Here is a 72,089-nt window from a genome sequence, read left to right on the forward strand (position 1 = left end):
ATGGCCTCCTTCCATCCTCAGAAGGCACAGACACGTGATTCCTGAGGCAAACTAGCTAATGAGACTAACCATATAGATGAATTCTGTGTTTGATTAAAAGATTCTGTCTCAAAGAATAAGATAGAAGATTCTGAACACCAGCATACCAGCCTTAGGCTTCTATGTGCTCATGAACCTACACATGTGTGTGCCTAGGCACACTTGAACACATGCACACACAGACACACAGACACAGATACACACACAGACACAAACACACACACACACACACACACAGTACACACAAATACACATGAAATGAAGAAAAAGAAAAACAAAACAATAAAGCAATCAGTTAATCAAATAAACAAAGGAACAAAAGCAACCATAACTGAGTCTTCAAATTTTATCACTTCTCAGACTAACTTCCTTCAATAATAATACAAATTTAAGTAATCTTGTATTTTTGCTACTTGATAGTTCATTCATTATTTTTCAGAATACTTAAACTATACGAATAGGCCACAGTTTGATTAGATATTTATGCCCAAGAGAAGTCTTGGTTGCTTTCATTTTCTGATTATGAATAAACCATTTATAAACATTCATAAATCTATAACTTTTCAATCAGTCAGATAAATATATGATACAGTTGCTGGATTATAGGACATCTATACTTAACTGTATAAGAACCTGTTCAACTACCTTCCATATTATCTGCAGCTTTTGTATTATTTCCTAGATGTTTTCTTGAAATCAGACATGTTTTATTGGGCAATAGAAATAAAGCATTTATATTATTCTGTCATCATCTAAATTAATCTTACTTGAAGTTGGACAGTATACTGTTTTCCATAGCGTTCTAGTTTGATTTTCTTCTTGACTTTAGACTTCCTTAAAATTCCTCTTCAGAGTCTGTTTCTTACAACTTTTTCACTGTTATTTCTGTTGTGATAAAATATCCTAACAAAAAGCAATTTAGGAGAGAAAGGGTTTATTCAGTTTAGAACTTCAAATTAACATCCATAATTGTGGGGAAGTCACATTTGACAAGAGCCTGAAACTCCTAGTTACATCCAAAGTCAAGAGAACAGAAAATCCACTAACACCTGCTTACTTGATTGATTGTGTTCAGCTTGGTCCCACTCATACAGTTCAGAACTCCCTGCCTAGGTAATGGTGTTACCTACAATGGGCTAGATCTTCATACATCAATTAAATAAGAAAATCCTTCATAGCCATACCTTCAGGACAACCCTGTAAATACTCCATCAGTGAAACTCCCTTCCCAGGTCAATCTAGGATGTGTCAAGTGGACAAATTAAAGCTGTCATGGTACAATATAGTCCAATCCACTTTTATTGTACACCAAGTTAATGTGATTATCAACTACAGGGGAAAGTGTCATTCTGTAATATTGTAATTAAAGTTTAATCTTTTATTCAGTTTGTGTCTCTCTGGGAGATGGTCTTAAAAGAAAATTTCCATTACTGAAGTTTCTTTTGTCTTTATCTCTATTATTTTCCCTGGTTGTAGCAATATTTCTGTTCTATTCTACTGAAGGTCATACCCTGTATACTTCTTATTCTTCACATTGTACTACATGACAAAAGGCTCTTAGGAGCTAAAGTAGGCAGAATGTGATAGTTGGCCATCTGAAAGAAGACTCAGTCGTGCTTCTTTGTGGCAAGGTAGACTTATGTTTAATGGACAGTGATTAATCCCGCCCCCCCTCCCCGCCCAATCCTTGACAAAATCAGAGCCATAAGCTAGAGGAGTTTTATCTGATGGTCACATTTAGATTCCTGGAAATACCAAATGTGGGGTCCTCTATAAAACTGTAGCCACCAGAAATGTATCACTCTCATGCTAGTCCATTCTCACTTAGTCTTCAACAGTTCATCAAAAATTTTCTGTTCCTGTCCACAACAATTTATAGCTTTAGATGCATTAGTTCTCCTCCACTCTGCTTCATTAGGCACTCACTATATGGCAGAGAGCTCATTTCTCATACATCTACATATAGAAGCCCCCAAAGCTGTTTGTTTTTAGTCTTTTGAGCTTTTTCTATGTAAAATTAGGAACAACAATTTGCAAGTGTTTTTCTGGGTATAAAAATTTTATGTTTTTTATAGGGTCTTTCCACAAATAGTTTTGATTTATTTTTCACAATAAACCATTTAAGTAGTTATTGACATTGCCCTGATTTAGTATGAGAAAAAAAATGATGGACAAATTGAATCTTAAAGTTTTTAAATTAGATAAAAAAAAATTGAGATTAAAAAAATGCTTTGAAATGATGTTTAGAAAACAAAGAGTTTCTTTTAGGAAAGTGCCAAGTTTTTAGGCATCGTTTCTATCTGACATGAGCAAGAGTTACTTAATCCTCATTGTCACTGATAGCTTGTCCTAAAAGTCACTTCTGAGTGGACTGGGGAACAATTCTTCCTTAGCAGATAAAGTTCCGACAGTACACTGCTTTCATTAATTTCTGTGACAATAAATTTATGAATGGTCAGTTTATGTTATGTTTAAAGTCTATGCCGTTCTTTGTACACATGCCTCAGCCTCAGATTCCCAGAAACAATTGGAGCCAGGTCCTTCTGGTAATGTCAATTAATAAACTGCCCCAGAATAGTCAATACAGAGCAAACAATGCCAAATTCTATGGTTAAATAAACTTCAGAGTCTTTTTGACAAATTGTGTTGCCAATTGTTCTACATTTAAATATACTTTCTACACTTTGTCATCAGCAATGCAAAAGTACACAGTGACAAAAACAGAATCAACACTGGATACACTCTCTTCAATCACATCTGTAAGTATACAGCAGTTGACAAATGGACTGAAGAGGTTAAGTGATATTCTCACAGATTCACTATGATGGATGAGATAAAAGAGAACCATTAAATTGTATATCTTATTTATGGGAAAACAGAAGTGGGCCCTATGGATTGTCAAACACTGTGTAAACTATCACTGAGCCTCATAATGTGTTGTTGCTAATCACTCTCCTGTTTGTCTGAGCCTCAGCAGTAAGGTAGCTTGCCCAGTCATGGCTCAGTGTGTTATTTGTTTTCATGGCATTTGGGGGACTGTTTCCATAATTAATGTTTAAATTATACTAACGAATGGCTTGCATACTCTTCAGAGAAGGACTTTGGTCATGTGACACAGAGCCCTGGCACTATGCCAAATCTAGGACTGTTCACTTACTGTCGATACCATGCAGAAGAACCTAATGGTAAACAAAGAAGTACAGGTGTGGCACTGTGCTCATGTGATTGAAGAGAGGAAACTCATGGCACACCCTCTGAAGGGCCTTTTGGATAGGGCACAACTGGCTCCTGGATGGACTAAAGGTGCTATATTCACAAAGGTATTTGGCAGAGACAGTAAATGAAATGCAGTTTTTAAGGTCTAAATATAGGTAAAATGATGTAACCCATCCCTTAAAAGCTTATTCACCAAATTTCGATGGATGCCTAATGCTAGTCCCTGATGTTCAGTTGTTTATGGCCTGAACCATTTCAAATGAGATATCAGAAATACATTGGAGAGAAGATGTTAAACTTCAGAAAAAATAGTCCATTGTGTTTGCCTTACAAATAAGTAGCATATTCAAAAATACAGCCAGAAGAAAGAGGGTAGATAATATACATTATAATCTTAATGTAACATTCCTCATTATAATCATTCTTGGTATAAGATCCATGCTGAGTATAGGAAGAAATGGAAGCTTTTAATTACTACATCAAGTTTTCTGAAAATTTAGACTTATATGTCCATTTTGATGAGGAGAGTTTCAAGGGCTTTAATGAGCTTCTCCAAGTGTTATTAATCATATAGATATTAAAAATTAAAAACTCTGACACAGTTGTATCAGAAAGATGTATCTCTATCACTTAATCTGAAGTATTGCTTTGGACATAGGTAGACCAGATGCAAGTCCCAGCCCCACAGGTTCTCATGACTTGGGACAATTGGATTTCTACTTTGTAAAGTTACCAAAAACATAGCTACTTAAGTCATAATTTTCTAGCTGTGAAATGTAAATTCAGTTATATGCCTAGCATATTATGAGATTTCAGTAAACAGCTATTCCAAGATAGAATTTGAGGATTTCTATGTTGTCTATGATTTGAAGTAATTCTGCAAAACACTGAAACACTTTGTGTGACATCTGCAGTGGTCACCAAGACGGACTTCTATACTAGGCAGCATCCTCATCAGAAATTCAAGCTTTAGAGGCAGCCGGATCACATCTTATCAGAAGTTAATAATCTAAGTGTGCCTATTCCAAGTACTTTTGGGGCATAGTCTTTGATAAGTGTTAAATATAGATACTTGTTGGTAAAGCATGTGTCTCACTAATTAACATAATAGGCTTTAGAATTAAATTTTCTTTGGTAAAATGGGTTGTATTCTTGTAGGATAGATTGAATATTTTACAGACACATCATACACTTTCCTGAATAGAAATCAATAATCCAACAGATTTGTGATAGCTTGTGGCTCTACTCCGTATATAGTACAGATTGTTGGGAGCATGAAATTCTCCTTCAAGAATATTGACCCAGAATCATCCTTGTAGATTCATAGGAGTTTCCTTTGCATCAGGTTTCTATCTCACTCGAAATGCTCCCCCTTTCCAGTCATCTCTTTCAACACTTTCTCCCTCCATCCATCCAATTTGATCCCTCAAGTTTCAATCTTCACCCACCCACCCAGTCCTCCCAGGAGATCTCTTCTATTTCCCCATCCCTGGGAGATCCATGAGGCCCACCTTGGGCCATTCTTGTACCTAGCCTTTCTGGGACTGTGGCTTGTAGCATGGTTCTCCTTTTACAGCTAATATCCAATTATTGGTGAGTACATACCATGTTTGTCTTTCTGGGTCTGGGTTACCTCATTCAGGATAATTTTTTTTTCTAGTTCCATCCATTTACTTTTAAATTTCATGATGTTATTGTTTTTAACAATATGTTTTTAATGTGTAAATGTACCACGTTTTCTTTATCCATTCTTCAACTGCGGGGCATCTAGGTTGTTTCCAAGTTCTGGCTATTAAGAACAAAGCTGCTGTGAACATAGTTGAGCAAGCAGCCTTGTGATATGATTGAACATCTTTTGGGTATATGCCCAAGAGTGGTATAGCTTGGTCTTGAGGTAGATTTATTTCCAAATTTCTGAGAAACTGCCTTATTGATTTCCAAAATGGCCGTACAAGTTTGCACTCTTAGCATTAGTGTATACGTAGTCTGAACCGGCCATCTCCTGTGATCAGATTGGTGACGACCCCAATTGTCATCAGAGTCTTCATCCAGTATGAATGAAAAAAGATTCAGAGACCCACAGCAAACCATTATGCCTACCTCAGGGATTCCTGCTGAAGAGAGGGAAGAAGGAATGTAAGAGCCAGAGGGGCCGTGGACATCACAAGAAAACTCACAAAAATCAACTAACCTGGCTCATAGGAACTCACAGAGACTGAACCAACAACCAGGGAGTCTACATGAGACTGACTTAGGCCCTCCATAAATATGTGTCAGTTATAGCTTGGTCTACTTGGAATCCTAACAATGGGAGCAGGGGCTCTCCCTATCTCTTTGGCTGACTCTTAGGAAATGTTTCCTTTTACTGGATTACCTTGTCAAGTCTTACTAAAAGGAGAGGTGCTTAGTCTTACTGCAACTTGATATGCCAGGCTTTGTTGATAGCCATGGGAAGCCTGCCCCTTTCTGGACAGAAAAAAGGGAGGAGAGGACTGGGGGAGGTGCAGAGGGGAGGGGGTAAAGAATGAGGGAAGAGAAGTGAGAGGAAACTGTGGTCAGGCTGTAAAATAAATAAATTAAATAAATATGTAAGAAATAGAAAACACACACATACAAAAAGAATATTGATCCATCAGCCTATAGTGAGTTCTTTGCACAGTAGACTCACTTGAAAGGCAGAGAATTTGAGTTTATGGAACACACCAATGCCGCAACCTGTGCTGTGCCTGCTTGCCAACAAAATTTGTATGCTACACACCATTGTATTTGTGATCTAATTTTGCTAGGAACTTGTTCATCCTGGAAGGCATGTGTCTGTAATTATATACAGAGTATTTGTGATTATCTATTAAGCAGGTCATAGTAGATATGTTTGGGGGCCAGTTTTCAGTCAAAGGCTCTCAGTCTTACCAAAGGAAAAGGAAGGCGAAGATAGGTCACTGGGCTGTGACAAGCAAGGAGCACATGGGTAATGAGATCCAAAGAGGTGAAAGCTCAAAAATGAGAGTAGTGAGGGTTGGGGAAACTGATGGGTGGGAAATAGCAGGGGGAAATAGGCAGACCACCAGTCTTCAATGTTGGTCATCTAAGGCAAAGGTGCTGCAGTCAGAGAAAGGGATACAACATCCATCTTGGTAGTGTCCATCTTTGCTCATGGATAGGTAAAAGTAAGTGAGATGAAATGGAAGAGAAGCAGAAGGGCAGTAGTTGTAAGAGAGATTCTTTATGTGTCTTTCCTGTCTCATCCTGTTAACTCTTTTTCTGACTTATTTCAAACTTCCTAAACCCTTCATACCTTGTAGGTACAAATATAATAGTAACCATTTTGCATAAATTAAGACTTTTTAACATATCAGTCCACAGTATCTCTTATAAACAGATATCCAAGAGAAATGGAAGCATACATCCAAACAAAAAGTTGTACGTAAATATTTACAGCAGCTTCATCCATAACTGTGCAAAATATATGAGCTCAGACAGCCATAAACTTTGAGTGTATCTGTAATTTATTATATATATATATATATATATATAAAGGGATGCTACCAATGGAATAACACATTCAATAATGTCTAAGATTATGTGATATATATATATATATATATTTGATAAATTTGTTCCGTGGGCATCAGAAGTAGTAGAATTCTAGAAGGTTATGACAGGGCACAGAGGAAGGCCATAACTGAAGGAGACTTCAGGCATAGGACAAGATGGTGAAAAGGTGGTTTTAATTCACAGACTATTCTGGAAGTTGTCCTTACATTCCATAGAGGTTGTCTACTCTATTTGTGAAAGGTGTCAACTTGGGGCATTCAAATGACATACAAATAGGGCATTTTATGTTCCTCTGGATACTATTCCCTCAAGAAATGCAACCTAAGCAATACTTCACTAGTTTCTTTCCATTTTTAAAAGTAGCACAAGTTTTTTCTTACAAAACCACTGATGCAAAGACCTTCTAAAATAGAAGCTGCCATTTCAAATTTTAGCATAGGAATGGAATTTCCTTTGTGAACTCCAGCTTGCTGCACATAAAACCAAGAAAACAAAAAAAAGAAAGCTACTCTTTGGGGGATTCATAATGCAACTCTCAAACTGGTATGAATTTTTGTATAATCTAGAAGTCTGTTGGGAGAAATACTATACTTGAGACTAAGATCGTAGTCCCATGGCATTTGGAAGCTGAAATTTGTAAGTAGGGTAGTAATCAGTGGAAAGGTTTCCTGTTTAGCATTTAGTCACAGGATAGTTGCTTGGCAGAAATTTCAAAGAAAGACAATTGTTTTATTTTACTTAAAATATATAAGGCATTATGTCAATAATTTTATATATAATCAGCAACAGAACTGGGAAAGTTTGAAACATTAATTTTTGGTGAAGTTTATCCAGAAACTTGTTCTAACTTATGTTTTCCTAGTGAAAATTATCTCCTAAATTTCCCCTCCTCTACAAAGAAGTAGCACAATATTGCAAATGACAATATCTAGCAATGGAGCTAGAAATTTCTTTATATGGTACAAAAGATAAAAGATTAATAATCTGTACTATGTTTATCAGAAAAAAAAAACTTTGCCCTAGTTAGGAGCAGGTGTATAGAGAGAGAGCCTTTGTTTACCTCTAGGAAAAATTTTGAAGACTCTCTGATACAGTGTATCACTGAAACTTACATATTACCCACATTAGGTAGATTTTCCAGAGAAACAGAGGAGAGTTGATGTGGTGACTAAAAGTTTTAATCTCTCAATTAAAAACCATCAATTATTTAGATTATGCTAGTCTCTGGTCCTGCCTCTGAGGGACCATCCTGATTAGGTTCACTGAGATGAAAAGACACACTCTAAAAGTGGGCAACACCATTCCCTAGGCTGGTCCCTGCATCCTGTAAAGATCAGAAAGCTAGCAGAACACCAACATCACTGTTCTTGTCTTCCTGACTGTAAGTGTAATCTTACCAGCTTGTTTTGGAGATGGTTAGCTTTCAGGCCTATCCATACTCCTAACGAATGAAGAGAGAAGCTGTCTATATCTGCATTCCTCACCCTAGTTAATAAAGCTTTTAGAGTCTGCTGACACTTTTCATTCATTCCATTTGTGCCAAGCAGTGCTCTGGACCCCAGAGATACGTCGGTAAGCATGACCTTGTACTTTGCGAAAGAAGACAACATATCAATAAGTCATTAATATAATTTGATATTGGTGATCAGTGTAATGAAAATTATTCAACAAACATTTAGCACCTGAGTGTAAAGAGATTGGGGTAGCTGCAGAGGTTCAGGGCTAGCCAGGCGCTCCTGGGTGAGCTGCTTGAGAAGGGGCCTTTTGAACTAAGATGGGAAGTACAACAAGCAGAAAATAGGAAGCCTAAATCCCCAGGCCAAGGATGAACATGGAGTACCTGAAGTGCCAAAGAGATAGTGTCACCAGCTGGGCAAATGAACAAGAGGATGGAGTCTGAATAGTGCATGCATGGCTACTTGTATTTTTTTTCTGAACTTTTCAAAATGCAGACTTTAGCCCAAAGATCCTCACAGCTGATATTTGGGATTCGATTTCCATTGCCCAGTGACCAAGGACTGTTTATCCTATGTATTAGGCTGACACCTGCATTATGACTTCAGTTATCACACAACAAGAAATAGCAACTGTGGCTAATAAAATCACCCTGAATTTTGCACAATATGTTCCAATTACATGTCTGTATTATGGTCATGAAGGGTTTTCATTGATTTATTATTTTCCATGATGAAAATAATACAAAAGATATCACGACACCCACAATACAGATTTAATAGAATTTAGCAATCTGTCATTTATCTCAGAGATTTCTTTCTTTACTTAAAAAAAATTAGATGTTGAAGAACACAGTATAACTCTCTCATTCCTTTCCTTTCCTCTGCTCCTGAGGTAATTATTCTTCTCAAGTTGGTGTGTACCACAGCCACACATATTTTGAAAATTTCCACTCCAAATATTCATATCTGAAACCAATTCTTCATATTTCAATGTGTTTTTAAAATTCACATCATGCCATATTTCATATGTATTTTTGCTGGCTGTTTTCCACTCAAAGTTTTTTGAAGTATAGCTACATTGGTTTGTGTGCATAAGGCAGTGGTAATTATGTTCACCTGTGGAAAATGTTCAGTTCCTTTACTTATTCCTTATCTTACAGAACAAGAATTTTGTGGCTCTTTCTATCTAACAAAGTAGTAGACGTTTGCTGATGCATATAGCCAGAGAGGAGCTTGCTGGGTGTGGTGGTTTGAAAAGGAATGGCCCCCATAGACTCGTGTTTGAATACTTGTTTAGGGAGTGGAACTATTAGAAAGTGTGGCCTTATTGAAAGAAGTGTATCACTAGTGGGTGAGCTTTTGGGTCTCAGAAACTCAAGCCCGTCACTTTCTGCTGCCTATGGATCCAAATGTAGAACTCCCGGCTATCTCTCCAGCACCAGGTCTGCCTGCATGCTGCCATGCTTTCCGCCAAGAAAATAATAGACTAAACCTCTGAAATGTAAGCCAGCCCCAATTAAATGTTTTCTTTTATAAGAGTTTGCATGGTATCTCTTCACAGCAATAAAACCTTAACTAAAACACTGGGTCATGAGGAAACATCATTGTTGAAGATTTTGTTGGAGATACATGAACTTATTTCACAGGGAAATGCTGTTGTAAGTTTCCTGCCACAGAGAGCCAGACTAAACCCTTATGGATGCAGCAATATTCTAAACAGGTTTTCAGATGATTGCTCATGTATTTTGATGTGTTCCTCCAATTTCTTGTTTTAAAGACTGAGGCTTCAAATTAATATCTTAATGGTTGTAGGATATGGGAATTTTGGGAAGTTGGATGATGAGGAATCTATCTTAATTAATGGATTAAATCATTCACGGTAGGTGAGTGAATGACTGTGTTATGCAAATGAGCTCTCTCTGATATACTTGCCATGTCTCACCACAAGATGTCCTATGCTATGGTAGTATGAGAAGGCTATCAGCAAAAGTCAAGACAGGGCTATACCATGCTCTTAGGTTTCCCAGCCTCGAGAACAGAACCACCAGCCAAATAAATCACTGTTGTTACAAATTATTTGGTTCTGGATATCTTTACAGTAGCAGAAAATTAATAGTTGTGCCTCTATCAATGAAAAATCTTGCAATTGTTACGTATTACAAATTTTCAAGATGCTTTTGTAAACATGCCTCGATTTTATTCTCACATACCATGAGAGAAAGGAAAAAATAAGCTCCCCACTCCATAGCTCAGGCAGATTAAATGGTTTGGACTAGATCCCTGTGATGCTGTAATACAATCCCTGGAAGTAAGTAGAGGTTATCTTGATGAAGGTTAATAAATACGGCATGTCATAGATAAGTACTGTGTGCTGTGGTTTTTGAGTGGCAGTCTCTTGAATATACCTACTGAGTCTGAGAAATCCTATATGTTCTTCTTGTTAGGTCATATAATACTGTTGTAAAAAAAAATCTATCTTCAGAAGACCTATCATTAAGCAGGAGCTTATTGAGTTGAGTGATAGAATGTTCTCTTTAAACATTTGCCTGGACTAGGAAGAGTCATGCTAACTCAGAAAACTAATTGGTTTACAGAGACGGAAGGGGTGTACATACTCATCAGAGGGTGCCAGCTCACTGCCTGTTCTCTTAGCACTGTTTGCCAGACAATTTATCCGATTGATGCTGGCATCAGATCTGAAAACATCGCTGATCTCCATGCACTGCTGGAGGGCATTACACCAAAGAAGCAGAATTTGAAAGGAAGAAGAATCTGAAACCTAATTCCATTTTAGATTCAATTTTCTTTTAGAGAAAATGGAGGGGTGTTAAAACTAGTCAGGCTACAGTGTAGGGCAAGGTCACAGGTTATGCTGAGAAGTTCCTGCAGACCCAAAGAAGTTGCAAAAGAAATGGCTAGATACGTTTCTTGACTGGCGCTTGAAGTGGCCTAAAGTTGTCCTTGTAGCTTCTGTGCCTCTAGAAGGCTCTGCAAGCACATCTGAGTTCGTATTCTCATCAAAAGACTCTTTGGGGTTTAGCTTCTGTCAGCTCTTAGGAATCTCACATCTCCTGACAAGAAATTTGATTTATTTTCGCCACTATCACCTTTCTGTCACTTGTGATGTCAGTGTGCAAAGGGCCCTTGGGTAGAGAGCTATGTTTCATATAGATACGTGGAGAGACTTCAAGACTGAAGACAGATGGGTAGCTCTACATATTTGGCCTCTTCTAAGCAGAACCACAAGACAGCAATTTTGAGACTAGTCTCTTTAAAACATCCCCTCTATCAAATATGTTTCCAGCTATTATGGAAAATTAAACAGCTGACTTTTAAATCTATTTTTAGTACCACTTAAAACATTTAAATTCAGGAAAATAACCTATCTAAAGTGCACTGTGATATAAGATACAATTTTCTTCATATATGTCCAACAAATGGTGCTGGATTTTTAAATCCTGACTTTAACCATCTGCATTTGATGTGGGAAAAAAGTACACATACTTAATAAAAATTTAAAACCCAGGCTTCAGATCTCAGCAGAATTCAATTCTTGCCTACTGAATTTCTCACAACAAATAATACACTGTATTGAATATATAGAGGTCAAGGTAGCAGAATTTCTATGTATATTAGATAGAAGCCTCCCCCTCTACTTAATCAACTGATATGAAATGCTTGGTTTGGGTCGTTTTAAGTCACAGATTATTTCCACTGATTGGTGATTCTGAAAACCTGATTTTTTTTTTTTTTACCTATATCACCTTGAACTAAGTCCAAAATTTTTGGTGACCTTTCTTCTTTTCCAGTCTCTTCTGGTGTAAAACAGAGAATAGATGACCTTGGCAAATATCTACTCCAGGTTTAATGGTCTGTGATTATGTCAAATTATTCACTAATTGTTCCTGAACCACTAAAACCTGTGATAGACAGATAGTGTGTAACTAGATCTACTTCTTCACTCTCAACCAAATCTACTGAATGCATAAGCCATCCTCGTCAATAGCCTGTAAATGTAATGTGACTGTCGGTCACATGAAGAATTGAACACCTGTTCCCCATGACAGCACTGCAATCTTGATGTTCAGATAGAAGAATCATGCAGTCGAAATGCCACGGTTCCAAGATGTTTGGAAGAGAGCTACCATAGGATGCTATTGTATTGCAAAGAACCTGCAAGAAGTGTGTCAGGAATATATCATTGCTGCAGACCCTCGTGGGTCTCCCAGAAGATTCCACTTACACATATGTAATAAATGGAGGAAGGAATGTGTACAGCATTCAAAGTAAATTGGATGAAGGAAATAGAACAAGAGGTGCTCAACAGTGCACATAGAAATCACTAAACGTATGCTTGTTTAATGAAGGAATACTGTGAACTTGTATGTTGGATCCTAAAAGAAGATATAAGAGGGAACTCTTTGGAGAGAATCTTGCCCCCTGAGCACCAGAGCATAGGATAGTGCTCAAGAAATGTGTGTTTAGTTCAGAGGAATTTATTGATCATCTAGCAAGCTGGAACATATGGATGACTTTAAAACTAAAAGCATAGAAGTGGATATTGTTCTCATTGATTACTCATAGTCTGTTTTTAAAATAGAAAACTTCAAAAGCATGTATATAAGGATAACTTCCATTCACATGTCTATTCAGTAAATGTTTGTTGAGTGCCTACCTTGCTCAAAGGACTCTGTTAAGTATAAAGGATACAAGACTAAATATATCTACATAGAGTGCACTTTCTGGCATGTAGGGGCTAGGTAACTGTAAACACAAAGGAGTGGTAGATTCCAACATCACTTCAGTAAAATTGTGATGAGTTGTTGTCAAGGGAAATTACAGAAAATGTTTATGTGGAATGACTATGTGACTCAACCCAGCTGGTGGTAAAGAGAGGCTTCTAGTTTTCATCCAGTTCATGGTCCCTACTTTGCTAATTGAGTAACTGGATTTGGCTGGGACTTTTATCCCACAGTGCAATCTAGTGAACATGGTTGCATTCAGCTATAAAGAAGGTAGGTGTTTTGCTTATATTTATTGAGTTTTGACATGATGAACTTAAGCATTAAGGTACAGTAAGTAAGGTGGTTTTGTGAGAGGCACCAATATATTGATACTATTCAACACGGGGATTCTTCTAAATATGCCTTGAAATACCAATTGGACTCTTAACAGCTTTATGCTACGTCCCATTTCATTTTCTAAGCCAGCATTATTAGATCCTAGAAGGCTAAGTATAATTTGATAAACTGCTATCTTTTGATTTGTTGCATTGTTATTACTTAGACAATAGACAATATCTATTTCTTCTTTAACCGCCACACTAAAATTTTAGGAAACTTGGGGATGATGGAGAAAGATTCCTGAGAAGTTGAATTATAACATCTGGATGATTGCTTATGAAACAGAAACAGGACACCACAGTTATCTGGTTTTCTAGCATGATTCTAACAGATAGAAGTGTGAATGTCGTGTGCTGCTCTATCCTGTCCTAGTAAGGATGACATTCAGTCATTGTGTCTGCTTCACCAGGGAAGTTGTTTTCAATTAGTATGTCTTGCAATTCAGTGTCTGTTCTACAGCGGAGACGTCTAGTGCTTCTTCCCTGATTGTCGAACTTAGTGGAACTTAGTGAAACAAATAGGCCATCCAATGCCAATCTGGGCATATTTTCTTCTCTTTTTTTAAGTTTATGTACATTAGTGTTTTGCCATGGATTTCACGTCCCCTGAAACTAGAGTTACAGTCAGTTGTGAGCTGCAATGTGGGTGCTGGGAATTGAACCTGGGTCCTCTGGAAAGCCTTCTAAGCCATTTCTCCGAGGGCAGGAGGGGATCATATTTTCAGTCAAGTTTCTCTCTTCTCAAGTGACTCTAGCTTGTGTCAAGCTGACTTAAAACTACCCATCACAGCAAAGAAAGCTGAAAATAATTTCTGCTTAGGAATAGAAGGTGTACTAACTAGAAGCACTACTAAATTAACAACAGTCAATAAAAACATACATCCAGAGTCCAGCTGGCTGACAAAGAGCACACACTTACAGCCACGTCAAATGTGAGGTACACCATGATTGCTCTTGAACTTTATCACCACTTACTTCCCAAATTGAAGGGACAATTAAAATGATAAGCAACTTCATACACACACACACACACACACACACACACACACACACACACACACACATATGTGCTGTGGGATGTTCTGTATGTCCTGTGGGAGCCCTTCTTGGGTTCTTTGTGGCGTTACCCAGCAGGTCCGCATAGAGGATGATTAGGACCATGGGCCTGAGTGCAGGTGTCTGAGATGGTCTGCACTTGGCTGTGCTGGGGGATGGTCTGTATGTCAAGTTGTTCTGATTGATCAATAAATAAAACCTGATCGGCTGTGGCTAGGCAGGAAGGATAGGCGGGACTAACAGAGAGGAGAAATAAAAGGACAGGAAGGCAGAAGGACTGACTGCCAGATGCTGCCAGCACAAGAAGCATGTGAAGATGCTGCTAAGCCACAAGCCACGTGGCAAGGTATATATTTCTAGAAATGGGTTAATTTAAGATATAAGAACAGTTAGCAAGAAGCCTGCCACGGCCATACAGTTTGTATGCAATATAAGTCTCTGTGTTTACTTGGTTGGGTCTGAGCGGCTGTGGGACTGGCGGGTGACAAAGATTTGTCCTGACTGTGGGCAAGGCAAGAAAAATCAAGCTACACATATGTGTATATATATATATATATATATGTGTGTGTGTGTGTGTATATATATATGTGTGTGTATATATGTATATATACATACATATATATATATATATGATTACTGTACCCTCAAACTCTATGTGACAAATATATTGACACATGACCTAGTCAATGCGAACAACCTATTACTCCCTTTATGGCATATATGAAAATTTGCTGAGTTAAAAATGTCTCTCCAAATCATTCCCACAGCTATCCTCCTGCCTCCATGCATGTGAGAGGGCAAGTGTTCATATTCACAGTCCCATCTTCAGCTTTCTGAGTCAGATTCTCAGCAAATTTATTCTAGATTCACAAAATAATTGCTGTTTTCTTTCTGCCTCTTCTCACAGGGGGACAAAAGGTTGAAGGGCTGCCATGCCTTCCTCTTGTGGTATAGGGTACATGCATGGCTGCTAATGGATGGAGTAAATGGGCAGTCTTGCTAACTCCCATTGTCATCATTGTGTTTAGAGTCTATGTCAGTTCAAAACTAAAATGTTCTCCCTTGCAGCTGTAATACTTTAAATACCTCAACAATAGCTGCGTTTATATAATGCCCATTCTCATGGAATCAAATCAGCTTGACAAATGTGCTGCATTTCTTCCTTTTATATGTATATGTAGCTGAGAAAAACTGTGAGGTTATAGAAGAACATTATGGAATTTTAATCCTGTCCTTAAAATCTAGCCCTTACTGAGAGCACAGGTCATGCAACTTGGAGAAAGCATGAGCTAAAGTGGATCTAAGTAAGTCTGAAATGATTTGTCAGCTCTGTTTTCTTTGCTACCACGCTATTTTACATCATTACTTTTAAATGCAAAGGACTGGGAAGAATTGACTTCTGCTTAATGAAGTTTGATTTAGTCAACCTTGTAATATTAGGGAAAATAGGATGCCTTGTTAGTTGGAAGGTACATTTAAAATAATGCACTAAATACATTAAATAAATTATCAGAGTGGTGAGTATATAACAGGAGTATCCACATCACCTCACACTTGCACTGCATGCAGTAGCGTCCAAAGCATTGACATACACATCTTGTGGAATGTACTTCATCATCCTTTGGGTATAATTGTTCTTATTTTATAGACAGGGTCCTGAAGCTGGGAAGGGTTAAGTGACAGCTAATAAGAGGGAAAGCAAAGGTGAGCCTCCACATTCTTCCTAATAGTCATTTTTACCCCCAAATAATCGATTGGTCCTCATTAGCTCTTTCCTACCTATTTTCAGTAGTCTCTTACTTTCACCAGACTTTGCCATCACCCAAACTTCCCCAAAGCAGCTCTCATCAGTTCCCCTCCCTAAAGACTCCACTTGGAGCTCTTTCATCTGTAACTTAAATTTGCATTGTTACTTTGTCACCTAGTGTCTCTCACACCTTTCTCAAACGGGACCTTGCTCTGCTTGTTCAATTTTATGCCCCCACCAACATGATGTTGCAGTTTCACTAAAGTAAATGGCATTATGATTTCTCATGCACGATTGCTGTCTGCCCCTCATGTTTTTGCACACATGGTTTCTTTTCCCTGGGATGTCTTTGTCCTTTGCCTAGTAAACCCCTACTTGTGACCTCAGAATCAATTCAAATGATATCTCTTCTAGAAAGCTTTTTCTCTCTTTTCCTAGGATTTACATTTACTTTATGACTATTAATGGCATGAAGTTCAAATCATATGAGTGAACTTTTTAAAGAAATGGAACACAACAAACTGGTCCTTACATTTGCCACCAATGACTATTATCAATACTAATTATGAAATAAGCAAAGTACCAATCATTTCGTCAATCATCTCAGCAGTAATGAAAAATATCTGAACTTATTATATATTAAACTCTTTTTAGACACTCTACCTATAAACCTATGCCCTAAATAATTGAAAGCAGGGATTCAAATATATGTGTCTATATCTCTTTCTACAAGGTTATTCATAATGGCTAAAACCTATAAGCAAATCAAGTTTTCATCAGTGGTTGAAAGGATATGGATATGCAGAATATGGTATATACCTATATTTGGATAGTATTTGGCCTGAAGTAGAAGGGTTTTCTGATATATGTTACAATATAAATAAAACTTGAGATTATGCTAACTGAAATAAAACTACCACAAAATGACAAATATTGCAGTTTCATTCGCTAAAACACCTAGAATAGTAAAATTTATACAGAAAAAAGATGGAATGGTGATTTGCAAGGAGTGGAGGAAGGATAAATCTTGAACCTGTGTAGTGTACATGGAGTTTCTGATTTAAGTGATAAAAATAGAGTGGAGGTTAGTTTCACCATGTGAAACACGTTGTTAACAGTTTGCTATCTTAATTATTTTCTGTGTATTTAATCATATTTATTTTTTAAGTTAAAATACTATTTTGTTAAATTTCCCTCTTACTTATAGAAAAATAAACAAAGGAAATTATTAGCAACTTTGTGGTCTACACATATAAATGGTGAAAAAATAGACAGAATGAAGCAAGGGACAGCAGAGAAATATAAAATAAGTTTTGCTGTTGTTTGCCTCCTAACTAAAACACTAGACATAATGCTTATCATTCAAACATAATAAATCCCCATAATATGATTTAATCAGTACTTAAAGGAGGTGAAAAGAAAACAGTTGAGTGGATTCCTTCTTAAACTCTTCCTGGGTAAAGTAACCAGTTTCTGAACAATAAAATCGGAAGTCTTAATAGTCAATTTCCCATGAAAGACACAGGAATAGAAATGAGTTAGTTATGGTGAAAGAAATGTGTCTGCTTTGGAGGTATTTATGCAATTGTTGCTATTTACAGTTTCTTATTTAAGTAAACTAAGACACAGAGAAATTAGGCAATGTATCCGAAGAGAATGCACAGTCAATGGCAAAGTGAAGTTTTCAATCCTGGTCCTCTTGCTCTAATATTCCTCATATAATTAACCAGTCATTTGTGTTCTGCTAACTTTAACTTCCCTTCTGAAGCCATTCTCAATGTCTTAATTCTGCACATCCTTTCAATGAAGAACCTAACACATCATCACAGGAGATTGTGGTTTCCAGTAGTTTGATGTTTACAGGCAACTTAATGAGATAAACAAGCAATATTCTGGGAGCATCCCTTTGTATGCTTTCAGTCAGTCTGACATTAACATTGCAGCTAGCCTCTTCACTTCTCTGGAGAACCATCTCTTCAGTGCTCAGGCCCTAGTTCTGTGGCTGGCCTTCACATATAGTACTCTTTGTGGGACAAATTTTGAGGTTTCTTTGGCAGGATCCTTAGTATTTTCAAGCCTATTGGGCTGAAGACTGTCAACAACATGTCCTACTTTCAGTAGAGTTTATGTCGCCTTTTTTCACTTCAAGAATTGCAACAGATGCATTAAATTATTTTCAAAGGAAAAATTAAAAATGTGGAAGAGAGGCTGGATATGTACTGCATGGCTGTTGTGGGTATGTCCAGAAAAAGCTAAGTTTTCCACATTATATCATATGCATTCATTTTTAATATGGAAAAAGACACTTCATGGTTTAGAAACTACTTAGAGAAAGTGAATGTGCTCATAGTGTCAAATAAAAAAGGGTGATTATTTAATCCTTTTATGACAAACTGGGAAGCACTTTTTCATATTTTATTCTTTCATCTGCTTTTAACATCAAAGAAAAACTATGCAATTCAGTATGACATTGTGATCTTGGAAAACTACATTCATGTGATTGATTGTAAGCATTTTGATTAAAAAAAAAAGGAGAAACAAGGGTTCACATCTTACCAAGTTTTAAACTGAATGGACTCTCACTATTTCAACTTCAAAAGGTTAGAGGTTTTCTGGATTCAGACCAGTAGAGATCTGGAAGACAAAGAGAATAGATTATTCAGAATACCAGTATGTCTCTAGATGTCAAACAACTGGCAAAAATATTTCTAAATATCAATAAAATAGAAACACATGGGCTGTACTTCACCCAGAATAAAAGGGGATTAAAATGAAAGAGAAAGTATTACTTTGGCAAGTTTTATTTGGTATTTTGCTGAACTTTAATCACTTTTTCCAAAAGTTAACTTTTGTCACTGAGTTTGGAACAGAATATGGAAGCACAAAAAAAAATACAGTGACTTCCATAACTGTATGAGTTTTTAAGCTGAAAATGTTTTAAGGTCAATGACAATTTAATGATCTTCTAGGAACAGGCTAATCCATTCCAAAAAGTAATGAATACTTTTGTCATTTTCCAGTCCCACATCTGTGAGCATTAGAATGTTTTCTATTTTTTCCTTATAAGATACAAAGACCTGATATAAGTCTAAGAAGTAAATACACTTCAGGAAACAGTCCTCTAAGTAAATCAAAACTTCATCTTTTCTTTGTCAATCTTTGTCAATCTCCTATGCAGTGACCAAACAACAAGTAGGCTAAGCATCAATCGTGTGTGACTGTGATATCTGGCACAGTCATTGTCTTAGTTGGGGTTTCTATTGCTGTGAAGAAACACCATGACCATAGCAACTCTTACAAAGGAAAACATTAAGTGGGTTACAGTTTCAGAGGTTTAGTCCATTATCATCGTGGTGGGACAGTTGCCATGCAAGCAGACATGGCCCTGGAGAAGGAACTGAGAGTTCTGTATCCTGATCTGCAGGCATCAGAAGTCCCTGAGACACTGAGCATAGCTTGAGCATATAGGACACCTCAAAGCCTACCCCCACAGTGACACACTTCCTCCTACAAGGCCATATCTACTTCAAAAAAGCCACACTGCCTAATAGTACCACTCCCTATGGAACCGTTTTCTTTCAAACCACCACAATCATCATGCTAAGGTTGCTTCAGAGTCACTGATTCTTTATTACAGCTGATATTCTTTTAATAAATCATATATACAAACGTGTCAGCAGAAAGTGTGAGTTTCAATAATACTGTCACCATGAAGACACCACTTCAGGATGAGATACTGCAAAAGAAAAAATAAGTTTTCTCAGTGTTCATAGTCTTGTCATTAGTTGATTCTATTCATGTTGATTACATCAGTTTTATTACTAGACTCCAAGAATGATAAAGGAAAATACTAATATCCCATTGGAATTTGCAGATCAAATGCTTTAGAGACATTTTATTAAAACTCATTGTTGAAGTTTTAAGACATCAAAGAAAATAACAAAACTAAAGACAACAGGCAAAGTTGATGTACTCAACAGCTTGTTGAGTACATCAGCAACTTGAGTAATTTGATTACTGTTAGGGAAGATGCAACTTCTATAAGAGGCTGTTTCATCCACAGAGGAGGTGACTAGGTTCTTCATCACAAGAACCCAGAAAGAATTTACAAACCTGGATGGAAAGAAATAGAAATATTTGAAACAATCCTTCCTCTTCATCATCTTATTCATTTCCCTACCTTATTTCATAAGTAACAAAAAACATAATAAACAAAGCACTCTTCCATTTTGACTATGTAAATAAGGCAAAAGGAGACTCCTGGGCTTGACATCTCATGATGCTAGTACTTCTCATCAACACATTTGCGCATTACTTTGTAGTTGAAGTTTTCCTGTGTCCTTCCCAGTCTGCAGCCACTCAGACCAAACACACAGAGGCTTATAATAATTAAAACTGCTCAACCATTAGCTCAGGCTTACTACTGAGTAGCTCTTATACTTAAAACTCAGCCCATTTCTGTTAATCTATATGTCCTCATGTGTTCCGTGGCTTTACCTGTGTGCCATTACATGCTGTTCCCTGGACATCAGGCTGGCATCTACTGACTCAGCCTTCCTCTTTCCAGAATTCTCCTTATCTGATTATCCCACCTATACTTCCTGCCTGGCTACTGTCCAATCAGCATTTTATTTATCAACCAATCAGAGCAACACATTCACAGCATACAGAGTGACATCACCCATCATTATTTCACATGAGTTATTTCACTTTGCATGTAGCAGCCTGCACCTGAATATCCCAAGAGGCAACAGACCACTGACATCTGTGGTGGTCTGAATGAGAAATGTCCCCTATAGGCTCATGTATTTGAACACTTGATCCTCTGTTGGTGCCTCCTTTAGGGAAGGTTATGGAATCTTTATGAGGTGAAGTTTTGTTGGAGGAAGTGCATCACTTGGGCAAGCTCTCAACGTTTTGAGACTTACTCTAATATGTTGCTCTTTCTGTTTCCTGTGTGTGAATAAAAATGTAACCAGCAAGATGTTTTGGCATATGCTTTAATCCTGACACTAGGTAGACAAAGACAGGTGGACATCCATGAGTTTGAGGTAAGCTAGTCATAAAGAGTTCCAAGACAGCCAGGGCTACATAGTAAGACCCTCTCTCACAAACAAACAAACAAACAAATAAAAGTTGTGAACTAATTTCTTTGAAATACGAAACTTCCAGACTGGATAACCTTGAGTCTATGGAATTGATATTTGTGATTACCTTACAAATGTGTACAGAGTAAAACAAAGCAACAAGTGAAGTAGGAAAAAAAAATTTTAAAAACGTGTAGTTTAGAAAGGAAAAGAGCACTAGGTAGCTCATGTTATAGAGAATTCATGTGTTGAAAAAAATGGGCTGCAACGTTGAAGAGATTAGTGCAATTAGAGAGAAACCTTTTCCTCTGCTCTGGAACCATAGAAAAGATCCCTGGGAGCAAGGTTACTATGCCTAACTAATTGCCCAGTTTATGAGAACAGAGCCTAAGGCATTCTCACCTCCTGGGGAGTTTCCATGTGCAAAATATGAAAGACACTTCAGCTGTGGTACAAATGGCCAGGGTCCGTTGCAAGCTGATAACCAACTTGGCAGTGTTGTCTATGTGGTACTGGTTTTGGAGGTATGAAAGATGCAAGATTGAAGGATCATAAATTCTTTCTGTACAGTTTCATAGAGCTGCTGGAGCCCGGCAATGTATGGCAGGGACCAGGGTCCCTGAGACACTAATGACTGAAATTGTGAAGATATAGCCTGGGTTACAGGGGGGCCCTAAGATGTTGGAGATGTCAGAGCTGTGAGACGTGCTAAAGAGAGCTGTAAAGGGGAGTAGAACTAGCCCAATTTGCAATAACAAAAGCTGAGGTGTGGAGGCATCCAAGCCCTTTTAAACTGAAGCCAGAGTTGACAGATATGGAGCTACAGGTTTGGTGTTTGTCCTGCTGGTTTTCAGTTTTGCTTTGACATAAATTTCCCTTATTCTACCACTATTCCTCCATTTTGGAATGGGAATGTATATTCTGTATCATTATATGTTGTAAAATGCATTTCAAATTTTAACTTTTGTTGGTATCACGGCTAAGAGACTGTCTTATGTCTGATAAAAAGACTTTGAACTTTTAAACATTATTGAGACTTAAAAATTATGGGGCATTTGTAGTTGTGATAAATGCATTTTGTATCTTGAGATGACCTTGAGTTTCTGGAGGTCAAGGGTAGAATGTGGTGGTTTGAATGAAAAATGTGCTCTGAAGGTTCACATATTTGAACACTTGATCCCAAGTTTGTCCTGCTATTTGTGAAGGTTATGGACTCTATCTCTCTGGAACTGTAATCTAAAATTAAACACTTTCTTCCCCAAGTGGCTTGAGGTCCTCCGGTGATTTTATCATAGCAGCAGAAATGTAAATGATATGCCACACCTACATCTGTAACCAGTTTATCATTCATCCACCTGGTTCAGCCTATCTGAGTAAGACTAAGAATTAATATGCTTAAAAACAAAACTAGTTGTTTGCATGTGTGCAGGAACAAAACCAGCCTTTGTGGATGGAGAGATAACCACCTCTTCTGTGCCGTCATAGAATGTTAGCAGGCACAACGTCTTGGAAACAAAGGAATAAGAAAGTTAATTTTTGCTAGAGTCTTATTTGAGGGTTAAAATTAACATTTTTCTTTACAATACACCTATTAGTGATATTCCTAAAGTGTTGGGATATAAATTGTAGTCATGGAAATTGGAGGAGCTTTGCATAATGGAGTAACTGTAGAGTTAAGAAAAGAGACTAAACAAATGCTAAATCTCTTGCTTTAAGCTAATGGTGACTGTGTATTAGTGTTGTGCAATTAAACATTTCAAGAACCTTGCTTGAGGTGTAATATTCAGAGTTCTTTATTAAATAAAAACAGAAGAGAAAAGGTACTTAGGGGTATAAATTGTAAATGACTATCAAATCAGAGTTATTGATTTCTTTGTGTTTTTATTACATTTAGTTATTCAAACAATATGAGGAAGTCTTTACCTCTGACATTCAGATAGGAAGATAGAGTAAAAGACATTAAATATTTGTTCAAACGAATCCAGCATGTAAGGAGTCCAGAACCTGAACCCAGGTCACTGAATACAAAATTGTATTAGCTGCTTCCGGAGACCTTAACTATCATTTCTTGTGTTCCACGTGTAGATAGAAAGGTCCCAGTATGTCTGATAAAATGTCACACAATGTATAAACAACTATGCTTTGACTTTTGGATCCTGCCAAGACATGTTTTCATAACATTTCATATCAACAATATCTTGAATAACTGGTGTTTTGGTTTTAGTTTTAATAATTATTATCAGCCCTATTATGTCTTCTTCCTTCATAATTGCAAAAAGTTGGATTTAGAAACAAAAGGAGGCAATATGAACATGCTCAAATTTTATCCTTCAATTTAATACAAATAAGAAAAAACTTTGTTTTCAAAAGAAAATAATGTATTTTAGTAGGTAGTACACCTTCTTAATCTCTTTTCTTTCCTTTAAGTGACCCCCTTCTGACCTGCAGAGGCTTTTAAAAGCTCTTTTATGGCCAGACAGAATGGTGCAAACACAGATGTTTCAAGAAGCTTCTAAAATTATCACATGCCTCTGCAGAATTTAAATAAAGGATTTGGAATGTGCTGCAACCTGTCTACTATCTTCCTTGGGAGAAAGGAAGAGTAGTGTCCACAGAAGGGATGCTGCTGACTGGAACTGGATATTGTGACATTCCAGAGTCTTATTTTGAGAAACTCCAGAAGTCCAGGAAGTGGTTGCTATTTACAAAAGTGCAGGTCACTCACTCCTATTGTTTATGCTCTTCATTATTCCAAACTACAGTAGTGGGGTTTATAACCCATTCTAAACTGCTCTGCAGTCTTTGTGCACAAGAGGACTGCCATTCATACTTCCTTTCCAGTTCTGTGGTGTAGCTGGAAGTTTTCCTGTCTTCCACCAGGTCCTGCAGCAGCTCAGAGAGGCTTATATCAATTATGAACTAGCTGGCCTATGGCTCAAGCGTCTTACTAGCTAGCTCTTATATCTTAAATTAACCCATTTCTATTAATCTATCTTTTGCCATATGTTCTGTGGCTCTACCAGTCTGTTGGCATGTTGTTCCTTGGGTGGCAGGCTGGCATCTCTCCTGTCTCTGCTTTCTTCTTCCTGTCTCCTTCTTGGACTTCCTGCCTTGCTGTGACCTGACTCACCATAGGCCAAAGCAGCTTCTTTATTAACCAGTCATAGCAACACATATTCACAGCATACAGAAAGATATCCCACAGCACTCTGGTTTGTGCTGCCCATTGGGAAAAATATACCCAATTCACCAAGCTCAAGAGGCATTCAGCACTTATGCAGAGCACAGAACAAATGCTTGTGTACGGATTACATCACATTTGTTTGGGAAAGAGAACGAGTTATTGTTGGTCCTCTTTGACATGCAGTTAATTCAGTAATCACATATTAGCTTGGGATTGATATATGTATCATTTCATTTAGTAGTAAATGGGTTCTCATGAATGGTCCTGTTCAGTAGTGGATTAAGTATTAAGAAACTTAAAGAAACTCACTGAGTGGCCATGTAGATTTTCAAATCAATATAATTATACATTGGTTTTCATGCATGTTTGATTCCAAGACCTTGTGTTAACATGCCCCAAGTCCATGAATGTGTAAGCCTCTTGTATAAAATGCTGCTCCATATCACCTATGTAATTTTTATGAATTTAATGAATGTTCATATCTGTCAGCAAACTAGAGGTTAATTATTAGAATTAAGCTAGAGAAAAAATTATAATAAAGGAAAAATAATGTACATTAAAGGGGGTAATAGGAAAATGTATTTTTTTTGGATTCTTCCTAGGGCTCCAGAGCTAAAGGATTAATCTAACAGAAAATATCATTCTTTAATACCAACTCTTGATTCCCAGAAAAGCCAATTCGATGTATGCTATTTTAATTATGAGCAATTCATTCATTTATCACTGTTACTGTACCACAATAAGAAAATTGTTTCTTCACTATTAAGAATGGGAAAGACTTTCACAAATGAGCCAAAGCTGATAGAGACAAGGCCCAGTTACTATATCAAGTCATTATGTCTAATAAAATATGCAACCAGAAGGGGAATTTTATTCCAGGTTACTCTCTTGTCACCATGGCTTCTTAATTGTTTTTTTAAATATGTCCAAGTCACCACATCTTAAGTTCCATGCCAACATGACTTTGTACTTGCCCTCAACTAATATCGTCCAAGTGCACATTTAAATTCTCTTTAGATGCCTTGATTCTGGAATGCATTGAACTCTCAGAGTATTTGATATGTTCTACTTCCCAAATACAGTCGCTGTAATATTTTCCACTTCACATTCTGTTGTGCATTGTGATTTTGATATTCCCTCATCAGGGTTTTTTCTCCAATCCCTTTACATTTTTATTGGGTCACATGACTGCTCTGTCCTTAGGAAGTAGAAAAAGGGATTTTGTTCTAACTCTGTGCAATGTCCTTAAATGGGCTGGCAGATCCTGTGTTTGCTTTTTGGAATGTTTTCTTTTTGAATATTTCCTCTGAGGTCCTATTCTCATACTGTGAGATGCAGGAGCCATATGACAGAACCACATCTAGGAGCTCCTGACTAGCTACACTTCCAGCTGATAGATAGCATCAGCTGTTAACCATCTACCCCTGCTGAGGATTCCCTGCCTACCTGACAGCTGTTTGCAAGCATATGAGAGATTGCAAGTGACAGCCATGTAGATGAGTCCAGTCAATGCACAGACCTCATGAGACAGTATTTATTAATTATTATTATTATCATTACAGTTATTATTCTTACTTTCATTAGCTGAAGTTTGGGAGTGGTTTGTTAGGCAGTAGTCAGCAGCAAAGAATTGATGGTAGAGGACTCAGCAACTGTGACTGTCCACAGGTTTCTGTAATAGCATCTCAGGTGCACTCTTACCTCTGCCACACTGGCTTCTCACTAAGTCTCATGAGTCCTGAATGTGCTGCTCACCTTGACAGGTCCCATGCTTCCCCTCTTCCTATTAGCAAAATCTGTCAGGTTTGAAACTGATAGCTGGGTGTATGGAACTTGCAGTAGAAATTTTAGGAGACTTGGACATTTCTTAACATAAGAAAACAGCTCTGTTTCTCCATGTGGGCATCTCCTTTAGGTAGCAAAGTTCAGCAGAGGTCATAAAGCCCAAGAGCGAGTTAGATCTGATGTTAACCTTTTCAGAGAGCACAGAGCTAAATATAACATTCAACATGGGAACTATTTTAGCCTGAAGGTACGGCAGATTTGCTCCCTCCTTCCTCTGCAATCACTACTATTTATATTTTCAACTTTAATAGCCTTATGGGAAAATTAATTTTAAGACCTCTCTAAATTTTCTTATAAGAGGTAGGGTCTAAACTACAAACAAATTATATTAAACCACCTTTTTTGAGCACCATGTTTATTCAAGAATTTCTTTTTTATTATACAGTGACCAAAACTTGCCTACATGACTTTATGCCCTGTCTAAAATAATATCTCTAAAATATGTTTGTAATACACACACACACACACACACACGTACATACGTACGTACATATGTACGTACATACATACGTACGTACGTATGTATATGTGCCTTGATTCTTGTTGTTCTGAGGAAGTGATATTTCCTAGTTATTATCACAGTATTTTCCACTTCACATACTCCACTGGACATTACTCAAATATTTCTCTGTTGTGAGAACCATTTCGTGCTTCTCATTTAGTCTAGTGTTCCACCAAAGTACAGGCCTATAACCAAGGAAAATGAAAAGGTTAAAGTAGACTCAGGGTTCCTAAATGTTTAATTTTAGTAATTGTGTATTTTAATATAAGGAAGATTAAGCTAGTAAACAATATACATTTTTACACAGAGAAAGGCTAATTTAAATAATCATGTTACATCAGTAATGCTTGATGGTGATGTCCAAATCATGAAAGCAGCTTATAAATGATTGGGAAACATTGAGTTGCAGTTTCTGAAAAGGGTTCCCTTCTTTATGCAGTGATTGCTTGATGAGTAGTTGTCCCTTGCTGATTGTGGAATACACAGAATCAATCTTTTTTCTGTATCTCAGTTCATCAACATTTAATTCAAACTTTTGTATCATAATAGATGCTCACTAAGGCCATCTCAAAAACAAACTATGAATTAAATCTCTCTCTCTCTCTCTCTCTCTCTCTCTTCTCTCTCTCTCTCTCTCTCTCTGTGTGTGTGTGTGTGTGTTGTGTGTGTGTGTGTGTGTGTGTGCTAGTGTGTGATCAGAAAGTTCCCAGAGTCAGGAGGCAGAGGCTTGAAATTCATGACTGTACTCATCCTCTAGGAGAGAAACACTGTTCTTATTTCTCAGCCTTTTATCTCCCCCTGCTACAGCCCCATCCTCACATTTTACACATAACCCTCTGACCAGAGACCCCACCTTCTTGCTGTACCACCATTCTCTTTGTCTCTATGTGTTCATCTACCCACTGACGACTTCACCCTTTTCATTTTACTTTAGAGTTGAAGACAGTGTATTAATACTTCCTATGAAGTTAGAATTTGTAAGACCCATGTAAGTAAATTTCCATTTGAATTTTATTTGAGCGAGATTCTGGAGACATCTTTAAAAATAGCTTATCCTGTCCTTTTATCAACGGAGAAATGACTTGCTCCCTCTTTTGAACTTCAAATACAGCTTAAGAACTTCTCTCTTAGAATCAAATAAACCATCCCCTGTATTCCAGATCAAGACCCATAGGCACATACCCTAGTCTTAGATGCCTCACAGACTTCCTTATTTAAGACCTTTGAATTTACCACTTGCTCTGGAGATACAGTCCCATCAATTCCCATTTATTAGTAGGTGCTTAAAGGAGGCACTTTCTGACATGCAATAAAAAGCAAACCTAATGAGCAAATGGCAGTGAACTTGAGGGGCACTTTAGGGGAAGGTCTATCAGTATTCATAACTCTGACACACTATAAAAGACACTTTAGTGCAACAAAAATGTGTCAGAATAGATATTGAGTTAACTGAAGGAGGAAATTCCTGGTAAAACATGTAAGAGCACCCATTTCAACCAATGTGAACTATTAATACATTTTCCCCTTTGCTGACAACTCATTTACCAAGTGTCAGACAAATGGTATTGAAGGCAGCATGATATTAACTTCAGAATGAGGTTCTATAGCAACGAAAGGTGCATAACTATTCCTCCTTAGCATGCCTCTATAATTAATATCTTGGCCTTCCCTAGGCAGCAGATGTCTCTCAAAAATTAGAGAAATTACCTTTAGAAATAGTTTTCATCGTGATATAAATGGCATGTGGTAGTTTCTTATTCTTGCTACAATTCATTTTTCAACTAATATAGACAAAGTTAAGGAGTACTTTTGGTTTCTTAAAGTAAGTTGATTTCTTTTTCACAAAATTGATTTACCTCCATGGATGGACAGAGAGATAGACAAGAACTTGGTGGAAACTCTGAGGAAGAGTAAGTCCACACCAGAGATTGATAAGAACATGGTGGGGACTCTGAGGAAGAGTAAGTCCAAGCACCAGAGGTAGATAAGACATGGTGGAGACCCTGAAAGGAGGAAATGAGGCCCTCAACTGATTTAATATTGAATTTTAAAGTGACATAAACATTTAAAAGTAAGATGACTTTTTTCTTTATATGTTTTTATAATTTATTTTATCATTCAGTGATTTAATTGTGTGTGTCTGTGTGTGTATGGGAACACCTGTGGATGACAACAAATGGATTATGTGACGTGGAGTTATAGACAGTGCAAGCTGCCTGATGTGGCTTCTGGGACTCCAACTAAGGTCTTCTAGAAGATCAATCAGCTCTCTTAACCACTGAGTCACCTCTCCAGCCTCTAAGGTATTTTCTTAACAAAAACAAAGTCCCAAATCCAAACAAGTCTAAAGCAAGGCTGAATCTGTATGTCTCACAGTATGGAGCAGAGACATATATTCATACTTGTATTTGATTAATATAAAGTTAAGCAGGGCCGAGACATGTAAATCTTCCATAAATCACATGGGCAGACCTTTTCTACAAAATAGTGAGTTTTTATCCTTTATCCTACTTTCAATAATGGAATCCTAATTAACTTTCCTTTTACTCCTAACTTGAAACATCTCTATTTATATTGTTATTCTTATCTTGTTACTGTTATATTATTTTTGTTATTCTATACATATATCAATGCTGTACTTTATGAAATTGAATATTATTCACAGAGTATAGGATGTAGTTTGGAAGCAACATGAACAACCAAAATAATAAACCCATCTTGTGAATCTTTACAACTGTGGCCCCAGATGCTATTGGTAATTTTCTAAAAGACTAGCAGGTAGCAATGTAGATTATGAAACAGCAGAGTATGTCTAGAAATATTATCTTCTTTTACCTCTGTCATTTAAAGGAATATACTGTTATGAGGTAACTTGACTAAGAAACTGAACTTTCACAAGGGAAATACAGAAAGAAAAAAAAAGCAAGAGAGGACAAGATGGCATGTATTATGTGTGTTTGTGTGTGTATGTGAGCATGGCTATAGCATTGCCCAAGTTCCAAGACAATCTTAATCTGCTCTAACACAGAAACACAATGTATTGGCTTCTCCTGCATTCTATTTTCACACTCACTATTAATTTCCATCAACATCGCACAGATACTTTACCAAAAATAATCCACAAATCAATGTGTGAGTTTTAGTGGGTATTCTGGTTTAGATGGACCAGAAGAGTTCACTCTCTTTCTCAATAGTGTAGGTAGTGAGAACTAGTTGGAGGTGATTGTGGATGTTAGACTTTCATCTATAAGCTGTGATAGTCAATGGTTCCAGGAAGAGCAGGCAAAGCACTCACAGTATTAAGAAAATCTTGTGTCATAGAAAAGGTTTCAGTTTTCCTTGACTAGAGAATAGGATGAAACAGTAGAGAGTGAGAGCAAAGACAATGCAAACCTGGAGTGTATTTTTGTCACTATTTTACAGGAAAAGATAACAATGCAGGCCCATTGTTCTCACTTAGCTGATATTACATAGAACATTTCATTTGTATTTGTGCATGAAACATCAGCAGGTGGCCATAGAGTGGAATATAAAACATTTAGATGAAATTTTTGTATTTGAGAAATTTAGTTACCGTATTTGCTCATTCATATACAAGACATATAAATTTCTCTAGAGGTTTTAGCAAAAGACATAAGAAAATGTTCAAATTTTCTTATACTTACAATTTGTGCTGTAATAGGGACAGGATGATTCGGGTGACATAAAACATCATTACATTGACATAGAGAGGGTGTATATTGATGCCATTCTTCAGAATATGTAACAAGTGACTAGAAGAATGGTAGTAATGCTGTTTTGAATAAGTGGCCACATAAAGATATTAGTGAAGTACCATTTATGAGAGAAGGTATGGGTGTAGTAGGTCATGTGGTTATCTAAGGAAAAAGTTCTTAGAGGAGAGGGTTTGACAAGTGAGAATACCTGGTGCCCATTGATTCCTGTTAGGTTTGTGAGGCATGAGCAGAGTGAGAAAGAGCAAGATGATAAAGAAATTAGTCAACAAAGAACAGGTTGGATGATCTGGGTCTTGTTGGCCATTTCAAGTGCTTTGACTTTTACTGAGCTAGATGTGAAACAAGAAAAGAATTTTGACCTGAGATGTGGCATGATCTGATTATTTTGTTATACTGAGAACTGACTAAATGGGATAAAGATGAGAATAGGGAAATCAGGTGGTTGGACATGGCAATAATTCTTAAGAAGGCAGTGGTTAGATGGATCAGAAGGGATGGAAAAGGGAAAAGGTTAATTTCTGAATGCATTTTGAAGAAGAACCAATGTTTGATGGTATTGCATGTGATATGTGAGTCCAACAAATGAGCCAACAGTGAAGTTGGTGTAAACTAAATTGAATGTTAAGGAAGCCTTTAACTGAGATGGGGTGAGACACTGCAGATCAGAAATCTGTTTTGGGGAAATGTTAGAACAACATTAACATTAGGTACCCAAGTAGAAAGAAATAAAGTTTACTGAATGATCTCTGAGATGCTCAACAGTTGAGAAATCTAGGAGGTGGAAAGGAGTATAACAAGCAGATACAGAAGAAAAAACTTCACAAAGTGGAGTGTCCCAAGAAAAAAAGGAGACACCTTTGTCAATGCTGCTAATGGGTTAAAACTGATAAGGAATTATTACTGATCTCTGTATTTATCAATGGGAGGTTCTTTGGAAATCATTAGGGATGGTCCCATAAGTCACTCTGAAAATCTCACAGTTTCCAAAGATTGACAGGATCAGCAATAAGATTATAGAATGATAGGAGTAAAATGGTGGTAAGAAATTAACAAGTATATTCTTCTCAGAAGTTTGAATTTCAAGAAAATAAAAGAAATATGCAGAACCCTTTGAGATTAGTGGAGAATGAAGAATTCAAGAAAAGCTTTCCACACATATATAATATAGGCCTGCCAAACTTAGATACTCTTCCAGGCTGACAAAAGGATGAGCAGAGAGATGAGGAAGAGTTTGAGATTAAGGAGAGAGTGTGAGGAACCAAAGTTGAAGTGTAACTTTTGGGACTTTGTCATGAGCAGCTGTGTTGGTTTGTTTTTATTGTCAAATTGATAAACATATAGTCAGTTGGGAGGATGGAACCTCAATTGAAGGATTGTCCAGATCAAATTGACCTGTGCATGTCTATGACAGATAGTTTTGATTGATTATTGATGTAGTAGGGCCTAGCCCATTTTGGGTGGCACCATCTCTAGGCACTTGGGCCTGGGTTGTAAAACAAAGCAAGCTAGAGAACAAGCCAGTAAGCAGGACTCATTTATGTTTTCTATTTGAGTTCATGCCCTGACATTATTCAGGTATTGACTATTACCTGGAGTGTTAACTGAATCAAATCTTTTCCTCTCCAAGTTGCTTTTCTAAGAGTGTTTTCTCATAGAAACAAAAAAGTAACCAATACAATAGCCAATGGTCACGGTGTCTAGGTCTAGCCGCTGATTCATAATGCTGAAAAAAATGGTGTGTGTTAATACATGTGCATATGTTTGTATACATATTTATAGACAAAATGGTACATACTATATATTAAATATAAAACCCAGCAGTTAACAAGCTAATTAAAAAAATGACTTTTAAAAAGGGGGTTCAAACAATGGAATTATCATGGATGGATGAATAATATTGTTCCAGACTACATGGTTAATTAAATGAAAATCATAGTGCAAGCCATGAGGCACTTTCCTATATGTTATTGTGATGCCTATGGATTTCTAAAATGACACAGGGCATTGCCATTGTCTTTGGTTACCCTCCGTAACTACATGTTAAGAAACTATTACTGACGACACCAAAGAGTTTGACTCCAAAACATGGAGAATAAACTCTCAAAATGACCAGGTAAGTTCCTACATATTGATCAGCATTCATAATGCAGGAAATTGCCACATAGGCTGCTAGGGGGAAAAAAGACATCTACAGTCTAACTTAGGACTTGACCCTGAATACTACCATACCAAACTTCTGGGTAAGAGATGCTCCCTGGTATAATGGTGGCACCCCGGGGTCAAAGGGTAACCAACCATGTTGTGATTGAATCTGAGGCCTTCTCCACAGGAAATATGCATGCCTGTTACTGCAAACCTGGTCAAAAGGCACATTGATTGGGAAGTCCAAAGCCCTAGGTAAGAATTGACTATTGTTGTTTTGTGAACTTGTCAGGTTGTCAAAGTGCCTTCTATGCCTTCTAAATATTTATATTTATATCTGAAGACCTGGGTTGCCCTCAACTTTGGTTAGAGAAGCTTCTTGCAGTGGGCAGCAGTCAAGGAACACATTCATAAATGGTCAAAGTACTAAGAAAGAGAATAAATGAATCTGCTAAACTTATCTATAAAAGAATGTTTGGCTGAGTCTGGGACCACGAAAACTCCGTGAAAGATAAAGCAAATTGTTATAACATCATTTAAACATCCAGCAAAGTAAAACGCCAACATGATAAGAGCAGCACTCCTATGACGGTCATCTATAGAGACAGCAAACATCCCTCTCATAATATTGTTATCAATTCAAAGTTTCGTGATAAGAAATAAATTGTATGTCCTTTCTCTCACAGAAGACACAATTGAATCAGCTGGGCTTATACTTATGTTTTTTTTTTTTTTTTTCTAAACTAATTGGGATGCTGAATTGAGCCCATCTCATCTTTTCCCCACACATGCAGAAAGTCATTCACAGGGGGCTACCATGAGGTTATAATAGGGTAATGTGAGTTTCTTCCTGAATTTTTTGTTTTGCTTCAGGCATAATTTGTTTACCAAATCATAAAGCCCAGCAATACCACAAAAAACAAAACTGTAAAAATAAGGAAAAACAAAGAAAGAAAACACTGGTGTGCTTAGTTGAAAGCTTATGTTGTGTTAGATCATGTTTCCCAACCACACAAAGTGCTGGCATGAATTGAAAACGAAGCAAACAGAATTATCAGAAATAATCACCAGAGCATCCCTCCTACTTCTCTTCAATGCCTATGCACAGAAGCCATGGATCTTCAATGAACAGCCCTTAAATCTTTATTGTATTTAGCCTCTGGTGTTTGCTCATGACTGAAGGTCTAAAAGTCTCTGATACAGTCAGAAATAACTTTAGAAAAATATTGTACCACTGAGCCAATGAGTAGTTCAAATGCCTCCAAAACTGTAAACTTGTTACATGCAAGGCAGAATAAACCCTTCAGTTCTGGAATAAATGGACTGCTTCCTTATGGCATCTCTGTACTCTTGCTTTATGAAGGCCAGAAAAACTGAACTGAAGAGAGAACATCTATAAAGGCCCTGAAGGTACAGAAGAATTTCCTTCCCCTCATAGTCACAGAGATAAATAGTTAAGTCTGGACATCATAGCAAGAAGCTGTTCTCAGAACCTCGGTTGCTTTAGAGGGTGTTTGCTGCAAGCCTGGTTAGAGAATGGCCTGCTGAGTGTTTTGAACTGAGAGTCAGAAAGCTGTGTTTTTAAACCTAATTACATGCGTGGGGTTCCAGACACAATCACATTCCATTGACTTTAGCTTCTCTCTTTCCTCCTGGCAATAGCACAAAGATTACTTAAGATTTTTGCTTTCTTATTATTGATGTTGTTGGCTATAGTTCTATCTTTTGATCAGTATCCAAACAGTATAAATTTTACTTTAACAGTGTGGTTACAATAACTAGGAGTACATGATTTTGTCTTCAGTAGAATTTTTACTAAAATAATTTATAGAGCTTGGGTAATATATATGGTCTAGTTGTTGGGTCATAATATTTAGCAGTTGTGGTCAATTCAAATAATAAAGAAGTGAATATGATATACAGTAATTGTATTAAATGTGATACTTTTACCAGTTTTTCAAATTAATTTTTATTTATTTGTATAGAGTTATATTTTTTGTTGGGAATTAGTTCTAGAGTCTCTCAAATGCCAGACAAATCCTCTATCACTGTAATACATCCCTAGTCTTTAAAGTTTTCTATTTGATAGAAATTTTAACATGTATATTAATAATATTTTATGTGTTCATATATATAATCACATATACATTACCTATGAATATTTGTGCATATACATATTGTATATATTATACATATGTATGACCTATGTGCATATGTATATATTGCATATATAGAGAGAAATCAAGAGTGAGCACAGAATTTGGGCAGCATAACTATGAATATTTTGTCTTTAGCCCACAAGCATAATAGGTATTATATTTTATGTTCTTTGCTACCAGGGACTATCTCTGACAAACATACAAGCACATCTCGCTTCCAAGCTGCCATAAATTTGCAATGTGTCCAGAAAGGCATGCTTTCACAACACTGGGAGCTTGCATGTAAGAGCCTGGCAGGTAACTGTGTTATTATCCAATCAAAATCATGGAATCTATAAGTCTCTAGAGTTTAATGACAAGGTTGTGACACTCTATTTATGTTATTGTGTTCCCACCTGTAGCTGGTACTGCACTAGGTCAGCTCAGTCCAGGCCTCAAGCTGTTCATATTATTCTTTCTTTTTGGCCCACAACTTCTGCCCTTATATAATGACATTTCCACAGGACATTTTAATTGTGACCATTGAAAACTCATACTCTTGATTCTTTGTAATCACATGTTCTAGGACTTGAAGGAGTGATGTAAGGGCGCTTGGAACCACATAATTGTCAGAAAATTGCCACAGTTTTCCTATATTTTTCTCCAACATCAACATCATGCAGTTTCATTAGCTATGCATGCTATATGTCAGGCACTGGAAGTTTAGAAAACATTACCTTAATTAAATGCTAATGTTCTGAAACGTATAGTTATCACCTCTATCTCACAGATGAGAAAATAGCATTTTAAATGTGAAAATAATTTCAAGTTTGTTAAAACCGTAATCTTGTAAAACCAGAGATTCAAAGTCATGTTGGCCTAATTCCAAAGTGTATATTCTTTTTTTTTTAAATCATTTTTAGTTCTGTATTTATAGGTAACTTTAGATGTTGAGTTGGTAAAAGAATATAAAAGTTTTGAATATGTTTAATTGAGCTTCCCCAGGTAGCCTCTCATAATTATGGGGACCAGAAAAACTGGTATTTATATATATGGCTGTATTTATTAAACTAAAGATTTCCATGCTCTGTCCTTTTCTCCACTAATGCTCCATTCAGACTCTTACATGGTCTTTATTATAACGTGTCCCTAGTCTCCTACAGTACCCAAGAGTTCCTGTCCTTGCTCGCCTTTTGGTCCCTTCATACTTTCTGAGGACTGATCATTTATTAACTAAAATATCTATTTTTTTTTTACATTAGGACTTTCAATTTTGATACATATGATGTTTTCTTATCATTGGGTTAAGGTTTCACATTTGAGCCTAGAATCCCCCAAGTCAGTCTTAGTCTTTATATTGAGTAGCACACAATATCGATCATGAAAAGCTGAAGAACAGATATTTACTTTCCTCCATCATCTTTATCCTTTAACTATATGGTGATATTGGCCAACTATAATCCAGGATCACAGCTGAAGAAGGATTAAACAGTTCAGAATATATCATGTTATTTAATAGAAATCACAGAGCCTCCTAAATACCCATGATTAGTTAGAATAGGCTTTAAAGTTTAGCTTTCATGTGAGTGTGTGCATGCACACACATTCAGAGAAATGCCATTAAATGTTTAACAATCAACTCCCTTAAAAAAAATCCCTGATCTGTAGTGTTTGCTGGTTTTACAGTATAATTACCCCCACCATATTGTGACCCATGTCAAGCAGCTAATGTCGTGTCACTGACCTTAGAGCTGGGAGGATGTGCATCCCAAACTACTCCTGGGATGCAAGCTACAACATCCTATTGAAATAGTATGTATTTATAGACTTCATGTTTTTATTCTGAGCTATTGCTAATAGGGCCAAAAAAACCATATATGAATAAAAGACATAATTTTAAAAACAAACCAGAATTAATTTTAAAAACAATTACAGTAATCTCTATACTATGAAAATTGGGGTGAAATTTTTTATTAAAATCTTTGTTTTAAATCTTTAAATAGCAAGAAGGTACTTGTGAGTGGCCTAATTGTTGTATGTAACTGAACATAACTTCAGAAGTACAAGATGAGATGGTGACTTGAACCACAGGCTAAATCATCCTCTGTCTTACCTTGATTAATTCTGATGGTCCAACATTTCTTTAACTCCTCAGTCATAAGAACAAGATTATATAACAGTGACCCCGGTCTTCCTTGCTAATGAGGTCACAGCTGATCGCTGAATTAGCTATTAGCAAGAGACCCATAAATGTTAATTTTAATTGAAAACTTTATTTTTAATATATTCCACAGTGCATGTTCAGTTTAAAATTTATTTTACAATTCAAACTTGTATTGCTATAGCATAAAAGAAAACACATTCTCTTCACGTTGCATAAATACTTTGCTATTTAATTGACAAACCAAATGTGAGGCACATTTTAAAAACCAGAAGATATTGATCTCATATTCTTCCTATATAGACCTCAATATCTATATAAAGGTCAATTCCACATAACAGTATTTTAATAGCATTTATCTCAAAGATGATTTGGAAGTTTTATTTTATTTTATTTTATTTATTTATTTATTTATTTATTTATTTATTTTGGTTTTTCGAGACAGGGTTTCTCTGTGTAGCTTTGCGCCTTTCCTGGGACTCACTTGGTAGCCCAGGCTGGCCTCGAACTCACAGAGATCCGCCTGCCTCTGCCTCCCGAGTGCTGGGATTAAAGGCGTGCGCCACCACCGCCCGGCTGGAAGTTTTATTTTATGTACCCAGAATGGCTTCCCTGAAGTACCCCCAAACCTGACTGACAAAGGAAATTTCTGGATCTATTTAGAGATCTTGGGGAAGAGGAATTATCTTCCTTTGTGCATGAACCATTATAATCACAAAGGCCCTTGTGAGTGGAAGGCAGGAGAAATGGAATACAGTAAAGAGAGTGGGAACAGTTTGATGTGATGTGGCTCTTAACCAAGGAGAGCAGGAAGTCTCTAGAGCTTATACAAGGGAAGGATTTCTACCCCACCCCCAACCAAGCTTTGGGCTGTCTCTTCTGACAGCCCAAAGACCTATTTCAGGATTACAATTTCCTAAACTTTAATATGATAAATTCTTGCTGTTTTAAGTGAAAAAACAAAAATCTAGGTGTCAGGCATAGCATCCACACACACACAAAAAGCACATTTCCACAATTAACTTCATTCCTCTAGCTTATGACTAGTCCTCATTGTCCCCATCCTTCAATAATCACCACTCAACAGCAAGAAATAAAGGAGAAAAACACAAGCCGTTTGTGACCTATGAGTTCAAATAGAGCTGGTAATGCTTATGTTTAAGACAAGCACTTCATTGGCAATTATAATAAAGTATTTATTTTTTATTAAACACATTCATTCAGTATTATGATTAAGTGGTTACATTGGGCAATTAACAACAAGAATTTAGAAAACGCCTACATTAAAACCCTTTGTTGGAATACTTTCCATTTTCCACAGAACAAAATGAAAATAACTTGCTACACAATTAATAATAAATAAGGCCCTCAAACTTATATACTCATACCCATGAGTATTATCTAAAACATGACTTCTTACTGTGCTTGGTTGAGTCAACAAATCTTCTATAGCTGGTAGCTTCCCTGTCACTTCTCTGGTTGTCTTCTCCCACTAGGCTTTTCGTCTTCTTAGAAGTGATCAGAACTTCTACCTTGCCATGGCTATGGCTGCTGTTGGTGGAACCACCAGAGCCACTGTGGTTTCATGGTTAAACAAATTTTGTCCTCCACCATCACAGAGGCCAGAGCTTCTGCCCCTAATGTGTCCATTCATGGTCCAAAATTTTGATTGTTATAATTATCCAAATCATTGTAGCTTCCACAATCTCTATAATTACCAAATCCATTAACTCCATCCTCACTGCCTCCATACCCACAATCACAGCTGTGGCCAATGCCACTAAGGCCACTGACATTTTCCCCACAACCAAAATTGTCATTGCCGCCACAACCACCACCAAAGTCTCCAGAACCATTTTGTCCTCTTTGGTTGAATGAAGCAATAGTCATCTCTTCTTGCCATGAGACTCTTCTTGCTTCACATTTCTGGCCATTCATGATGTGGCATTTCTTAAAGAGAATCTTATCCATGGAGTCAGGGTCACAGGAAGTGAAAAACATCAGCCCCTCATCATTCCTCTGCCTTTATCAGCCATTGTTCCCATCACTTCAATTTTTCACACTGTTCAAAATAATCTCATAGGTGATGTTCTTCAGTCTCTTCTCTCATAGAACCAAGAGACCTTTTCACAGGGAAGAGGGCTGGATACCTGGTCTCTGAGAATCTTCTCTCAGCACAACTCTCTTTAGTCCACACTCTTCTTTCATCTACTTTGTGTGTCCTTGCCTTTATATGTGTATCCACCTCTCCACAGCAGCAAAAGTGATAAACCTGAGGTTTTCACTTGGATGCCTCATTGGACAGTCATTGAATAGAATCATTCTACAGACTCTCATCTACTGGTGAAATTATTAAGGCCACTCCATGTAGTTAAAAGGGAGGTTTATTTTGTGGAGTAACTTACAAGTGAAGGGATAGGTAACAGGGTCTGGGAAAGGTGTGGCACAGTCCACTGGTGTTCTCTGGAGAACTCTGCTCAATCTACCTCCAGCGTCCAGGGTCCAGGAACCAAGAGAGCTGGCCCATCCAGATCTTGGGTCTTCAGGGTCCTCTCTCTCAGCCCCGCCTTGTAGGTGTGACAGTTACTGAAGCCTCAGTGGGGGGTTGGAACTTCCAGATCAAAGCTGGAATGGCTACCCACTACATTCATCAGTTGTTTCAAAGCTCAGAATGCCAATAAAGAGCTTCTACAGCTGTGTGGTCTCCTTGGGAGGACTCTGACTTAGGGAGGAAGATGAGAGCTTTCAATGATGCTTCCCTGGTGGCATTGACAGTCAGAAAGGAATAAACCAACAAACACGTGCCTAAAGTGTATTTTCAAAACGATGTGACTATCATTTGATGAAGAAGCCCTGATTTAGGAAAAGTAGTATCAAGTAATGAAAACATTTTGTGAGCCAACATGCAAACACTAGCTAGGACGAAACAAAAGATCAGAAGTGCTCCAGCCATTTTAGGGGAATGGACCTTAAAAGTAAACAGTTCAAGCCAGAGATGTTCCTGGTTCTGTCCTAGCCTGAGGCTAGGAATGCCAGCACTACCCTCTGGTTCCTTATTCTCTTAGAAGCAACCTGGTCTGGAAGCTATACACAAGGATGAGAGCAGAGCGCAGCCTAGACTCTAATTCCTCCTGGAAAAAGCTTTGGAACTGGATCTCTGGATTTGCATGATGGAAACATATTGTATCTGTTTCCCAATTTCAACCCAATTCCTAAACAATTTCATCATTGCAGTTCTTGAGAGGGGAATGTTAGGTAAGCTACACAGGATTTAGTAGCCTTGGAAGTCATTGAGGAGGGACCCCCATCTCCTGATCAGTTTGAACTCCACTTCTGATTTTTCTGATAGTGTCAGGAAGGTAAACAGCAGTTCTGCCCTGCTTTGGCTTCCTAGTCAAAATATGAAATATTCTGGCCCTTGGTGCAGACATGACATTCTCATCTGCTCTATTGATTAGCCTACTACCTGCAATTCTCCCCTTTAAGGTTAAGTCCAGTTGGGCCTGCCAGTCACCTAGCCAGGAGTCTATCCTCCAGTAAAGTTGATTCACCTAAAGATATGTGAAAGGGACAGGAGAAGTAATTATCTCTTTAATAAGATAGCATATTTTCCTCAAAGCTCCTCCCCCACAGAACTACTGACAGAGTAATTCTGCCCACTCTCCTGAATTAAAAGTATAACTTTATGGATTTTGGGGGACCTCTCTAGCACTTTGCTTCTTCCTATTCTCATGTGGTCTTCATTTGTCATGATCTTTTATTCCTTGTTCTCCCTCTCTGTTCTTGATTCAGCTGGGATCTCCTGCTCCCCTAAGGTCTCTTTCCCTCGACCCTTGCCCTTCATTACCCCCACTCATGTCCAGGTTGTTCATGTAGATCTCATCCATTTCTCTGTCATTGGGCAATCCCTGTGTCTTTCTTGCGGTCCTGTTTTCTAGGTATCCTCCCTGGAGTTGTGAGTAGCAGTCTAGTCATCTTTGTTTTACATCTAGTATCCTCCTATGAGTGAGTACATACCATGTTTGTCTTTCTGAGTCAGGGTTACCTCACTCAGGATGATTTTTTCTAGATCCATCCATTTGCCTGCAAACCTCATGATGTCATTGTTTTTTTCTGCTGAGTAGTATTCCATTGTGTATATGTGCCACATTTTAATTATCCATTCTTCAGTTGAAGGGCATCTAGGTTGTTTCCAGGTTCTGGCTATTACAAACAATACTGATATGAACATAGCTGAGCAAGTGCCCTTGTGGTATGATTGAGCATTCCTTGGGTATATGCCCAAGAGTAGTATAGCTGGATCTTGGGGGAGATTGATTCCCAATTTTCTAAGAAAGTGCCATGATGATTTCCAAAGTGGTTGTACAAGCTTGCATTCCCTCCAGCAGGGGAGGAGAGTTCCCCTAGCTCCACATCCTCTCCAGCATAAGATGTCTTCAGTGTTTTTGATCTTAGCCATTCTGACAGCTGTAAGGTGGTATCTCAGAGTTGTTTTGATTTGCATTTTGCTAGATAGGTCCTCCGAAATCCACAAAGATACCTCCACAATAGACTACTGGCAATGGTCGAGAGACAACCTGAACTGACCTACTCTGGTGATAGGATGGCCAAACACCCTAATTGTTGTGCTAAAAACCTCATCCAATGACTGAGGGAACCGAATGCAGAGATCCATGGCCAGGCCCCAGGTGGAGCTCCAGGAGTCCAATTGGCGAGAAAGAGGAGGATTTGTATGAGCGAGAATTGTTGAGACCAAGGTTGGAAAAAGCGCAGGGACAAATAGCCAAACTAATGGAAACACATGAACTATGAACCAATAGCTGAGGAGCCCCCAACTGGATCAGGCTCTCTGGATAAGTGAGACAGTTGATTAGCTTGATCTGTTTGGGAGGCATCCAGGCAGTGTGACCGGGACCTGTCCTCAGTGCATTTGCTGGCTGTTTGGAACCTGGATCTTATACAGGGACACATGGCTCAGCATGGGAGGAGGGCACTGGACCTGCCTGGACTGAATCTACCAAGTTGAACTCAATCCTCATGGGAGTCTTTGCCATGGAGAAGATGGGAATAAGGGGTGGGCTGGGGGAAGGCGGGGGGGGGCGGTAGAAGGGAGGAGAACAAGGGAATCCGTGGCTGATATGTAAAATTAAATTAAATTATAAAAGTAAATTTAAAAAAAAGTATAACTTATCCTTTTCTTTCTGATTTTTTTTTTTTTTTGTAAACTTTCAGATATCTGTGGCAGTCTGTTTCCTCACTCCTCCTCCCTTTCTGCCATACAGGTGCTTCCCAACCTCATGGCTGAACCTGACTGCTTCCTCAGACTCAAACTCAAAATATATGAATTTGGCTCTTCTACAGCTACTTCTCATCCTGGCAGCTGGCAAGGACTCCAGCCTGCCTGCCTGGGTATTTTCCTCAAACTTTAATAAAGCTGTTCTGCAATTTTCTTCTGACTCTATTTTTAAATTATTTTATTAATGAGACTACAAAACCAAAATGGGAACCCCAGTTTCCCTAAGAACACTCAAAATATGTTTGTGCCGATAAACAGTATCTTGTATTACTTTATGATTTATTTATAGTATATTTATTATACTAGATGGTTTATTTATTTGGTAGCCAGGAGGCAATGTCATCCATATAGGACAAAAGGGGGTGTTGTAGACCTCTTAGCTGATATCTTTACAAAATAGTAAAATCTAACGGAGAATTATAACCCTGAAGTACTATATGGGTTTAAAATGTGTTTTGGATTAAAATTTAAATACTGCAGGGTGGTGGTGGCGACACCTTTAATCCCAGAGCCAGGCAAATTTCTGTGAGTTCGAGGCCAGCCTGGACTATAGAGTTCCAGGAAAGGTGCAAAGCTACACAGAGAAACCCTGTCTCGAAAAACAAAAACAAAATAAAACAAAACAAAAAAATGTAAATACTTTCATGATGTTTATTATATATTTTTCTGGTTTGAATTCATTGGAAATTAGAAACCAGAGAGAAAATTAATCAAAAATTCTTTTTCTTTCTTTACACCAAATTAAACTGAGTATGTATGATAAAAAACACTATTTAAATAATTAAAGCTTAATCTTCATGTGATAGAGTGCATTTCTGATATAAACAGTAAGATAAGAAGGACCAAAGCTAGAAATCCAGTCTGGGTACAAGCCCTAGGTCAGTCCATGACCTGAGAAAACCATCTTTCATTCAGTAGATTCCTTTCATTCCCAACATTACTTGCTCTAGCTACCTTGAAGAAAATAAGTAAAATATAATACGTTTGAAAAATGAATCATAGACTGCAAATCTCTTTTAAAATGAAGCTATAATGAAGGAAGGTTTCTAGAATAACTATGTAATTATAACATTTTTGAGTAAAATATCCCCAGAAGGATTATTCCTTTATTTATTTCAAATTGTGTAACCATATACTCACACACACACACACACACACACACACACACACACGTGTGTATGTGTTTGTATGTACATGTGTGTTTATCTAAGATTGCTTACTACTAGCTAAAACACCTCAGAAGATATCCACATTTTCAATAGAAAAATACTATTGAAATTTAGATTGTCTAAGCCTAGTTTTAAAAGGCGAAGAGTAACAGCGATTAACTTCTTTAATTGTTACTATCCAGAAATAAAAAATAAGCAAATTATTGCAAGCCTCTGAAGAGTTGTTATGCTTAGAGTTAGGGTTCAGGTTGATCTCTTTAATATTGCAACAAGCTCACACATCATTAATCACTTAGAAGTAGCCCCAGGCCATGGTAAATGGATGGCCTAATAAATCAGACTTGATGTTTGCTATTTCCAAATTATTGTCAATAAGTAGAGTGAGGAGGTGACAATTCAATAACTAATGCTTATAAGCTGGACTTTCGTTTTTTTTTTTTATTTTAATCAAGAACATGAGCAGCAGGAAGGTGAAACAGCATAATACATATAATTATAGACACATGCATGAAGACAGTAACAATCACTGTAAATGATGTGTTCATTAAAAAGACCTCACAATTATTATTATGTATGAGTTACTCCAGACTAGAAAATATTGTTTCTAGTTGCTGTAACTGTGTGTATGTAATGAAAGAAATAGGGCTCAATATTTTTTTCATGCTTTATGAATAAGAAATAGCGGAAGTGGGGGTTTTAAGAAGATCATGATAAAGGTGCATGGGACTTGAGTCAAATAGACTGCAGTCGTGGCAAATGCATGTTGTGAAAATAGGCTAAACAAGAAAATACAGAAAAACATGAAGTTTATGTGTTCTTAGGAGTATGGATCCTGGCCCTGTGTAACTTTAGGAAAACATGGCACCTAGAAGGGAGAACATAAAAATAATCATTAGCATTGCTGGACAAAAGTGAGCGACACTAAGGGAAAGGTGTAATTCTGAAACAAAGCATGGGATGGTTGGTTACAGTCAAGGGCACCAATGAGACACAGAAACATAGAAAGAAACACGAATGGGCCATGATGCCGACCCTTCAACCTCCTTGTGTTTTCATTAGGGCTGAGAAAGAAAACCGAATGAGTGTAAAACTAAAAAGCTATGAACTAAAATCCCATCTCTCTTGGTGTGATTGGGGGAGCCAGCTAAGGAAAGCATTGCTTGGAAGTCAGGTGCTCATATTTAAACCCCAGCGAAATCATGCAGAGTATTTTACTATGCAAGTTGTCAAAACTTGTGTTGGTTTCTTCATCTGTTGAAAGGTGGGTAGGGTACCAGTACTTCCTACTTCAGGATGGTTGGGATAATTAGAAGAGAAACTTCATGTAAAATCACAATGCTTATGTTGATGGTGAGGTTAGTTACACTACTTTTGATGTTAAGTACAGAACTCCAAGAAAATTCCTCAATCCCTGTCAATTACAGTTACCTCATCAATAAAATGGGAACAATGAACACATTCATGAGATGAGAAGAGACCCAAATTACATCAGCTATGTAAAGTAACTGGTGCCCAAATGCCTCACAGTTAGTAGTAACTATTAATATTAAAAACTCTGACTTCAGTAAAAAAAAAAAAAAAAAAAAAAAAAAAGAGTTTGTTTAGATGACAAAAACACACTTAGATAATCTGATTTATTCTATAGCTCATGTATTTTAGACATTTGATAACGAGGGAAAGGAGCCCTACATGGAGTGATAACAATATTTATGTGCCTCTTCAGAAGAACATTGGGATTAATAGCCTCTGGAAGCTGCTGGATAACCAAACTTCTATTTGCCAAATGAGCTTGAAAACTGCTTCAGAGTTTTCCCAACTTCATCCCTCTTTTTTTAGCCATTGTTATGTCTTCTGCTAGGAAAAAGAAAAAAAAAAAAAACTTGAGTAGTGCCGTGGGGAAATACAGAGTTTTGGTTATACTAAGATTTGTTCTCTGAGAGAGAAGATGAAAGAGATGAGTAAGCAAAGCCTTTTAAGAACCCTGCCTGATTTCCATTAGCTCCTGTTTCTTCGTATCAACGTCATTTCTTCATATGCTGCACAGCTTTTAGGACTCTGCTGGCTGTGCAGAATGAAGCAAGTCAATAGCTACTCATCCCGATTCTTAGACACATGAGACCAAGTTTTCCTCACAGTATTTTCTATTTAACTGTAATCAAAGGCCCATACCAGCCATGTTTCTGTAAACAGAGATTTATAGTAGGTTCTTCAGTGGGAGATATGTTATTCTAATTGATTCCTAAATTAAACACCATGCACACACACATGCACACACATTCAAAGTGGTTATAATTAGAGCACAATATGACCCAGTCTTTGTTAATGGGGATCCATATTGCTGTCATTATAAATGTCACTTTTCAGCACCGTGTCTCTTACCAAACAGAACTCATTTTGAAATGCCAGTTTTCATGAAAAACTTTATCCATTTGTCCAAATGGTATTTGGACAAGGGAAGAAGTTTTTCTTTCTGGGTTCATTTTCAGGTTGTTAGCCTAACCTAAAATAGAGTTTCTTTAGAAGTCTGCCCGAATGTTTAGTCAGAACAGAGAAAGGACAGCTGAGTGTTGAGTGGTAGTGTTACATTGAGTGAAGACACGACTGTAAATAACTCTGCAGTTTGGAAATGAATGATGCTTTTGACAGAGATGATTATGTCGTATTGACAACCTTGATGTCAAATGCAGAGTGAAAATAGGAGATTGACTATCAGCGGTTTCCACCAGTGATCACTTGAAATAGCTTCCCAGAGATAAAGGAGCATAATGAATGCACACCCCCACCTCTGCACTCCCACTCTCCCTTCCCTCAGAGCTAGCTTAGTCCAGCTCCACTTTGGGGGAAAGGATCTAGTGTTCACACTTCATCAAAGGAGGATCAAATGCTCTTAGCTGCTGCTTTTTAAGTTAATCGTTTCCAGGGCATCATTAGTCACCCGACCTCCAAACAAGGGAAACCAAAATACCCTAGAAAAGAAGTCAAGCCCTGACTTCTATGGAAGAAATTCCAATTTCAAGTTAAACCTGACATATCTGAAATAGGGCCTTTGTAATAAAAACCTCACATGGGGCTCTTAGCAGCCTTCAAAGTCATTGTTCACATAACTGCTAAACATTGCCTTCCATTTCAGGGTGGGGCATGCTAAGCTTTCTAGCTTCGAAATAATGCCCTGCATTGGGAGAGTCTTGATGAATAAATAATTCCTTCCATACCCATCTCCCCATTCCAGTCATTTGCTGTGTTCTTGAGGATCCTTGACAAGCATTTTTATTGTATAGACATTATTCTTTTAAATACCTTCTGCGAGTGCTTAAATTCCTTAACATTCATATTCAAACATGTAAAATGATTTTCATGTTTATTAAAACCAGAATCAACATAAAAACTGGCAGGCCTTATTCATATTGTAGAGCTAGACAAGTAATATTGTCTGTGTACATGTGTGAGTCACTGTATGTGGTGTCACATTTGTGGAGTGTGGAGGAATTTCTGAGGGAAAGAATGCCTATGGAAAACACTTGGCCTCATTCTTGGGAGTTCTGATGGGATATCTGCGTTGGCATAATGGGAACTGTACAACCTCATGCCACCCTTGTAGATGTCGCCATGCAGCAGTCATAAACCTCCTCATCAGAAGACATGTTTCTTACAGCGTGACTTTCTAATTTGGAATGGGGAGACAGTAAATTCTTTTGTTATTATTCTGAAATACAAGTGGCATGAACTTCCTGTAAAGTGCATATAATTTTCACACACTAAACAAAGAATTCAGGGGCTGAAAAGATGGCTCAGTGGTTAAAAGTGTGCACTACTCTTGTGGAGGACCTGAGTTGGGTTCTTAGCACCTACAACAGATAGTTGACAATTGTCTCTAACCCCAGCTCCAAGAGACCAGGTGCCCTTTTCTGGTCTCTATGGGCATATGTTCTTTTGTACACATATACACAGATACATACAAATGCACAACTACACATAATCAAAACTACAATAATTTTTTTTTTATAAAATAAAGTACTTTTTGGAACTTAACTAAGTGCTTAAAACAAGTAACCCTGTATGAGTGTGCTTGTTTTTAAAATTCTTAAAGATCAAAAAGGTGATTGTGAGTTCCCTGTTTGAATCTTTCACTCAAGAATGCTGTGTAGAGAGAGAGAGAGAAAAAAAAAAAGAATAGTCCATCTAAAGGGAGAATCCAAAGATGCATTTTCATTAAAGAAAATAATCTATTAGCTATATGACAAAATTCATACTTTGTTTCAGCAAAAAGAATGTTTTGAAGTATAATTAAAAATTCACCTTTGCAATTTGGTTCTAAGAACCTATTTTGTTATAACCTTATGTCTTAATTTTCCTGCAACAAGAGTGGTGGGATATAGAGGATTAGTCTTAGTCAGGAGGATTATACAAAAGTCAACTTCAAATAGACATAGTGTGTTTATTTATATGTCTTAAGCAATACACTGTTTGCTGCATAATTAGTCATTAGATTATGTGTTAATTCCCAGTGAGATAACAAATATTTTTTTATGGAAGGTTTGTATGATTATATAGAAACATGAAAGCCATTCATCACTGTAGACTTTATATATTAACCTACATTCCATGGCTGTTTACTGCATAATTAGCCAACTAAATTGGTTCATGTCCAGGACCCTTCTGGCTCTAAAATATCTTCAACCTATGATTCTTAACCAGAGAATAATTTCCTATGTAATCTCATATGAATGTTTTTTATTCTTAAGCCGAAGTTTTATTATTTTATCCTCTTATTTAACTTATTGTTTTGAAAGAGTTACTGAAGCTCCTTCAATTACACAAGCACATAAGATATTGTATATATGTAATTTGTCCTCTATTGAAATAATAAGACTATAAATTAATTTTTACAGTGGTCTCAACATATCTATGTGTTGTTCATATCTTGACATCTACTATCAATTTCTTATTTCATTCAACAAAATAAGAAATTGGTGGTTTTATATTTGTGCAGGTTTAGAAGAGTTTATTGAGTTTGTCATTGCTCTGTCCTATATTATCTATTCTTTCAGCAGTAGCAGAGAACATCCCTAACTTAGTCCCACACTGTGCTAGACATGATACCCTTTACTAAAAGAAGGATATGGTTTACTTTACTCTCATAGAGATCATTGTATAGGCTGAAAAACACATGCATGCAATGAATGTACAAGTACATTTACAATTAGTTAGGTTGGGGTGATACAACAAATCATAAAATCCTTGTATGAATGTATTATCTGTGAACAGAGAAATGCCTCTTGTAGAAGGAGGACTTATGTATGTAATTGGCAAAGTGTATCATATAGCCAAGAAAAGGTTTAAATGTGTTATATTCATGGGAGCAGTATGTGCAAGGACTTTGAAGCAGAAATGGTTAGTGCTGTCAAGTTGGGTAGTGTGCAGTAATGCGAGACTGGTAAAGTAGATAATAGAAGTTTGTGTTTTAATATTGGGATGACTATATAATTTATTATCCAACTAAGACACTTTGAAGAATTAAAATGAATGCTGTTTAGAATGAAGCTAGAACAATGAGTATAAACCAGGACATGCCCCAAGAAGAGCAAATGAAATTTTTACCTACTTAGATATTATATGAAAACAATTAAGTCCTCAAGAAGTAGAGGAATAAAATTGGTTTCACATTTTACTCTGGCTGTATGCAGAGTGAATTTTAAGAGGTAAAAAGTGGAAACAGATTTTTTTTGTGCAGTTTATATTTGAAGTACAATTTAGGTTATTGATAAGTACAATCCTTTGTTGGATTGAAAGCTGGTAGAAAGAGCATGTGACCTTCCTTCAAATATGGCTCTTACCTCAAAGCTTCCCCTCTGAGAACTAGTTTTTATGGTTCCAGGAGGAACCCTGAAAGCTTCCAAAGGAGAGAAGCCAACAACAGTCCTACCCATCTATGGTGCCTCTCAGGACATGACTAACAACAATGACCACCATGTCGTGGTAATACAAAGGGCGCAATAGTGGCTTGCTTACCTAGATGGTAACCAACAACTCACTAATTGGACCAAAGACTTGTTCAACAAGAGGCAAATCATGTTTGGTATGAAAACCTACCCAACTAACAAAGGCTAGTATAGTCATGGGTCTTGGATTTGAACTTACAACTACCACTTTGTTAAACCAACCCCATCCCTAACTATGTTCTATATATTTAACCTTATACTTGTAGAGAAAAATGCTTCTCACCTCTCATCAAAGAAACTTCTTTTTGCAACAAACAGAGACCACTACAGAAAAGCACAATTGATCAAAATTCAGAGAGCAGGAGATAGTGTATTTCAGATGGCCCAACTGATAGATCTACAGCACAACTTCTGCACCTAATCCTCAGAGGTCACTGGCGAAAAGGAGGAGAGAAGCAGAAAGTTTTCTGTGAGATTGTGTCTCCTAGAAATGTCAGAGATGCTATACCTGTGCAATATCACCAACATGGCTGCCTGAGCATAACCAAAAAGGACTACACCAATGGGCATCTCAACATGGAAGAGGGAAGGCTTGTGGAGCCTCAGTTCTAGACAAAGAACTACAGGAAACTAGGGAATTCTGAGAGTGGAAGAAATGCTCTTTATTGGGGAAGAGGCCACCAACTGATTATCCAATACTGAGATCATATACAAACAGATAGTATTATATAGACAAAACAGGTTGGATTAATGTATTTAGGGATACAGTAACAGTGATTAAAGGGTGTAAGATGAATTGCTAAGTGGTCTTATTAATAAAAACAAACAAACAAACAAACAAACAAAAAACACCCAGAGCTAGATATTGGAGTGAAAACTGGGAGATCAGAGAAATAGAACAAGCCATAGCCAATTTCACCTTACCAACTCCTCAGCCTCCTGAGAGTTACTTCCTGTATACTCATGCTTATATCCCTTTCTGTGCCCTGCCATCTTACTTCCTCTCTCTGCCCAGTTATATCACTTTCTTCTTTCCACCCAACTTTATCACTTCCTGTCTGTCTGCACAGACCTCCAGACCTCTGTGGTTAACTAACACTGAGATTAAAGGCGTGTGCCACCACACCTGGCTCTGTTCCTAGTGTGGCATTGAACTCACAGAGATCCAGATGAATCTCTGCCCTCTGAATGCTAGGATTAAAGGCATGTGCTACCACTCCCTGACCTCTATGTTTAATATAGTAGCTGGCTTTGTCATCTGATCCCCAGATAAGCTTTATTGGGGTGCACAAATAAAATACCATCACAAAAGGGAAAAAGGAGTTTGAGAGTCAGAAAGGGAGTGTGCAAGGGGGGTTGGAGGGATGAAAGGAAAGGAGGATATGATGTAACGATATTATAAATGCAAAAATAAAATATTATAAAAATGATTCCCATGTTTTCATTTATGTTACAGAAAGAATCAAAGTACTACTTATTACAATATATAAAACCAAAGCAGCAGATTTTGGGAAAGACTGGGAAACCAATCAAGAGATAAATTTAGAGTTCCAAAGTGCCAGATTCCTAGTAAATTTCCAATAAGAGAAGCCATGTAGATCCTTTATTTGGAATCTACATGTTACCTACAAAGTTAGGAGCTGTAATCTACAAGAGGATGGCACCACTTAGAGCATAAGAACATCTCATATTATTGGTAAGAAATTGAAAAAAATTATTAAGGAAGTAGGCTGAGTGGCCAGGAACACAAAAATGAACTGACAGATGAAGTAGCCATCTTTGGCTTATTATAAAAATGCATTCTATGTACTAACTCAGGAAAGATCTTGACCACCATACTGGTTCACATAAAACACTTCTTTCATTCTCCAAGTCTCTAATGTTTTGTAAAGTATAAAAGAAATGTGCTGTCTTTTCTATCAAAGGGTAATATTTAAGCCATTGTTGACTTAAAAGCAGCCACCAATAAAGAAAGTGTTAAAGCTCAACACTTAAAATAAAAGACAATTGAAGTATCATTTTTAAAGAAAACTGTAAAAAATAACTATTTGACAAAGATCACTCCTGAGTCAGAATTTTTTTAAAGTCAAAAAATGTGCTTGAGTTTGCATTCTGTTTATCAACTGCCCCATTTAAAAATATCCATTTGTGTATGAATGTAATTTGGAACTTTGACTATTCAAATAGAGATACAAAACCTTTTAGTGTTAGGAATGAAACCCAGTGAGACATATCAGAGCATTCAAGAACTGGAGTTGTTTCACCACAGAGAGGCAAACAAAGAAACAAAAGAGGAAAAAAAAAAAAAACATGTTAAAAAGAAAAGAAAAGAAAAAGAAAAAGTTATAATACCCCAAAATACTGGAAATGATTTTGAAAGGAATGTTCTTCAATAAGAGAACACATGCTTATATGACTGTAATGACTGTAGATGTAGATTTAGTAATAAGAAGACAATGTGATAGATATTGTGGGCTTCTATATCCTCAAGGAGCTGAGGTCAATATCTGTTGAGAACAAAATGGAGTAGACATTTCTAGGTACCTGGAGAAGTAGGTAGTCACTATAATGAGTAGGAGATCTCAAGACTCTGAGTTATCTTTTTCAAGGCAGGGACCATGAATTCATCCCAAGACCACCTGCTGTCTGAGAGGCTTTTCTTGAGCAGAGCTCAGGCTGATGGATGCTGGCTGTGATGGTTGGCTTTTACTGTCAGCTTGACATAACCTAGGATCACCTAGGAAGAGAGTGTCAATGAAGAATTTTCTAGATCAGTTTGGTTTGTTGGTATGCATGTGGTGTTATTACTTTGATTGCCTTAATTGATGTAGGAAGATCCATCCTGAAAGTAGGTATCACTATTCCCAGGCTTTTGGCTCTGGGTTATTTAAGAGTAGAAACAGAAGAGTAGTAAGCTAGCATGTTTTTATTTCTCTCTGTTCTTACTTGTGTATTTGTTGTGACTAGTTCTTCAAGAACATAGCACCATGAAACTCCCAGAATTATGGACTGGAACCTGGAATTGTAAACTTAAATGCATCCTTTCTCCCTATATTGCTTTCCGTAAGGATATTTTATAACACCAGCAGAAACGAGACCAGGACACTGGCCCAAAGGAAACACGTGACTGAATTCATCATTGTGGTTTGCAAGGTAGATGTGATAGTTGAAGAAAGGGCTTAGAGAACTGAGAGCCTTTACAAGTCATTATAAAGAGGAGCTGTGGAACAGAAGCTATTGAAGGAGCAAAGTGAATTATTATGGGGCTTAGTAAATCAAAATGCATTGATAAGAATTACAGATTACAGTTCTCTGTGAGGTTAAAAGATTATTGTTACAAGTGTCCCAAAAGATACAAAAGACTAATAGAAAGTAGGATGTATGGGAGAATGATTTTCTCTTTTTAGCTATTTAAAAAAATTACCTATACTTAACAGTAAGTTTCACTATGATATTTTCATACACATACATAATATATTTCAATTATGTTAACACATACACACACACACACACACACACACACACACACACACACACCATTATTTTCTTGTCTCTGTTCCATTCTTTTGAGAATACTCTTCCTCTTCCTCTTCCCAACTAGTCCTCCTTCTACTTTCAAATGTTGTATGTAGGCATGTGTGGCCTGATGAAATTCAGGTCTGTTTATAGAAGCCTAGATGAGTTTTTCTTGACAGGACCGTGGGCACCTTACCAACGGTCACACCCATGGAGAAGTGTCTCTCTCCCTACCAACAATTAACTGTACACAAATCTTCAGGAAGGAGTACACTCAAATGGTATAGTTTTTAGAGGTTAATTCTGTTAGGAATTGCAGTTCTTTAGTTTCTAGAAATTCTTCTCTATCCTATGAAAGTTTACGCAGGGGTAGGACATTTCCTTTAGTTTATTTTTACTTCATGTATATCAGTGCTTTGCCTCCATTTATGTATGTGCAGCATGTGTGTGCCTGGTGCCCAAAGAAGCCTGAAAATGGTGTCAGTTTTCTTGGAACTGGAGTTACAGATAGAGCTAGAAATGGTTGTGAGCTGTCATGTGGGTACTGGAAACTGAGCCTGGGTCCTCAGGAAGAGAAGCCAGAATTCTTACCCATTGGTCCATCTCTCTAGTCTCAGCATATTCTTTATTTTGCTTTCATCTATCATAGGCACCTTTTGTAAGGGTGCCCAAGTTGCCTCATAACTTGGTTTCTTAAGGAAAAATATAGTGATTGGGGATTCTGGGAGTCATGCATATCTCCTTCTATACTGCCATGGACTTTCTGTTACCTAATATGTTGAGAAAATCTTGATACTGAACACTTACATCATTATTGCTTCATGAGAATTTGTAACATCTAGTTTTAGGAATGTGCCTCATTGACCCCTATACATCATGCTATTGAGAGGTGTGGTTTTTCCTCTGAATGTGTGCCTTTTACAGAAACGACTACCTTCTGTTCTCTCATATTCTTCTTTCCAAAGACTATGTGAAATATAGCTTCTGTGTGGTATCCAACTTGACCATTGCTAAACTCCTTACATTTGATAGTATATTTATCCTTTGTGCTTAAGTAGAATTTTAAACTTCGAGTATTTTTGGCTGCGCTTTATTATAGTAATTTATGTACATGACTGTCTCCTTCCTTGTCTGTGAGGTTTTGAAGGCAGGAAACATGTTTATTCATCTTCGTGTTTTTAATGTCTAGCCCAATTCTTAGCATATTTTAAGTGTTAAGCAAATATTTGTTTAAAAAATGAAGACATATACTGATGTGATCCATTTATCTTTTTGTAAATCATGTAGTCCTCACTGGCAACCGAGATGCTAAATAACATTTTAAAAAGTTAAGAAGTATGTATGGTGCATCTTCCATTATTGACTCTCAGAGAAAAGTGTCAGCACACACATTTGCATGCTGGTGTAGAGTTATCATCTGGGATGTGGAACTCCCGGGCTGTTATGAACTGACATGGTGTAGGATGTAAAAAGAAAGCATGTGTGGTGATGGGGGCGGGTATGCAGTTCTTCCCAATTTATGAGAGGACCCAGGAGCAGAGATTCAAATGTAGAATGGCAATCAGATTAAAAGGGCTGATGAGATCCTAAATCCATCCCTTAGGCTATTGGGAGCCCCAGGGGAGCAATCTTGGGAGGACCTCAGGCAATTGAAGGAAGGGAAAGCTGGGCCTCCCACCACTAAAATAATAAGAGATAAATGAAACCCACTTATCTGATTTCAGAATTGTATCTGGACATAGAAGCTTCATATTATTTATTTATACATGGTGATATCAAGATCTGTCTACTTCCACTCCAAAGGGAACTCTTAAATAACCAAATAAAATGTTAAGGGTTTTCTTTCTCTTTCTTTTTTCTTAGACATATTATTAAAGGAAAAAAAGCACAAAAGGCTTTAGAAAAAATTTTGTATTATATTCCATAAAGTACAATTTATGTGGAATAAGAAACATGAGTTGCTTTGTTTTATTTAATATAGGAAAATGTTCCCTTTTTATCGAGCTCATTTCTGTGTGCTGTCTGTAAGAATCTGAAGATACCTACTTTTAATCCTTGCATTGTTGAAATATAAAACATCTTCTAAAGGAGAAAATCCTTCAACTAAGATGGTTTTCACCCCAAACCAGTATTTAAAGGTTTGTGTATTCATTATTGTCTGTAGTTTGTAATAAACATTTATTTTAAATCATTTTCACTACTCCTAGTATGCATTTTAGACACTTGCTTCTAGTTTTTCATAGTGCCAATATTGCAGCAGTACCAGCTTTATTTTGACTTTTAAAGTATTTTTTACTTTTAACATAGTAGCTTAAACTATTGAATCTGTAAACAGATTTATGAAAACGACAGGGTAAATGATGAATACCCTCCCACATAGAAAACAGAAGAGACAATTTAATTCACCAGAGGCCATCAAAAGTAAGTAACTAAGGTCAAAGGCAAATTAATGAAAGTAAATACAAAATTAATAATATAGATCTAAGGTCCCAGAGCCAGGAAGTATATATTTATTCAACCCTTTTTTTTCTTTATATTCAGACCTTAAATATTCTAGGTTTGAATATAAGAGAATTGAGCTCCTGTACTGGATTAGAAATCTAAGAATGACCACAGATATAAACAGAGATCAAGAGAGAAAATGCCAAATAAAAAGACAAAGCGGGTGGGTGAGAAAACAGGGGTGAGCAAGAGAGGAGAATTATACAGTTGACTGTCCCAGGTTTCCAACAATCATCTCTAGAACTCAATACACAGCCTCTACTCACACAGTCTCATTTTAAGTAGAAGCCAAACGAAGGTCTCAAATAAGTAGGTTCACAATCTGTCTTACGACATAGAATACTGATAATATTTATCTACAGGCAGAGTGCAGAAATCATGTTATGTAGAATTAACATTAAAGAGAATAATAGCCAAATATTTAAAGCTGAAAAGTAGAGAAAATAGATCTTAGACTTAAAAAAAGAGAGAGAGAGAGAAAGTAAAAACAAAACCAAGTATCTTGAAAAATCTCCCTTGATTTCCATTCTTCTGAGTAGAGTGATGGTCACTCCCCTGAATTCAACATGTCTTTTTTATATCACTGGCTCTCTACATCTTTTTGGAAATTCTCGATCACCTTTGACTGCCAAGTCATGGAGTTTCCACTTAGTCCTCACTGCTCTTTTCTGTGAGTCATGAGACACTGCTTTATATTTACTGAAAACTTGAGCATCTCCTAAGTACTTTCTGTATCGATTCTACTAACATCCTAGACAATTCAAATGCCTATGGATGATGGCCAGCATCCTTGCTTAACACATGCCAAGATGATCCTCAGCTTCCTTCCTCTTCAGTCAATGGACCCATAGCTAACATTGGTTTTCGATTAGCACATACTAGTCCATAGTAGTCACTGAATACACACAGATTCAATAGTTTAAGCTACTATGTTCCTTAGCATTTGGTGCCTAAATGCTCCCTCCCTCTGCATGAAACTCTTTGCCTTTTGAACCTTCCAAAAATTCTCATGGCTCAGTAACTGGAAAATTAATTTTTGGTTCTGTGTATGTTGCATATATTGAACACCATGGCCCTACTCCAGAGCAAGGAGCAGCTAGCAGCATAACCATGTGATACAAATCATTAAATATTCTGGCCATACCATTTCACCTTAGCTTTTACTGTCTCTCTACTTCTGTCCTTCCACTCTTCTTACAGTCTTGCTCTTATTTCTCCCTTCTTCAGTCTTATTGACCCTCACACTTGAGTACTTTGTTTTCTCTTCACTCTTTCTCCACTCATTTCTTTACTAAACCCTGGTTTGTTATTTTAACTCCATGCTCTGCAATGTCATCTCCTTTTTTATTGCCCTGTCCTTCTGCCACTTGTGTGCTATAAAAATTAACTTAAATTAAACCTGTAATCCATCTTCTTTGATCTTACAGCCACCCAAGGTTTGGAAAGGGCTAAAGAAAATCAAATAAGCATGATGCTTGTTACAAGCCTTGATATAGCCTGCTGAGTTTTACAAGACATTGGTTAACTCCCTTGCCCCTTATTATTGTAAATTCTTAGCAGTCTCCTCTAACTTACCTCCCTGGATAGCCCCCTCATATTCAGAAGATATTTAACAACACTTTAGAGAGAAACATGAGGTTCTCTGGCAGTAATGTGCTCCCGTTCATATGTTGTACTTCAGGGTTATGCTATATTGACCATTTCTTTGTATTCTTCCTTTCAGAGTAAAAGGAAGATTGCCTCTGCTGCCCAAGGCTTAAGCCCTTTCTCTCTTTCTTCCTTCTTTCAATTTTCTTTTTATTATTTCATTATTTTTCATTTTTGTTCAGATTCACTCCATGAATGATTTCATCTCCTGCTGTACTGAGTCATCTCTCTAAACTTGAGTTGAAATTACCTAAAAACAGAAAGCGATATCCTTAAGACTCATCATAGAGTTTCCATCTGTATGAACATTAGTTCTTCAGCACTAATAGGTGTCTTTTTCTGAAGCTATACATGTGAAGATCATAAATGTCTCCTAATTTGTCAAACATACTGGACAATTTTGAGGCTAATGGACTCCTTTCCAAGACACAACTCTGTTGGCCACCTATCCCACACACCCACACATGACAGGAACTACTTGCTCTGTCTTTCTTTCCTTAGGATCATGCCTTACCTTCACATCTGTCCATGAAGGCATTTGTAATAAGCATGCTGTTAAGTCATGTTTCTTCTCACACTTCTCTCCTCCTGGTAAATGTTGCTGGATTCTAATGGCTTCCTCAGGGGAGGGGGGAAGAAGGGGCAGCATCAATGACACAGCCAGTCGAATGCAAACGGAAAACTTCTTTATTCAATAATGGGGAAGGCCTTATATACCCTCCTCCCAGCATCCAAGCTGTGTCCCAATCTGTTGACATTGCATGGTCATCCCTCATTGGCTGGGCATGATCAGGAACTCTGGCAGTACCTGTTGCTAGGCCGTCAGGCAGACTTCAGGTTGGCTCATAAAAAAGTACATTATGTGCATGCCTTGACAACTGGTTTGAGCCAATTTCCTTGACCCTATGGGCCTGTACTACTACAGATAATCATGTCTAATAATGGTTTAACAATCATCCTTAGGGTATTTCCTCTATCTCCAGAATATTTCCAACTGGTTAATGGTGATGATATTGAAATTACTAATGATCATTAATATTATGGCCACTTGAAAGCACTCTTATGTAGTACTAGGTGCAGTTTGTTTTCTTTTTTATTTTGTTTGTGGAAGATGGTACAGGTGTCTGCCATGACAAGTGAGTAGAAGCCATAAATGTCTGACTTTTCTCTTGGCCTTGCCTCCTATCTCCAGGTAGATTACAGATGTGGTGTGGTCCAGCTCTAGGTGGGTTCTGTGGAACTGGATTCAGGTTGTTAGGTTTTCACATTAAGCGTTTTATCCATGAGTCATCTCCCCGGCCAGGTTTTTTTTTTTCTTATTTTAACTACTATAACAAAATTCCTGCTTTCTCCTTACTTTTTCATGTTAGAGAGTAACTTTCCTATGTCTCACAAAGATTCGGCAACAAAGATTTTTAACTCATCTTATCTGACCTTAGAACTCCATTTAATCATTTTACTGGACCTTCCCTATCCAAATATAATGTATGTCCTACAAATTTTTTGTTTCCCTCTGTAATCTGGTGGAAAACCCATGCAAAAATTTACAGCCAAACCCAAGAACTTGAAGTCATCCTTGATCCCAGTGTTCTCCCAGGATCAACACCCACAATATTCCTTTCCCAGATCCTCATCTCATGCCTGTCCCCTTCTTCAATGGTGCCACTGAGACAGCGTCTGTGCAGGATTTGTACAGTCTTCTGGTATTGGTTCTCTCCAATTAGTCCCCAGAAATGATACACTTTCTAACACCATATATATGACCACATTCCTCCTTTGCAAAACCCTTGAAGAACCCTTATTTCCTGCAACAGCATTTCTCAAAGTGAGTTTTGTGTTTCACCTTTCACCAAAATGAACTTGAAGGAGTGCTAATCAACAGATTCAAAGGGAATTCAAAGGGATCAACAAGGGATTTTGGATTGTTCTTAAGATGCTTACTAGGTGACTTCTCTTTCAAATTTGTGAGCCTCTATTCTCCAGAGTAGATGCACTCACTTTTGAATTGTCTTTCCTGCAGTTGTTTGTATTTCCCCAAACATTGTGCATTCCAGGCACAGCAAGCTTTTTCTCAAGTATCCCTCCAACCTGAATGCCCATTCAGTTTTCTGTATGTCTGGCAAATTGATGAGTATGAGTTCATGTGACTAGGGGTATGCTGAATTGAGTCTTCAATAGACAGTGTCCTGTCTTCCAGGACAGTGTAACATACACAGCACCAGTGTCCATTTAAAAAGTAGTCCATTTAAAAAATACTACTGCAAGGTTAGGATTATTCAAAACTAAATTATGACTGAAAAACCTATTATTGTGAACTCAGTACACACTTCCTGAGTAGGTACTTGAATCCCCTCAGCGACACCTGTGAGGTTCATTGTTCATTATTTGGTTAGCTGTTCACATAAGCTTTTTGGAATGCAGTTTCACACATTCTGGTATCTATTAATGAACACACCAATAGAAGTGTGTTCAGAAAAGCTATTTTCATTGCTTACTGAAAGCTCAAATCTGACAAATGTTTAAATGAATAAATGAATGGTTTAATTGAAAATTCTGTGAGTTCTACTTATTTTGACTTTTCAAAACTCCAGTAATCTGAATAATGCAAAGGAGGGAGGTCTGTAAGTGATCATGGTTATGTGGTAGATGTTTATGCAAGTATTGCTTTTCACAAAAGGTTTGTGTAAAAATGCATAACCAGATACTTGAGAAAACTCTGCTTAAAGGTAGCCCAAGAGACTTGAAAGAGACATCCAGCCATAGACACTAAATCTGAAATTTAAATGAACTTTTCTTTATGGCTTTCTTCTATTAGGAAAATAGCTATATGGCAGTATTTGATTAATAAAGAAAAGTTGCTATAGAGATTTCTTTTTCCTCTGGAGAGACATATTCTGTTGAGTTTTTCCAATAAGAAGCAGTATCCACCCACCACGTGCATTAGTTTCTTCCCCACACTCCTCAAGCTTCAGTAAATGACATAGGGATATTTTTTAATTTCCCTATTGGAGTTTCAGGTCTTCCACAACACAGAGATGAATGCCTTGCCTACCATGCAATGAGACAGCTATTTACTGATGGAATCTATTTGTCAGATTGGAGACCTGACTAGCAACATCACAGAAAAACAATGCCCGAGGTTGTAAGACAAGGCTCTCCCTTCGCTCTCTATTCCAGAACCCACTCTCTAACTGGGCTCTGCTCCCAGGAAACTTCAACAGCTGGTTACCCATCTCATTTCCCTCCCAGTTCTGTGTTGACTCTGAAACTAAGCTGCACATTTGCTAGAACAGTCTATTTTCTTCATCATAAGACAGAAGAGAAAGGAAAAGAGCGGTACATTGTTTACATTGTTTTCCTTGAGAGCCCCCCCCCTCTGAGTGTTTGTGTTTATGTTTGTGTGTGTGTGTGTGTGTGTGTGTGTGTGTGTGTGTGTGTGTGCTCCCTAAGTCAGGGGAAACTATTAGAAGAGAGCCAGATCTCTTTAATGAGCCTAGAGGTAATGCAAAATTCATGTGCTTTCACCTGCGGCTGGGTGAAGCCTGGTGCACAAACAGAAATGGGGAGGCAGGAAGGGGCTGTTGTTTCTAATTTTGCTGAACCAGGTACCCTTGCTGCTACTGGGTGTCCTGACCCACTTGTTCATTTTTTAGGAAGAAGTGGATACTTTCTACGGGAGAAACTCAAGCATCAGATTTGCTCCTAGGAGCATTAATAAAAGGGCTCAGTTAGCTTCATCTCATTATTTTACTATGAGTATTGACTTTGGCCTAGAGTCATGTATAGATAAAATGGTGCAAGGGCTTGTCCTAAGTGATTACTCAGAATTACAAATCATTTCACGTGTAACTGAATACTGCAGTCTAGCTGGCACCCTGCCCCTTGCTCCTCCCCCCTCCCCTGCCTCTAATAGGAGCGCAAATCCAGCTTTGTCTGAAGAGGCAATTAATCTTATTCACTGAAAGCTGAATTTTAATTCACCAGCATGTGGAGGACATATTTGCCTATCACACGGAATTAGTTTAACAGAAAATTTAGTAAAAAAGAATTGAAGGTCTTAGCATTTGTGGACAGGGAAAATATCACATAGCTACATCCTTTTATTAGTTGGTTATGTGCATCAATATATGTTTCTCTTTGAAATAACAACTCTATTAGGGTAAACTGGGTTTATTTTGTATTTGTAAGTGGCTGATTATGTTTTATTATATAGAAGGAAGTCCACAAGATATGTGTGTTTGGAGGAAAATGAACATAAGGTGAGAAAGATAAATTTTCGTTTTCCAGTGATTCTAAAAGGCTATTATTTTTAAGGGCACAGTTTAGAGATGATAAGAAAAATAAAGGGACACATAAAAATCCTGGACAGCCTCCATACATCCAAATCAAATCATATAGGATGGTAAGTGTTAAGGCAGGAAGCTATGAGCCCCGCGCAGGAGACAATCTGACAGGCAAACACTGTTTTCTAATGTCTGGGCAGTACTATATTTTTAACAATTTCCCTCTAAGCAAGATCTCAGCATTTTGTTTGAGATTTGTTTCACATGTAGACAAATGTAAAACCAAATAAAACCAAAAGAAAAAAAAAAAAACCTTCCCAAAGCAGTTTCTTATTTCAAGAGTTCTGAACATGAACATGATCTAATGCATCCCATGCTTACATTGATATCAAATTCCCATTAGGTCAGAAAATACATGTCCTCCTGTCCCATACTTATGCTGAACACAGCTCACCTCAAAGGCTACATTGTGGTACTAGCAGTCTTCTAAACATATAACTGTCTCTTCCCCCAGTAAAAGAATGCAGTAATAACTACCTTTTAAAAAGAAAAACTAGCACCTCTAATCTTGCATCCCAAATACTAAACAGAAGAGCACAGATCTGAAGGACCTACTGGAGGAAAGGTGCAAAGTTTATTGCATTCCATCAGCCCCCGCTCAACTGCGATGATCCTGGCACCTTAGAAACAGCCCTCAAATGTTCTCCCTTCCTTTGATTCTCTCACAAGTGCACAAATGAATATGTATTAATGAGATGAGAGATGAAGGAACCGTGGGACATTTTCCAAGACTTGTCCCCATGTTCTGAGTCCTTTTACTGCTGGTGGGTGTGGCAAGGGAGTGCATGTTGGGGGAGGGGGGAATCTGTCAGATTAACTCCGCCTAATGGTCACCAAATGTCATGGTGTAACCATTTAAACTAAAGCAGGTCTGTGGAGTCACAAAGCTTTATTGCCTTGTCAAGCCATTTGCAGTGCTAAAGCTGACAATTATTCTGAAGGGAAACAATTTAGAAATTCAAAGTTTTTCATGTTATTACTTGAAAACACTGCTTTATGTAGTGCTGGTCCCATAAACATAGATTTTCTTGCAGGTACTGTGTAAACTCTGTATTGACTATATAATGTTTAGAATTTAAATAGCATAGGATTGGAATTTAGAAGGCACATATTTAAAGACAAACACTTACAAATGCTCTTAGCCCTGATTAAACAAAGGAGTGGATACCAGTAATAAACTCATACTTTATTTACTTAATTTTGTTTTTGTTTTTGTTTTGTTTTGTTTTGTTTTGTTTTGTTTTTTAGTTCTGCCACTTTATGCACCACTTCAATATAGGTTAGAACTATGTTCATTATTGTGTGGTCAGATCTTCATTGCAGGAATTGACCCAGAAAAAAAAAAAGGTGAGAAATTAATGGAAAAGTAGATCTTTATATATATGTAGTTGTTTCTCTAAATCCATGAAGCATTCTGCATCCATTCTTTTGCAACATGGGATGAAGCACAGACCTTATGCTGGAGATGTTGGGTGCTTTTCAAATTGCTCTTTTCCCTCAACTGTTCAGGTTCGTCAGCCACATCCTTTCTGTTACCAGGGTGAAGAAGCCCGACAGCAACTTCTTTTGGAAGGGTAGTTTATTTTTCCTGTAATGGAAGTATCCCACCTTTCTTCGACAGAGTGGCTTCTACTCAACATTTTTAAACAATGTAAAGTGAGTGGACATATTTCTCAGGGACTCCCAGAGTCTGCCAGTGATTTGTTTTCCAAGGCAAAATTTAAGATGTTATGAATATGAGCTAAATTCACTGCAACTGGGACTCCCTATGCCATAGGGGTGCTTTGATGGGGCAGCTCACAGAATACCCAGCTCACCCGGGAAATAGAGATCAGCTTAGTTATGTTTCATATAATTTGCTTCACTGAGAAAATTCTATTTGTATAAGCCTACTTTGCTATTATTTCCCCTGTACAAAATACAGCAAAAATTAACTATAGGAAATTGAAGCCAGTAAAACAGAAAGAAGAAATAAAAGTAAAGTGACAAGAAAGGTTATTTCTAGGTCTTTTATCTAGTTATTTATTGAAAATAAATACATATAATATATCCTGACCACAGGTTCCCTTCCCTCCATTCATTTCAGCTCCCACCCCCCACCCCCCACCCCCACCCCCACCCCCGCAAGATCCACTCCCTTCCCATTTTCTCTTCAGAAAAGAACAGGTCTCCAAGAGACAACTGCCAAACACAACAAAACAAGATACAGTAAAACAAGGTAAAAGTCCTCGTATCCAGGCTAGACTAGGCAATCCAATAGGAGGATAAAAGCCCCAAGAGCAGGAGAAAGAGTCAGAGAGACATCTGCTCCCACTGTTAGGAGTCCCACAGGGAAAAACAACAACAAAAAAAAAAAAAAAAAAAAAAAAAAAAAAAAAAAAAAAAAACCAAGCTAACTAACAGCCATAACTTATGTGCAGAGGACCTGGTGCAGAATCATGCAGACCCCATGCATGCTGCTTCAATCTCTGTAAGCCCATATGAGCCCTGCTTAGTGGATTCATTAGGTCTCATTCTTTTGGGATCCTCTCTCTTCTCTGACTCCTACAATCTTTCCTCCCACCTCTTCCTGTGGGAAGGATCCAATGGAGACCTCCAATTAGACCGTTTCCCCACATAATGTCTGGCTGACAGTCTCTGCAGCCGCTCCCATCTACTGCCAGAAGCCTCTCTGATGATGACTGGACAAGGCACCAATCTATGAGTATAACAGAATACCATCAGGAATCATTTCCTTGATTTTTTTTGGGGGGGGGTCATTTTTGGTTCTACTCTAGGTCTCTTGGCTATCCAGAGAGTATAGGGCATGGACTATCTCTCATGGTATAGGCATCAAGGTAAACCAAGCATTGGTTGGCCATTCCTCCATGTTCTGTGCCACCATTACCCCAGCACATCCTGCAGAAAATACAGTTTGTAGTCAGAGGATTTTGTGGCTGGGTTGATATCCAGATTTCTCATTATGCAGCCTGCAGAGTGCCTTCTTTCACAGAGGAGATTAGGTGGTAAAAACTAAATGCAAGGGTGAAGGCTCCATGCAGACACCAGCATGACTTCTTGGAGTCTTCAGTGAACTGTGTGGATGTCTAAATCTTAAAAATCAAAATCTCTGGACTCTTTTTCAGAACATCAAATGGCCAAACAACCTCTGGCCAGGTAGCTAAAGAAGTATAATTTAAAGCTAGAAGACAAGGATCCATTTTCTAAGGTAGACCAATTCAGATTCCTGGTTCACAGCTATGGGCAGGTGGTGTTAGTAATGCATTTTGAGAAACTCAAGTGTGTTTTGTGCTGCAATTCATCAGAGAAATAAGAGCATCCCAATACTTTGGGATTATTTGCTAAATTGGACATTTGCAGGTGAAGGTGTCTCAGGTTGGAGCTGCAGTTAAAATGCATTCCTAGGATCTCAGCCAATTCCTTTTCCAAAGCTGTGACTCTCAATATGCTGTTGGCCTCCAGGTTCATATTTCCATTCAGTAACACTAAAGACAAAATCTACTATTGTGTTTGTCTTGTGGATTGTTATTACAAAAGCAAATCATAGGGGGGGAGGGAAGAGAGATAAAAAGAGAAAGAGCAGGAGATAAAGGGTCTGGGAATTTGTTCAATGTAGAACATACATTTGGAAGGAAAAAGAGCAACAGAATAGACATTTCTAGAATGAAGTGCTCTATATTTCTTCTCACATATACAAGATCAATTAGAACATGGGAAATGGATCAAGTGTACCTCCCCAAGCCAGCTCCTAGTAATATAGAGATGCTAAGAATGATTTGCTGTACCAGGTGGTTCCCAGAGCTCAAATGTAATCTCTGCCATTATTGTAGTTAATCTTAGGGATAAGCATGTAGACTGGAGCCACAGAAAACCAAATCATGTGGGATTCAGGACTAGAAGTAGCTTCCTCTTCCAGTAGCTTCACCCATACTCTCCATGAGCAAAGACTGACCTCCAGCCAGCCAGCAAAGAAGACATGATCCAAGGCCAAGACAGGCACTAAGAGCATCATTAGAGACAAAAGCCAGTAAACCAGTAACCAAAAACTATTGGCTTGTCTGCTGAATTACAACTCCTTGATAAGAAAGTTCTGAGATTCTGATCCATGAGTGCCCCCACAAAGTCTATATGAAAAGTAATCATTTAAGGGACTAGAGAATGGGCAATTGTTAAGAGCACTTGCTGCTCTTAGGAAGCACCCAAGTTTGGTTCCCAGCACCCACATTAGGAAGCTCACAACTGCCTGTAACTCCAGCTTCAGGAGATCCAGCACATGCTCAGGATTCCACAGACACTCACATTCATATACGCACATACCCCCACACAGATATGTATAACTTAAAAATACATTTTAAATGAAAGCATTTTCTGCAAAACATTTAGCTGGATAATTTGAGAAGTTTTCTTTTAGGCATTGAGAGCAATGGTAGGTTCTTTCAGTTCACAGAAATATTACAAGTTAATAAGAACTTTCAATATACTTAGAAAAAAATGTGTGTGCGTGTGTATAATTGAAAATGAGAAAATAAGAATGAAGCATAAATGTTAATTTGCTTTAAAAATTAGATAGTTTTATGTCCATGTTTAAAACGCAGCAAGTCTCCAAAATCATAATATCTCAAAATATACTGGAAAGGAAATGATACAGGGATGTTTACTGTGCTGAAGACAATTACCATGAGGTTCTCATATCATAGAGTGTGTACTCAAGTCTTTTTCCTTTTTAGTTCCTCTGGGCAGTAAGTGGACGGTACATAAAGGTTCATTTATCTACTGAAAGAGTGTCTGTAAAAAACTGCATGTTCCATAGGCTGGGTGAGTTGCTGGAAGAGGAGTGAGCAATAGTAGTCAAGAATGTAAATAAGAGTTTAATGAACACTTGGACCATTATTTTGAAATCTAACTGGAAATACATGGAAGGTGTTCATGTTGTTTGTTGAAGTTCCAGAGACTATCACTGAAGGCTTGTAGGTGGGACACCATCATTTTTATTTCTTGTCCAATCTTAGAAGATCGTCATGTGACTTCATTCTGGTGACTGCTGTCTTCCTTCTTAAGTAACGACTGTGGTTGTGGTGAGTCATCAGGCTCCCAGAGATAAATGAGAACCTACCCTTTGACGGAAGGCAGGCAAATTCTGCTACATTATCTAAACAGAATCATTTTTCTTTTCTAAAAGGGCTTAACTTTAAATATTTCTACATGATAAATGTCTGACCTCTAATGGGATCTTTAAAACCAGTTTGTCTGATCCAGTTTTAAAGTAAGCAATACTCACATTTATACAATCTACACAAATTATCCATAGAATGTGACATGTACCCTAAAACAACCCGAGAGGAGATACTCCATTTATTGTTAGTATTATTTCTGGAGTAAGTAGGTTGTTTTCTAAGGTGACTATTTTGAATACATCTGTCTAGCTGTTTCCAAGAGACTGACTTAATCTAAACTTCAGAGTGGTCCCTTGTATAATAGACTTTTCTCCCTCATATTGGGACTAGATCAATGATGAATTGATAGTGGTTGAAATAAAATTTCTTGCTGAAAATTTGAAGAAATGAAATAAGGAAAGAGAGCTTATCTATTCCACCATCACTTATAGCATCTTCAAACAAAAAGGTGAGGGCAGATGGGGAATAAAAGAAGAGTTGGAGGAAGAAAAGATGAAGGTATTGAAAGACAATGGAGGGAGCACATGCCATTACACATCTCAATGGGTTATCGTAAATATTATAATGGTCACTGCAAAATAATAGGAATTTAACTGTAAGCACATCTGAGGATTGACTTGCTGGCCACAGGATATTGTTTGTATACTCCTTTGTAGATCTGGTTTGGTGGATTATTATGCTAGTGAAAACAGTCTGATAACTATGGACTTTGTGAAGTTTGTGCTAAGGATACCAAACAAAGAAATGTTCTCAACTCTACTATTACTTAATGACTGTCCAAGTCTATTCAGACTGTTATAACAAAATAGCATGAATAAAGTTGTTCACAAGAAACATAAATTTATCTCCCACAGTAATACAGGTGGAGAACAATAAGATTCAAACAATAGCCAAACCAGTGTTTGGAGAGGACCTTCCTTCTGGTTCATACAGCATAGTCCAACGCAGTGGTTCTCACCCTTCCTAATGCCATGACCCTTTAATACAGTTTCTCATGTTATGATGACCTTAACCATAAAATCACTTTTGTAGTTACAGGACTGTAATTTTGATGCTGTTATTAATGGTAATGTAAATATTTTTGGAAATAGAAGTCTGTCAAAAGGATCATGACACACAGGTCGAGAACTACTGTCCTAACAGGTCAGCAAAACCTGCTGTGCAGAACTTGTGGGCCTTAAACTCACAGCTTCTGACAATTTTCCAGACTTGCCTGCTGGCTACAGGTAAGTGCTGCCACACCTAGCTATCCAGGATTTTTTAAACAATGACATTTTTAAAATTTATTGTTTGTGTGGAATGTGAAATAATTTGAATGCCAGGAAGGATGTATAATCCTAGCAATGATATATAGTAATTATATATAGAAGTGTGAATCTAAATTTCAAACAATGTTTAAAACCACAAAAGTGTTCTTAACAAACCATTTTTTAAAATGAGTAGCAAGATGAAAGCACCACAGTTTAATACCTATCACTAACATGCTTTTCCTGTAAGTTTTGTTTTTCCTTAAAGTCGAACATGATTTCAGCCTCGAGTATATTTCATTTAGTTTGTGTGGCTGAGGAAAATCATGGGTTACGTCCTGTACATTTTGTTTAAAAGTACAGCTTATTTTGAACATCTTATAGTTCTATCTTGAGAAGGAAAACTTATATTTTATGACAATTTCTAGTTTTTAAGAATATTGGCTAAGCTTGAATCCTTATTAGGAAATTGATGCCATTCATGTATGAGTAATTCAAACATAGCATACCTATGTTGATTTATGACAATATTAATAATTCTATAAGTATGTGTTGAATAAATTGTTTAAACTATGGTTTAAAAAATGACCAAAGTCTCAACTCAAAAAATTGTGTATTTGATAAAGAGAACCAAAGCTTCCATGTGAGTGGCTCTTCCTCAATTATACTGCTGGACTCATGTTTTCCTGTTGACATGGGCCCTAGACAATTTGAAGGCATGTTTCCTTTCTTACATGACTTCTGAGTCAGTCACTCTCACCTGGCTGGGTTTTATAGCACGAGAAGAGGGAAATCTGAAGGCTTTCTGTTAGTTTCATGTTTGAAGTAAACACCCTGAGCCTTTAAAAATGTTATGATTTTTCTCTTAAAATTCACTAATATCATAACTGCACTAATAAAAGCATAATGTATATTATTAGATCTGAACTCTTGACTGCGGGTATATGTGCATTTTAGAGATGGCCCCTGAACTAGTGTCATAAATGACCATTTTATAGATAGATAATGTTCTTAATCCATAATTCTTTATTGCTGATGGTTATTGCATTAGATGATGACCCTTAGCTATTAAGAGTCAGTTTTTAATATCACAACCATTTAGAAAGGTTAATGGACTCGGTTTTGCGATGTAACCTTTGGATGCTCCAGGTTGGGAGGTTATATTTGTGCTCCAAACTGCCAGAAAAATATCTACTTATTTCTTTGCTCTATGCACTTTTAGTCATGTCGTTTTGTTCAGTAACTGTGGGTTAGCAACTAAAGGAAAGCAACTGCTTGTGACATGTAACACATTTCCAGGGTAGTAATACACTTTTTAAATACACATTTTCTATGTGCCTATTATTTTCCATTTATTCCTAAGAGCTGAAATTTAAACAGATGTAATCTAAATCAGACCCACACATTACAAGCCACAGTTTTGTTGGCAAGTTTGTAAGTTCCTCATGGTCATTGTGGAATGACATGAATTCCTTATGGATACCTGTCCACAGTTCAGACTATCCCACAGACTAAACCAGGTTCTATCTGGGTTCAGTTAACTCCACTCAAGAAATCTAATCAGAGTTCCATGGTGGTCGTTTGTCATCCATTTGATGACCTTTATGCATTATTCTTCCTAATATAGTTTTATTCCCATTTAATTGATTCATTTATTGTGACTAGGCTTTGAAGGAGGAAAATTCCAGGCCCTTCCTTCCCATTACAGAAGCTGGAAGCTCAGTGTGCAGACAGCCACAGTAATGGTCCACAGTGAATTGCATTTTCTTTCCTCCTTGCTGTCATGGATCCTCTGAGAACTGAGTTTGGCATTGACTTTGTGGCTTACTTAAGTTGATGGGATATCAGCAAGCATAATGCAAGCAGGATCTTGAAAAGGGATTATACACCAAGGTTGACCTCCTTGACATGGTACTTTCAGAATGCAGGTACTGGGTTACATGTCTAGCTTCTGAGGCATAATAGAGAACTTGATTCAGTGGCTTCCTCGAAAAACCAACACTCAAGCGTAGCAATGAGGCCATATGGACTCCTCAGTCCTCTGCTGAACTGGCGGTGTTATCTAATTCTCATTGGCTCAAGACCCTAGCTTTTATCACACATGCACACACACACACACACACACACACACACACACACACACACACACCACTGAAATAAATTAGATTTTGGAGGTTAACAAAAGACCTTGTCCTGGAATCATGATTTGCTATTAACTCACCAGTGAAATGCTACATGAATTATCCCTAATAGGACATAGCACATCTGCTTTCAGCCATTGCTCTTTTCATACACAGACCTGGACAATAATACCTTGCAAATGTTTGTTTTACCATTCTCAGGTCTGAAATTCATGTCTCACTGTCACTGCACAGCTTCAGTCTGGGCCTAGCCTGCTGTGAGAAAGTGACACAGGGTCTCAAAGATGGTGACATCTCTACATCACCAAGAGGCAAATCCCTTTATGCTAAGATGACACTGGGAAATGCCCGGTAATTTATGATAAACAAAGCAACATCTTAAGATTGGAAATCAGTTCTTCATGATAGAACAAAGAAATCTAGAGTTCCTGATAGTATATAGCCACTTCCACAGTAAAAGGAAAAGAAAGGCATTCAATCACCAAAGATGAGGGGCCTTGTGATGACATAGAAGAGGGATATGAAATCTAAAATCCACGGGCAACAGGAGCAGTGGAGGTTAAGTCATATTTCCTTTTTCTTCCCAGTATCACTCCACCAAAGCTATCACAATCTATCCTGAGACTGTAAATTTGGTATTTTGTACATTAGAAGGTACATTCAACTGACAATACTAGGAAATCCATTTTTACAACTTAACAATTTCTGTCAACATTTAAAAAATGTTTTTGGTATCCATTTCTTGGGAGACCCATAAAGCTAGCTTCCCAGGGCAGTCTTGGTTTCTGCTGTTTGTTCATCCCCTGACTATTTTTCTCTTCCATTTCAAGGAAGGCTGTTGGCCATTTTCTCATCCTGTTTGGCTTGATGTGGGATGCTAGGTGATTCAATATAATTAGGTGAGATTTTTTTATAGGCCCTTACAGGCTAACAAAATAATAAATGTGGCAGTTCAAATAATGACAATCATAGCAGGTCAAGCAAGAAAAAAGAAAAAAGCAAACCAGAACCATGGCCTGGAATTGACGATTTTAAAGGTATCAGTGCTGGTTTTCTTCGTGTTTGTTTTCATATTCCTTACCTGCTTTTCTGTATTATGTGGAAACATTATCATTGTCACACTTGTTCCTGATTTTTTAATTTTAATATTCAATGCACTGATTATACTAAGAAAAGAGACTCACGTACCCCTGTAAAATGAATTCTTGTCCTTGAGATTATATTTATTCTAGATCCTTCTCCAAAGAGTCTTCTGAGGCACACATTTCTTTGAAATGTCTTTTCGCTCTTGTTTTTATTTCTCGTAGAAAGTTACAGAAAATGCAGAGAAATATAAAGGAGAAAATTTCAATATTCTATTTACTTGCCCTAGAAAAAAAAGGCCTACTATTCCCTTCTGTCTTTTATCTATGACTAAATATGCAAAAGCATGTGATACCTATACATTTGGAGTCATGCATTTTTAAGTGAGCAATATGAAAATGTAACCATGTACATGTGGGTTTATCTGCATTTCCAGTAACAAAATTATTAGAGGAATGATTTTGAAGTGAAATCGTGACAAACTTCAATTAAATTGTTACAGGGTGTTGCGTGTACAAATACTCCTTAGGTATGAAGAGGTTGCCTTGTTTGGCTAAGAGCTTGTGAAAACATTCCACTAATAGCCACACAAGGGGCTGTGTGAGTAAGTCCTGTCACCCAGTTTTGTTGTGGTTGTTTATTTATGTGTTTCTGTATTTACTAATTTTCCCGAGACTTCTTCACTGTTCTTCTCTCACCCAGCAGCCACCCAATTGTGTATCTCAGTTTTCACCTCTTCGTGATCTGTGTAAACAAAGACGAGTCTCGTGCCTTTTTTTTCCTTTTGTTTTTCATTCCTGGAGCTCAGTTCTCTTCAGGATTTTTCCATCAGCACTCAGAAATGTGGTATCCAAAAGATAACCAGTCATGGATCCCAGCATGCTGTGCCTCTTTTTCTTTCCCACTCACTGCTAACTCTTTTGTTTGTACAATATTCTTTTATCCTGAGCAATATAACATTTGGGTTCTTGTAATAAATGCCTTCATGTGAAGCAGTTCTGCTAAGAGAATGTTATTAGACTGAGCTCCCAGGCAGCACACCTC

This window comes from Peromyscus leucopus, chromosome 4 (assembly GCF_004664715.2).
Source record: "Peromyscus leucopus breed LL Stock chromosome 4, UCI_PerLeu_2.1, whole genome shotgun sequence".
Lineage (NCBI taxonomy): Eukaryota > Metazoa > Chordata > Mammalia > Rodentia > Cricetidae > Peromyscus > Peromyscus leucopus.